This window comes from Mustela putorius, unplaced genomic scaffold (genome assembly GCF_011764305.1).
Source record: "Mustela putorius furo isolate JIRA1106 unplaced genomic scaffold, ASM1176430v1.1 tig00000589_pilon_pilon_pilon, whole genome shotgun sequence".
In the NCBI taxonomy this organism is placed as follows: domain Eukaryota; kingdom Metazoa; phylum Chordata; class Mammalia; order Carnivora; family Mustelidae; genus Mustela; species Mustela putorius.
The window spans coordinates 8,800,662-8,872,750 of record NW_025421425.1 but is presented as its reverse complement, the minus strand read 5'-3'; the positions used below and the strand labels follow the sequence as shown (position 1 = coordinate 8,872,750).

The 72,089-nt window shown below is 37.1% G+C and overlaps 1 long non-coding RNA gene across 1 annotated transcript; it reads left to right on the top strand.

Moving 5' to 3' along the window:
* Nucleotides 1-48,931: 48,931 nt before the first annotated feature.
* On the top strand, nucleotides 48,932-52,374 carry LOC106006640. The gene is made up of 3 exons (XR_001180883.2): nucleotides 48,932-49,201; nucleotides 49,664-49,841; nucleotides 52,101-52,374. It is a non-coding gene; the product is annotated as an uncharacterized LOC106006640 (long non-coding RNA).
* Nucleotides 52,375-72,089: the final 19,715 nt, after the last annotated feature.

The following is a 72,089-nucleotide window of genomic DNA, read 5'->3' as shown; positions in this document are numbered from 1 at the left end:
CTAGTATTTCAGAAGAGGAAAAAAAATTTCTATTTCTTTAGTGAATATATAAATATAAATGTCAACCTACCGAGACATATGAGATACATATAAGACAATTTACTCTCAATATACATTAATAACCTTATCTTTAAAAAGAACTATTAATGATTTTCAATAGAGAGCTTTGGCGGAGCAAAATGCTTAAGAAGATTTTTTGGTAGAGACCAAGTAGGCCAGTCATTCCAACAGAAAGGAAATGTAGCATCTAATCCCTCTCTTCCTCTGCACAACAGACCCCTCCCTCTCCTCTGCATTGATACCAGGTGCTTTTAGAAGAAAGATGATTGAGCCAAAATCTCCCTGTTTCCCAGGAACAGTGAAAGCCATGCATGCTTCTGGCTCTGCATGGAAACACTGAGAAGCCTGGGACTCAGACTTTGAAGTTTCTATTGCATTCGGGCTCCTTGGTCACCCTCCCACCAGGTCTCAGGAAAAAGGGAGTGTTGGGAACAGGAGCAGCTGAAGACATTGAGGACCACAGGGCAGAACTGGGGTGGCCTGTGCAAAAGCAGAGAGAAAGTGGCCAAAGGTTAAGATAATTTCAGTTTTCTTCCTACTTCTTGCCTTCACCCCCTGCCAGGCCTCCACTTACCCTGTACTCCTAAAATTCCCAAGCGATGAATAGCATGCAGCCCGAACGGATGCCTATGTTAAGCAATCTGGTCTACGTTTTGCACGGATAAAGTGCTCAAAGGTAATGAATGGGGATTCGCAATGTGAAGAGAGGTTGAAGTGGTCTTGTGGAGCCCGGAAGGATGTTGAAAGTACTTTGGTTGAACACTACATTGAATGTAATAGGCACCGGTACCGTTGTTGATACAGTTGCCCTGCGCATCCATTAAGCATAAGAGGGAATGCTTCCGATTCAGGGACAGCCACTTGTAGGCCTATAGAGAAAGTGTTCTCTGTTCCCCCCAGGCTAGTGAAGCAGAAGCAACAGAGAATCTCAGAAGGAGAAAGGGGAATCACCACCTTGACGCTGCAACTGCCGGGGAAACTCAGGGAAGCCATTTCCCAGTAGAACAGCGCCACCTGTCGGATGGAGCCCCCAAGTACGCCTCTTAAAAACAAAAAAGCGGGTCTTAACCTGCTTTAGGAATTTGATCCCCGGTCTCATTGAGACCATTTAGTAGTGAGTCAATTTGATTCAATCACTAATGAGGGAAGGGACTAACAGTCCTTGTGGAAAATGGTAATTCTACATACAGGAGCATAGACAACCTGGATCTAGCATCATCTCAACTTTACATGAAAAAGTGGCAGTTTGATCTTTGGGGAATCTTAATTCCTCGATCGGTTTTCAGAAGCAAAACCATTAGCTCCATGAGGCCCTTGATTCACAGGGGTTCTCCTAAATGCCTGGTGCGGTTAACTAATGGGGTGGTGACGATAAAGGCTGCTGTTGTCATGTGGATGGCAGCAATTATCTAGCCTTGAGGAGAACTCTGGAATGGGACTGTGCTAAGAGCCAGTTAGCACAATGGGACAGAGAAGTCCTTTCCTTTGTCTTACAGAACCCTCCTCAAGACCCAAAAGCTTGTATTACTAAGCACTCTGGCTGTGGTCAATGTCGCAGACATCTGGTCTCCCATGTGTAAGTCTAGGACCAGCAGTTTCAAATACCCTCTTTGGGGTTATAAGCGGGACCAAAACCTGAGAAGTTGGGATCACTTGCATGGATGCTCACCTAGGGATACAAGTAAGACCAACTGGAACCAACCTGCTGACCATTGTGGCCAATTGCTCACTGAAGCCATCGTCACACCTGACATAGCAACATGCCCCCTCACAGACCGGGCACAAAGTAAAGGACTGTATGTTTCTGATGCAAGCCATCACTGTATGCCAGGCTTGCGACTTCTGCAAAAATTTGGCTCATTTTCTTTGTGGTGAAGAGGCCACATGACATAGGGCATTGTCTCCACTTCCTCCTGTCAAAACGACTATATCAGATCACATCAAGTTTAATGCCAAATCCCAAAGTGTAATAGCCTGTGCCCCTTTGGGTTCTGTGCTTGTATAATACAGTGAGTAAGCCATGGACTGCTTCCATTGGGGTTAAGAGTTGCTAGTTGGCCTATTTTTTGTGATTGCTGGCATTACCCCCAAAGATCAGCAGGTCTCTAACACCCTTCCTTGGGTCATAATGAATACAGACTGGCTCAGACTTCATTGACCGAAGTCAAACCTAACAGTGCCCTGGAAGCTTATTACAGTGACTGAGACCCTCGAGGCCAGGAAAGGTTGTGTTTGAGATCAATGTTCCTGCTTGCAGTCCTGCTGATAGCAGCCTTAATTTACTTTGGTATGAGACCACTTGGTCCCAGCCTCTGTGTGCTCTTCAAAACTGAGAAGTTGACACATTATAGTTACTCTTCTTCTTCTTTTTTTTTTTTAAGATTTTATTTACTTATTTGACAGAGAGAGAAAGAGATCACAAGTAGGCAGAGGGGCAGGCAGAGAGAGAGGAGGAAGCAGGCTCCCTGCTGAGCAGAGGGCCCGATGTGGGTCTCAATCCCAAGACCCTGAGATCATGACCTGAGTCAAAGGCAGAAGCTTAGCCCACTGAGCCACCCAGGTGTCCCCAGTTCCTCTTCTTACATTGCTAATATGTGTAAGTATAGTTGTCTGTGTGTATGTTATCTTTTTATCTAGATGCTTGAAGGGTTTTCAGTCTCTGAATTTCAACAATTCACAGTATTTATCATATAGCTTTTGAGTTATTTCCTCCTGTCTTAACTACTCCCTTCATCTCCAAATTCAGGGGCCTAAGATTTCTTCTATAAAATATGTAATTGATTTTCAGTCCTGTCTGTCTGACCTCTTCTTGTGGAATGTCTTATTCCATTCTGTGAACTTATAATTACTTATTTTATTATTTCGTTCTTCATCCTACACTTCAGCTAAGGGGAGCAGAACTTGGAGCTTGAACTAAATGCCACTGACGTTTCCGTAATATTAATTTGTCTCTAGTACGTTAGGCCCAGATTTAAATTCTACTATTGAATTCTGATTTTCCTAACATATAATGTACTTATGGGATTTTTAGATTGTTAAATAATTAATATAGCCAAAAGATTTTAGTGTAGCTATAATAATTTTCATCACTAATAGGCATCCTTTAATTTCTACTTCATCTTAGAAACTCTTACCATTTGTATATCTTTCATCTCAGGAAATTAATTCATACTTCCAATTTTCTTCTCTTATTTTTGCAATACACATTCACTTGATTCTTATAATAAAGTGAAAGTAAAGGCTTTGAAAGTTTTATCCATCATTCTTTGAAGTAGAATCTTTGTCTGCAATGAGAATCCTGACTTCACTTGACTTTATTCTAGAATTTTGTATTTTTTTTTTTTGATGGCTAGAAATCAAGCTATTTCTCATTCTAGAATAAAGGGGAAATACCTTGAGTGTAGTATTTGTTTACGAACAATATTTGTGGTATCATGTTCAATACCCACAGAGTAGATATTTCTTATTTAGGACTCGGACTGGACAAGCTCTTTCTGGGAAAACCTTACCGGTTCACTTGAATTGAGGTATGTTCCCTGAATGTACTTCTGAACCTGTGCATTTGCACTACCTGAGCCTTCCTGAAAGTTGTTTGCAATTGCTTGATTTGTATCAATCTAGAATATGAATTATGCTATGATAGCAGCTACAAGGTTCTTTTTTCAACATTCTGTCTCTCAAGCTTACTCCATTGACTGGAGTCCAGTGATCACTCAGTACATACTGGAAACATGAGTGGAACAGACCTGAATTAAATGAGATTGGCTTGGGGGCAGTTGGGTGGCTCAGTGGGTTAAGCCTCTGCCTTCGGCTCAGGTCATGATCTCAGGGTCCTGGGATCGAGTCCCGCATCGGGCTCTCTGCTCAGCAGGGAGCCTGCTTTCTCCCTGCAATTCTAATAGATCAGTTTTTATGTTTGGAATGCTAAGTGCTTTGGTGCTTACAGTTATGAGGAATGTGTCCTTCAAACGAATTGTCTTTTGTCATTACACAAAATGAGCTTTTAACCTTAAGAGAAGATTCCATTTTCTCCTGCTTCACAACTAGTTTTCTTAAATGATGTTGTACTGTTTATATTTCATTTTTATTTTTCCTTTGCTATATAAATACTCTGCATCAACAAATCTTACATAGCTTTGATAGAGCAAAATTCCAAGCACATTATCATTGAACTTATTATATAATGAAATTTCATCAGTCACTACTTCTTTTTCTTTCATTTTCTCTGTTCTTAAAGTATCTATTTTGAGTCCCTTATAGTTATTTAGAGCATTTTCTGAAACATTTTCCTTAGATAAGGTAACTAAAACTAGAGTCCTTAGTTTTTCTTTCAACTCAACAGGTAAATGATAATTTATCTGCCTATAAGATTCTATGATTCTTTTCCCCCAGTAACTTACTGATATTTTTTAACTGTTAATTTTGATGTATTTCTGAAATATAAATTGTTCCATTGATTTGGAAGCTTCAAATTAAAAAAAAAAAACTTCAAAAATAATCATGAGAGATTGTCAGTCTATTTCCTTCTTCCACCAACACACACACACACACACACACACACACACACTCAATATCCATTCTTTCTTTTTGCTTGGACATATTCCTACTTAGCTAGGTCTGGTTTTCCAGCTCTTCCAGTAATGGGGATGAACCAAGTTTCTTTAGTGGAACATGGTTGGAAAGTTGTGCACACCCTCCATTTTAAATGCTTACAAATACAATAGTTTCCTGTGATTCTTTGCCCTTCACAGAAGAGAGATAAGATGGTAGCCATGCTGGCGAAGACAAATTCTTTGAGGATGGTGTTAACCACAATATGCCAGAAGCCAGCTTTCTGTTTTATATCAGAAAACAGAATTCCCCTTACAGATTACGCTAGTGAGACTTATGTGTAGAAGATGAATAAAACTTCTATGTCATTTAACGTCTCTGCTTTGCTGTGGGGTGAGGAGGCATGTGAAGGGATGGAATGTCTTCTTCCTGGTGGTTCTGGGTAGGTCTGTGGACCACTGAGGGTCCCAAAGTCATGTTCAAGATGTTTGTGAGTCCAAACCACTTTTCCAAATAATATTAAGTTACCACTTGTCTTAAACCATGGTGTTTAAGAGTACTGGCATCAAATTATACAAGTTGTCATTGTACTGTTCACTGCTAAGCACTCATAAGAAGGAAAAAAAAATGTCAGGGTCAGTTAAGATTGTCCTTGAGGAACAGTAGTAGTTACTAATGCTGTCAAACTTTGACCCTTGCTTATTTGTTTTCTGTATAAAGACAGGAAATACACATGAAGATTCTGTATGAAGACAGGAAATAGGCATGAAGCATTTCTATTACATACTCATAAAATTGTTAACCTCCAGCAAAAACATTTATACAACTGTGTGAGCTGGCCATTGAACTAGATGCTTTTTTCAGAGGACACTGTTTTGACTTGAAAGAGTGAAAGACAAACTACAATTATTCAAACATGAATATTTGGCAAAAGGGAACAAAAGACTGTATTTATTGATGATGATAAAACTTGAGTTTCAGGGAAAAATTACAATTTTGGAAAATGTGTGGCCAGTTCTGGCCACTTGTCAATACTCAAAGATACTTCAAAAAGAAGTGGATGTTCATGTGTGTGTATGTGTTTTGATAGAGTACGAGGAATTGTGTAACTATTTAGAAGATCTGAGGTTAGGCAGTATTTTCCAAATGATCGATGCAGTATGTAACAAATCTGAGCATGGGGAAAAAAAATCTATTCAAAGTGCAAGACAGTGCAGTGGATTTTAATATAAAGGAGTACAAAATGTTCATTGATGCAGATCCATATTCTACATAACTACTAACCTTTAAGAAATGACCACTCATCAAATTGTTGTGTATTGACCAAAAAAAAAAAGAGTATCAACAATTATTTGAAAAGGTTTAAATCACTGCACCTTTCCAAATACAATCTATGTGAAATAGATTTTTTTCATGTGCTTCAACCAAAATAACATCACAACAAGTTGTATTCAGAAGCAGACATGAAATCAGCTGTCTGCTGATAAGCCAGACATTAAAACAATTTGCAAAAATATAAAAATACTCTCTCTGCTCACTGACTTGTTTCTTAGAAAAAATATAGGTATTTTTTAATAAGGTAGGTCTTTATGTCAACATGCACTGAATATATCGTTTTATTTTTAAATAAATTGATAAATACATTATTTTGAAATCTCCATTTTGTTTCCTAATATAGTAAGCATTAAGAGGCATATATCACATAAATAAAAGTCCTTTCAGATCATTAATATCATTTAAGACTATAAAGGGATCCTGAAACCTTAACCACTCGTTTACCAAGATCAATTATTTTTCCTACCCATTTTATTATTCCCAGTCTATCATCTGTCCCCTTTTCTCCTTGTATAAATCATCTTATTGCTCTTAATTCTCTTTTTTTGTTCTTAATATTTACATTCGTTTTAACTGTGCTGCATTATAATATTTTTTATCCAGTTACCACTTTTTCTGTATATTTATTGATTTAATTGTAAAATTAGAAATTGATTTGAGTTGCAGAGTGTATATTTATGTTCTGAGGAATGTCCTCCTGTGCTCTTTTGATTTACTGGACTCATTGGTTGATTATTTGAAGTTGTCAGCTTTCTGTTCAGGATTCTCACTTCATTTGGCTCTTCCTACTCTTTGCATGATATTTTGTGTTCCCTTCCCTAGATCATAGATTTCGTACTTGGTCTACTCTCAGCTCAGTACATCCTAGGAGTTCAGTGCAATGTGTTGATATTTCACTGAGAGGTGGTATTTTCTTGTGCTTTAGAAGTTCAATTCCTGTGGGGCATGGATGTATCAAACTAGCCAGTTGTTAATTTTCATTTGGGAATACAGAAGGTGTCTTCTTACTCACAGCTGTTCTCATTTTTTATTGAACTCACTTGAGTCCTCAGATATTGCGAAAAATTAATCCCAGATCATTTTTAAGAGCCTACAAGACACAACAACATGTCCTAAGGCCATAATTTATGTCAAGTGAAGGTGCTGCACTTTTTGAGGTGCCCAGCTCTGTCTGGGAATCATGCCCCTTACGTCAGGCCTCTCAGCCTTGATGTTCCTGGGCTCAGACAAATACTGCGTTGGAACACGTCAAGTTTGTGGTTTGCACTTGCATCTGACTGGGAGATATGTGAAAAAATCTGAGGCTCTACATTTTCATTCCAGGCTCTTCCTCTGTCCAAGTCTTAGCCACTGGATTTCTTGGAAGAACTCTTATGTGCACCTCTCTTTCCATAATGCCAAAACTTCCAAAAGGCTGAAAACATGTCTTTAACAACAAAACCTGACCTAGTGAAAAGACATGTAAGTCTAAGTGAAGAACTATGTACATGTTTAAAGACAGGGTAATGTTCTAATCTCCTTCCCCATGGCTTTAGGCAATGAAAATTCTATGCATTTTACTGTTTTTGTAAAATTTGAAATTTTCTAAATTTTTAAACATACTTGATCCCATTTGATGCTATGCTTTGTCCTTGAACTCCAAATGCTGTTGCTCTTTGTCAGGTTTGGCTCTATGCTACGGCTTCTCTTTGGCCATTACTCTCCTCAGCCACACTTGATTGGAAAGTATATTGCCCTCCTTCCTACAAGGCTGAGTTTTAAGTGGCCTTATTACTTAAAGCATTCATTTATAATTTTACTGCTTGCTTTTTAGAGGTGAGAAACAGTTTTCTTTTCAGAGTACAGTGGCCCTCAGTGCATGGGCTTTTCTATTATGTTTTGTTTTTGTCTAAAAGCTAGCATGAATTGTCTTCTCCCTCCACAGCCCCGCCTCTGATAACATTGCTCTCAATCTAACCCCTAACCCAATGGCATGAGTTTGAGGTTTTTCTTTGTGGCACTAATTTGTGGCACTTTGTGGCACTAGTACTTTCTGTACTAATTTTTGCAACAGTACAGAGAGGCTTGGCTACTTTTCATTTTCATCCACACAATGTCTCCATCAGAGGCTGACAGGAAGCTTTGGCTCATTGCTGCTATTCAAGCACTCAGGCTGCAGTGGCAACCATCATTTTGAACATTATTGATTGCCTGCCAGGAAAACCAGCGGATACTGGAAAGGGCTCCCACTGAGTGAGTGATTAAATACTCTGGTCAGTTCACAATGTATTGGCCTGAATTAGTCACATGGCTCCACCAAAGCCCAAAGAAGCATAAAAGTTCAACGCAACATTTGCCCAGGAAGGGGTCCACCAGAAATATTAGATGAAAAGTGTTAATGAGCACCTCAGAGTATCAGCCAGATACATCCTACAGATTCTGAAAGCCTGATAATTGATGAGGAAGAACTTTTACATATTAAGCCCATACAAGCGTCTGCGAATTTGTAGACATACACAGTCAGCATAATTATTTGATTATGCACCATCTAAAACATATTGTGTACTATTTATTAGATAATTTGTGTAAACTATGATGACAAAGGTAATATGATAAATCATCATCATTTTGAATTATTAGATGATAGTCTTTACTCACAACAAAATTTGTTTAAGCACCAAGGTGAGATCTTTTTATTTTTTTTTAATTCATGTAATTTCTGCTAATGATATGGTTAGATGCTGTGCAACATCTGTTGTTTACAAGTTCCAACTACCCATTGGGTCACTTGTAAATCTCCACACAGATTATAAGTGATGTTATTAAGATTTAAGAGCATGAACAATATAACTGAATAAGTCAATATAATTTTAATTAGAAAATTATATTATTCATTATCAATATTAAAGCTTAAATAATTAGCCTTCCCCAAAAATACTTGCATTAAAGCAAACATTAGAGCTACTGCATGGGATCTCAAGTTGAATAATTAAACAGAGTCCCAAGCTTCAATTTGCAGCACATTAAATAAATCAATGACAGCATTTTTATTGTTCTTAATTGTTAATTTCCTTATGAAAAGAAAAATCAAGCATCTTCATTATTTTATGAACAATATTTTCCTCTGGATCTTAGCATCTTTTTCAGTGCTTCTCACATCAGTTATTGTTGTCTTCCTTCTGAATGGTTTATTCATAACATGATCCACCAATATCAAAACCAGTTTCTAGAAATGGCATTACATGTGAATACAAATTCTGTCCACAGACTCAAAATTTGGCAGAACATATATTATTTTCCTTAATCTAAGGATATACTTACAAGATACTTTTCTTAGAAATCTGGGAGAAAATGAATACAATTAACTTTGTAAACATCTAATCAGATTCCTTTGTCTCCTATGATATGGCAAAAACATTGTACTGATAAATACATTTAAAATTGCATACTAATTTAGAACTGTGATTGATAGAAATACTATTTTTCTGTCAACTCTTTTCTAAAGACAAAACCAATTACTTATTTCCAGAAGTTAACCTATTTATTTTCTAATACAGTCACATAATTAATTTATGAAATACATCATTAACAAAATACCCAAAATAAAAAATCCTTTACTTGCCTCCCCTGTCTCCTTCATGTGAGATAAATAAATCTTCACACAATTTAAGATCTACTTAATTACCCAGGTTATCTTGTACCTGTTATGTGCTCTCTTTCAAGGTCATTACTAGCCTTCATTCATTCCTTGGTATTTTGCATGCTCGTTTAAGTTAAAAGATCAGCATGTGCTCTTTCCTCAGCCTGAAACTTCCCCTACCCTGTTTGCCTAGTTAAATTTTAGTAGGCAATTTGCTGTTTTTGCCTTTATTCATTTCCAGTTCTCTGGGTGACATTTCCCCTGGAATTCCAACAGGAAACATCTGTCTACTTATCCTCAGTCTTTGTGGTTTGAGTAGGCCTGCACCCCACTCCGCTGAGAAGCGTGTGTCTCTGAAGTGACTAGTCTAAATAATGGCATCCCTCTGGTCTCTGCAGAGATTATCACCGGGATAGAAGCATGACCCAAGTTGGTCCAATTAGAATGATTTCCAGAAATTTTATGACTGCCTGAGACTCAGAACTCAGATAATTACAGTTGAGCTGCCAGGGGGTCAGTGGAGCAGAAGGGCTGCCTGGGAAGGAAGCCAACATGAAGAAGAGCAGATGGAAGAAATGGAAATATTCAGACCTAATGGCCTTGTTTGGGCCACAGATCCATGCAGCAGACCCTACTGTCACATTGTTCTCATCCTCTTATTTCTAGTGCCATTGGCACATGCTAAACAATTAATGCATCTGTACTGATTTAACAAATGGACATCAAAATTGTTAAAATGGTTAAATATATTTTAATACTTGCACTTTGTATCCATGTCTTCCACAGTGTGTGTCATTCATTAAATGATCGATTTACTCTTTCATCAACAAAATTTCACTGCAGGACTACTATGCGCTCAGGAGTTAGCATGTTAGTGGGAAACTCAGAGTGATGAAAATATTCTATTTCCTTATAGTTGCTCAGCTGTATTTTCAAAAGATATACAATACTCATACTGCTTATTGAAAAAATAGATTAAAAAAGGAGTTATTTTGTAATGCTTCCTCAAAAATATAGGTATACCATCATCCATAGAATTCTGGTAGTAGTTATGGTTTTAAATGGGGTTTTTCTGGAATGGATTCTGCTCTGTAACTTTCACCTTTCCTTCATGAAGTTTCAAACTGACCTTGGGAATCAGCTAGTTTGACTGGCACTCAAACCCATTCCAAACAGTCCTCATTGATTGGACTGACAGGTTTAGTACTGATAAAATATCTTTCCTCACACACCAACTGCCATTATAAGCAACAACAAAAATTATATGGTTTTTTTTTAATTTTTTTTTCTAAACATAATGATTTTTAAATTTTTTTTTAAATTAAATTTCAGTTAGTTATCCATTCATCTGTTGAAGATGTACTCCATATATACTATGGAGTATTATGCCTCCATCAGAAAGGATGAATACCCAACTTTTGTATCAACATGGACGGGACTGGAGGAGATGATGCTGGGTGAAATAAGTCAAGCAGAAAGAGTCAATTATCCTGTGGTTTCACTTATTTGTGGAGCATAAAGAATAACATGGAACACATGGGGGATGGAAAGAAGGGAGTTGGGGGAAATCAGAGGGGGAGACAAACCTGAGAGACTGTGGACTCTGAGGAACTAACTGAGGGTTTTGGAAGGGAGGTGGGTAGGAGGTTGGATGGTAGGCATTGTGAAGGGGACATATTGCATGGAGTACTGGGGATGGTGCATTAACAATAAATTCTGGAACACTGAAAAAATTTTAAAAATAAATAAAAATTTTTTAAATAAATAAATAAATAAATTTCAGTTAGTTAATCTACAAGGTATTAATTTCAAGCATACAGTATAGTGATTCAACACTTCCACACATCACCCAGTGCTCATCACAAGTGCACTTCTTAATCCCCATAATCTATTTCACCCACCCCACCCACCCATTTCCACTCTGGTAACCATCAGTTTGTTCTCTATAGTTAAGAATCTGTTTCTTGGGGTTCCTGGGTGGCTCAGTGGGTTAAGCCTCTGCCTTAGGCTCAGGTCTTGATCTCAGGGTATTGGGACTGAGCCCCACATCAGGAGCTCTGCTTGGTGGGGAGCCTCCCCCCCCGCCCCGCCTGCTTCTCTGCCTACTTGCAATCTCTCTCTCTGTCAAATAAATAAAATCTTAAAAAAGAAAATCTGTTTCTTGGTTTGCTTCTCTCTCTCTTCTTCCTTTGCTCATTTTTGTTTCTTGAATTCCACATATGAGTGAAATCATATGGTAGTTGTCTTTCTGTGACTGATTTATTTCACTTATCATAATACCTTCTAGCACCTCCCATGTCATTTCAAATGCCAAGATCTATGCTTTTTTTATGGTTACTGTTCCATTTTGTATATATATATCACATATTTATCCATTCATCAGTTGATGTATACTTTGGCTCTTTTTTATGACACTGCTATAAACATTGGGATGTATGTATCACTTTGAATTAGAATTTTTGTATTCTTTGGATAAATACCTAGTAGTGTGATAGCTGGACGGGTAGGATAATTCTATTTTTAACTTTTTGAGGAATGTCCATACTGTTTTCCAGACTGGCTGCATCAGTTTGCACTCCCACCAACAGTGCAAGAGGGTTCCCCTTTCTTCACATCCTTGCCAACACCTGTTGTTTCTTGTATTGCTGATTTTAGCTATTCCGACAGGTGTGAGATGATATCTCATTGTAGTTTTGATTTATATTTCCCTGATGATGAGTGATGTTGACATCTTTCCATGTGTCTGTTGGCCTTCAGTATATCTCCTTAGAAAAAATATCTATCCATGTCTTCAGCCCATTTTTAAATTAGATTATTAATTTTTTGATTGTTGAGTTGTATAAGTTCTTTATATATTTTGGATACTAATCCTTTATCAGATATGTCATTTGCAAATATCTTTTCCTATTCCCAAGGTTGTCTTTTAGTTTTGTTGATTGTTTCCTTCCCTGTGCAGAAGCTTTTTTTTAATGAAGTCCCAATAGTTTCTTTTTGCTTTTGTTTCCTTGCCTCAGGAAACATATCTATAAAAAAGTTACTATGGCTGATGTCAAAGAGGTTACTGACTATATTCTCCTCTAGCATTTATGGTTTCTTGTCTCACATGTAGATCTTTAATCCATTTTGAATTTATTTTTGTGTTTGGTATAAGAAAGTGGTCCAATTTCAATCTTTAGAATACATACTTTTTAAATCTATTAAACTTAATGTAAAGCTAAAGTAGTATCCTTTAAGGTTTGCTTAGCTGATCAACATGCAGAAGTTCAGGATTTTTACTACAATGCTCACTACAATTCTTCACAGAACAATTTTTATATATTGCTCTATTTGGGAAAAATCAAATAAAATTTATATTTCCACACTTTGTAGTGAAAACAAAATATTCACTAAGAATGAATATAGCCAAACCACATCTTTACCACATTTGGTTGTATATATGTTTCTGGTTTTTGTTTTCAAAATTATATACCCGGAACATAAGGAACATAGAACATGAGTGGGCCTCTGCTATAATCTTTGAGTTCTCCTCAATCAGAATTATTGTACTTTGTACCATAATGAATAGAGTAAGTTCAGTTTGTTGTTTGGCTTCATATTCTTCTGTGTCTCTCCTCCCCCAATGACCCATGATGATTTTCTATAATCATTTGCACCATCTCATTTTTTGCGTGACGGTTGCTTACTTGCTCTAAGGCCTTACATTATAATAAAAGTAAATATAATAATTTTGCATTTCTAGTTTTTAAATATTGGGCTTTTCAGTCAGAAATGTCATCAATTAGGGGTGTTCAGCTGGCTCAGTTGGGAAAGCATGGGACTATTGATCTTTGTTGTGAGTTGTGTGTGGGTTGTGAGTTTGAGCCTCATGATGGATGTAGACATTAGTTAAAAATAAAATCTTTTTTAAAAAAAAGAAACTTAATCAATTCAAAGTGAAGAGGTGGGCAAGGTTGTCATCCACTCTCTACAAAATGCCAGCCACCATTCATTTATGACCTCAGAGTATCCTTTTCTCATATCTCTACAGCTCTTTTAATAAATACGTCTCTGTGTCTTGAGCATGTCTGCAGCCAGCTATCTCAACCTTGTGAAATTTGATTCTACCTAAAAACAGGACAAAAGAAATACAGTCATGCTCACGACATGCATCATGCTTACAAACACAAAATTTATACTATTTTCTGTGTAAAATAAATACATAAATACATTTCTTAAGCTTCAACTGTCTATAATTTTGTTCCTTAATTTTTTTTTTTTGCCACAAATTTTGAAAATTTCAAGAGCTGACAAAAGTAAGACAGAGAAAAGTAAACCTCAAGGAAAGTAATTAGCAATATTGTTGATATTAATGAAGTTAACACTTCTAATAAATTAGTTAAAACCTTCCAGTTTCAGATAACGGCACAAAGGCTCCCATTACCACCCTTACATATGGTTAAGAATCTGGTATACTAGGTAGGAAAATCATACTCTAAAGTAATCTAATCCAGCATTCATTTGATGGCAGAAAACATGAGAGACCTTTATGATATATACTGATTGGTCATAGTAAAGGGGAAAGAAAATGAGAAAAAAGAGTTTGAAAAAGGCAATGTATGCATTGAGACTTTAGGTAATTAAGCTATTTTCATGTACATAAGTGTTTTTCATTTTTATAGAATTCATTTTTCAAATGATCATGAAACATCTTCAGTAAAACTTTTGGAAAGCATTGCAAAACCAGTTAACTATCCTTGTGTCTGAGTATCATCTCACCTTCATCTCTTTAAATCAAGACAATAAAGACAATTTTAGCAGGCTTGAATCAAGATTTCCAGTAGTAATTTAAAACAACTCAGTGGAAATACCCACCTAAGCCTTATCCTTGAACAACCAAGAGACAAAACTTGAAGGAAAAATAATTTTAAATTATTAATTTTAAATAGTAAATTTTAAATTTACTATTTAAAAATAATTTTAAATTGCTCTCCTATTTTATTCTAAAATATAATTATATCAAAATATTATTATCAAACATAATAAATATTCAAGATAAGAATCCATTAAGCACAGAGATTTGATTAGCTGTATTGTTACCATTTAAGAATAAGAACTGGGAATAAATAAAGCAATGACTGGTTGCATATACTATGGTTTTAGTAGTCTTACATGAGGTTCATGTTCACAAATAGGTCAGACTATCAAATTGGCCACATGTAGAGGGAGGAAGGAACAAACAAATGAATGAAAAAAGGAGGGGAAGGAATCTTGCTGTTTAGAATGAAACGGGACCAGAGTAATATCTGTTGAATTTTGCACCCTGAAAGGGGGACAGTGATGCCCATTACTTTTTTATTGCAATCACCCAATATTTGAAAAATTAGCTTTGTTTAGGACCATAGTCTAGCAGCAATATTACTGAGGTGTGATGTGTTCAAAGTCTTTATTTATTAAGAGTTTTCACTAAACATTAGATGAATATCTTTTTGATGAAAGGAAAACATAAAACTTATTGACATAAATGTATAGGCCATATTTTTTGTTTTACACCAATGGGCGGGGAACATTTCTAAAAACTATCTACACATCTCACATTTTACTCTCCCATTTCTCTTCTTGAACATGAAGGACATTGAACAGAATATGATGAATACCAACAGGACAAATATCTATTTAGAACTACCATACACATAGATGTATGTGTATACATATACAAAGAGAAACTCAAAATGGATAGAAGACCTCAACATGAGGCAAGAATCCATCAGAATCCTAGAGGAGAACATACATAGTAACCTTTCCAACATCGGCCACAACTTCTTTCAAGACATGTCTCCAAAGGCAAAGGAAACAAAAACAAAAATGAATTTTGGAGACTTCATCAAGATCAAAAGCTTCTGCACACCAAAGGAAACGGTCAACAAAACAAAAAGGCAACCCACAGTATGGGAGAAGATATTTGCAAATGACAATACAGACAAAGGCCTGATATCCAGGATCTATAAAGAACTTCTCAAACTCAACACACAAACAGATCATCACATCAAAAAATGGGCAGAAGACATGAACAGACACTTCTCCAATGAAGACATACAAAAGGCTAACAGACGCATGAAAAAATATTTATCATCACTAGCCATCAGGGAGATTCAAATCAAAACCACATGGAAATATCACCTTACACCAGTTAGAATGGCCAAAATTAACAAGACAGTAAACAACTTGTGTTGGAGAGGATGTGGAGAAAGGGGTACCCTCTTACACTGTTGGTGGGAATGCAAGTTGGTGCAGCCACTTTGGAAAACAGGATGGAGATTCCTTATGAAATTAGAGATTCCCTATGACCCTGCAATTGCACTACTGGGTATTTACTCCAAAGATACTGATGTACTGAAAAGAAGGGCCATCTATACCCCAATGTTCATGGCAGCAATGGCCACAGTCGCCAAACTGTGGAAAGAACCAAAATGCCCTTCAATGGACAAATGGATAAGGAAGATGTGGTCCATATATACTATGGAGTATTATGCCTCCATCAGAAAGGATGAATACCCAACTTTTGTATCAACATGGGCAGGACTGGAAGAGATATGCTGAGTTAAATAAGTCAAGCAGAAAGAGTCAATTATCATATGGTTTCACTTATTTGTGGAGCATAAGGAATAACATGAAGGACAAGGGGAGATGGACAGAAGAAGGGAGTTAGGGGAAATTAGAGGGGGAGATGAACCACGAGAGACTGTGGACTCTGAAAAACAATCTGAGGGTTTTGGAGAGGTGGGGGGTGGGAGGTTAAGTGAGCCTGGTGGTGGGTATTATGGAGGGCAAGTATTGCATGGAGTACTGGGTGTGGTGCATAAACAATGAATTCTGGAACACTGAAAAGAAATTTTAAAAATAAATATTTTTTTTAAAGAGGAACTACTTGGAATAGCGTGTGTTGAATATTTGAATAACATGTAAAGAACTGTTTCATATTAAGCTGTTCAGTTTAGCAGAAAAAACTAAAAGTGTAATTATACATGCTGAATCATTTGGTTCTCTCTTCTTTTCAATGATATTACTACCTAGAAATATATGATATTACTGAAAAAACAAATCAGTAAAGATTATTTTTGGTTTTGGTTACCTGATCATTAAAAAAAATAAAATCTTAGTGACTAAATCCTAGTTTCTCAACAGATAGATAGATAGATGCCATTTATTTTAATTACCATCTGTAGAAATGATGTATTTAAATTTAAATTTATATGCAAAATTAGCTTTATTTAGATTTGTATTAATTGGTACATTATTATATAAACAGTAATATGGATTGTAAGTAAACCATCAAGTTTCAGAAAAGTCTATTATTTGCAAGAACCTAAAGAAGTTTCATGACTTCATTTGTAGTTATGCAGTATTTTAGTTAAAGTTTGGACTAAGAATAATTTATATATTTCTTCATGACAGCATGACCCTACTGTACATGCCAATTTAAGAAAATATAATTCTATTTAGATTTATACTATAATATATCTCCAGTAAGATATGTGCCTAGTCTATTTTCCATTGGAAATTCTCCAATTACTAAAAATGGGTATGCTCAGGAGGATAGCACTTACTTAAAAATGTGCACTATTTCCAGTTAAAAATAACTCCCCAGAGATTCTTATATGCTCCATCCAACAATCTTTAAAAAATTGTGCTGATAAAAGTCCACTGCTGGAAATAATTTAAATGATGTACTCTAAAATAAGCATGCCAGGGATGTAAGTGTGGGGATAGTCATTGCAGCATCCTTAGCAATCAAAAACAAATCCTGACAACACCCAGGCTGTCAAAAACATGGGTCTGATAAATTGCCATTTGGTTCTATAATGAAACACTCTACTTTCAGATGGAATCAAGTGTATCCATAGTGCTGACATATAAAACATTACAAAATATATTAGGTGGAAAAGTACAGAGTCCTGTACGTGATATCATTTTTTGGTTAAATAAAAAATACATCTATATCCTTTTTAGTTCATGTACCAGAATGGAGTCTATTGAAAGTTTACAAAAGAAAATACAGTGATTATCTTTAGGGCGATGGGCTGGGAGTCCTATAATAAAGTCAAGAGGTATTTTCCTTATATATATATGTATTATACATGTAGTTTTTTTCTCAAAAGCAAGAGGAATTGGGGCTCCTGGTGGCTCAGTCAATTAAGCGGCTGCCTTTGGTTCAGTTCATGATCCCAGGGTCCCCGGAGCCTGCTTCTCCCTCCCCCTCTACCTGCCACTCCCCCTGCTTGTGCTCTATCTCTTTCACTATCTCTCTTTCCCTGTGTCAGATAAAATCTTTAAAATATATAAATAAATAAAAACAAGAGTAATTATTCTTAGAAAAGAAAGAATACTTTCTGGAATAAGAAAGAGAAGGAAGATGATGTCGTTGAAAATTGAAAATGTGTACAAAGGCTTAAGTATTTTTTAAAGATTCAGAAACTTCTGTTTCTTAACCTGAATGGTAATTATATAACTATTGCTTTCCAAGTTATTCTGAAAATGTAAATGCAATTTAGGGGCCCTGGGGTGGCTCAGTCAATTAAGCGGTTGCCTTTGGCTCAGGTCATGATCCCAGGGTCCTGGGATCAAGCCCACATTGGGCTCCCTGCTCAGCAGGAGGCCTGCTTCTCTCCCATTCCCCCTGCTTGTGTTCCCTGTCTTGCTGTCTCTCCCTCTCTCTGTCAAATCAAAAAAATATATATTAAAAAAATGTAAATACAATTTAATACTTCCTTCTATATAAATATAACGTTACACAAAATAAAATTTTACATAATGTAAACTTTTCTAAAGCAGGATGATATATTTCACCTGCATATCTGAATCTATCTCTGACTAAATTTTCTGTTCTCCAAATGTTACTAGTGGCATTCCTCTTGATTTTTTATTTTTTTTAAGCTAATTCATGACAAATTCTGCATCGTACTAGGAGAGATATAATATTTATACCTGAAATCTTATTACATTTTATCCTTTAAAATAAGGTTCACTTTGAACATAATTATTAAAGTTAGACAAAGCTCTAAGATAAAATCTATACATATATTTTTGCCTCTTTTCAAGTGTCATATTTTCTGTTCTTTCAACCCTATACATATTTCTTAAAATTTAAATTCTATTACTGAGCTAAATATTTAGTTTATCTCTGGTTCTCACAACATTGAAAATTTGCAGGTCTTATTCTGAGCATTAGTTATTGCCTTCTCATTCAAGGTATCTAAAAATATCATTACATATTCCACACTTTAAAAAAATATATTTATTAGTTTTATGTGAGAGAGAGAGAGGGAATGTGTGTGTCTGTATTTGTGTATGTGTGTGTGTGAATGAGTGGGGAGAAGGACAGAGGGAGATAATCCCAACAGACAACCCCTTAGTGCCTAGTCAGATGCGAGGCTCAACCTCATAGCCCTGAAATCATGACCCTGAGATCATGACCTGAGCCAAAACCAAGAGTCAGATACTTAACCAACTGTGTGCCACCTGGGCACCCCATATATTCCATACTTTCAATTCCCTTCCATCATCCACTTTTCCAGGTCTTATCATGGTTTTCTGCATATACTGTATTCTTTTTTTTTTTTTAAGATTTTATTTACTTATTTGACAGAAAGAGAAAGTGAGAGCTGAGGCAGAGGGAGAAACAGATTCCCCACTGAGAAGGGAGCCCAATGAAGGGCTCCATTCCAGGACCCTGAGATCATTACCTGAGCCAAAGGTAGCCATTTAACTGACTGAACCACCCAAGAGCCCCCATATACTATAGTCTATTGTAGTATCTAATCTTTTTTTTTTTTAATTTTGCACTGAGGTAACTTTTGAACTGACTTAGGAAAAATGTTTTATAATAATGACAAAGAATGAGTAAAAGAATAGTTCATGTATTTAGAATGACCTAAAAATATGAATTAGCTACATTATGACTAAAGGTACTTATTATCTGTAGATATATGTGGTATGTTCAACATGCTCTAATACCTTCCTGAACATGGAGGAAAACTACATTGCCAAGCTTCCTTTACAATATAGTTTGGAACTAAGTGACTGAGACCTGGTCAATGGAATATGGTCAGATGTGATATGTCACTTCCAAACCTGATCCTTCTTAAAAACATGCAGTCCTCTCTTCCCCTGCTTCATCACCAAAGAAGCTATGTGTTATAGTAAGCACAGTCATGTATACAATGAAAGGAACTCAGATCTTGGAGCCAGAGTCTAGAAGACTGGGCAAAAACTGGCTGGCTGTCCTCTATCACACAGTGAGGCAAGTGAAACATGTACCTTTATTTTATTAAGCCACTGATATTTCTTTTTTTTTTTTATATTGTGTTTTTTATTTAAATTTCCTAATCCTCAAACTTTACCAATGTATAGGAAAATGTAGAAAGTCCTAAGCCACTGATATTTCAAGTGAGACTTGTTTCTTCCTATTTTCCTCTGTCCGGAACTCTTGAGCAGAGATGCTTCTATTAACTTTTTTTATAAATAAAAATAAGAAGTCCTGAATTGTGAGGGCTAATGAGGAAACTTATTTCACAGGCTTAAAACTTGGAGTGATTCTTCTATGAAGGAGCAAATGTCTTATAGCTTCAACTCTTTCCTGCAGTAGCCTAGGAAGCAATAATTGCAAGAGTAGATGATTCCAGAAATAATTGGCTGCTAGTCCAGTGTAAGTAAAAGGAAAACAAGTATCCAGAAATGTGAGGATTTTTAGGAGAGGAAAACCTGCATGCTTTTAGATCCTAAACAGTAAAGGATTGGATCTTAGAAAACTTGGAAACAAAGGCTAGTGAAACTTTTTAGGTAAATAATGTGATTTAAGATAATGTTCAGATTTAAAATGAGTCTTCTTACCTATTGTTATCTAGCTGCTTCAAAGTGACTTCTGTTAGGCTGAGGTAAAGAAACATAAAAGTGAGAAAAAATGGTGTTTTGTTTTGTTTTTTAAAGATTTTATTTATTTATTTATTTATTTATTTATTTATTTGACAGAGATCACAAGCAGACAGAGAGACAGGCAGAGAGAGAAGAAGAAGAAGCAGGTTCCCTGCTGAGCAGAAAGCCCAATGTGGAGCTCGATCTCAGGACCCTGGGATCATGACCTGAGCTGAAGGCAGAGGCTTTAACCCACTGAGCCACCCAGGTGTCCCCAAAAAATGGTGTTTTAAAGTTATATCATGAAAAGGACTTTTGGACAGGACACTGTTTGGAATCAAAGATATATATGACTAGCTCTTTGACATATTTATACCTATCTATATCTATATCTGTGTTTATATCTATATCTATATGTAAACTATGAGGCACTTCTTCCCTTAAAAAAAAAAAAATCATTACACTGCTGAATTGTTACTAAAATCTCTGGTGGGGATGGGGCCATGTGATGGGAGGATCATTGAATGAGGACAAGATGGCAACATCAACATAGTTTTTCAATCTCAACAAATTCCTCGAAACAACTAAGCAATTACAACGACTAGGCAAAAAAAAAAACAAAACAAAACAAAAAAACAACAACAAAAAAAAAAAAAACAAGATAATATCTTCAAAAATAGAAAATGTCAAAATCTTGTAAACCTCAAAATCCAGGAAACCAGGCCACTCTTGGCCACCAGGCAGACAGGTTACAAGCAACTCTATGGGGTAAAACCACAGATCCTCCTGAAACCCAGGGGACCCAAAAGTCCCTAACAAAGGCAGAAGTCATCTTAGTGGATGGCTTGAAGTAAAAAGCTGAAACCAGGAAGAATCTGGTGAAGGAGGGTGGATGTAGACTACCTAGGAGGAAAGAGCTCAGAAAAGCAAACAGTTTATGCTCTGTTCCAGAGCAGAGATCAATAAAGAGAAGCCTGGAGGAGGAGAATCAGAATTGTGGACAGTAAAACAAGGGACAAATAGAAGAGAAGATTCAAACACATGATGAGAAGTGGAGCAGAAGATCTCAGAAAATAGAGAGCAGGATTATTTATTTATTTATTTATTTATTTATTTATTTTATTAACATAGAATGTATTATTAACAGGTCTGTGAATCCCCAGGTTTACAAACTTCACAGCACTCATCATAGCCCATACCTTCCCCAATACCCATAACCCAACCACCCTCTTCCTACCTCCCTCCCCCTGGAAACCCTCAGTTTGTTTTGTGAGATTAAGTGTCTCTCATGGTTTGTCTCCCTCCTGATCCCATCTTGTTTCATTTTTTCTTTTTCTACCCCCCAAAACCCCATGTTGACTCTCAACTTCCTCATATCAGGGAGATCATATGATAGTTGTCTTACTCTGATTGACTTATTTCTGTAAGCATAATACCCTCTAGTTCCATACACATCATAGCAAATGGCAAGATTTCATTTTTGTTGGCTGCATTTTGTATATATATATTTGTATATATACACATATATATATACATATATATATATATGTGTATATATACCACATCTTCTTTATCCATCATCTGTTGATGGACATCTAGGTTCTTTCCATAGTTTGGCTATTGTGGACATTGCTGCTATAAACATTCAGGTGCATGTGCCCCTTTGGATCACTACATTTGTATGTTTAGGGTGAATACCCAGTAGTGCAATTGCTGGGTCATGGGGTAGCTCTATTTTCAACTTTCTGAGGAACCTCCATGCTGTTTTCCAGAGTGTTTGCACCAGTTGGCATTCCCACCAACAGTGTAAGAGGGTTCCCCTTTCTCCACAGACAAAAGGATAATTTATTAAAAACACTTTTTGATGACAACAAAGAATCTTAGGATGGGGAATTGAAAAAAAAATTAACCTGATCTACCCCCTGAGTCACGTACAGAGAAACCTCCCTGGAAATGAACAGAAAAGCCATTTTGTTCAAACAGGAGATAAAAGTAAGGTGTAACTTAAGGTCATCCAAAGATCAAGAAGAGGAAGAATAATTAGCTGAATGACAGCCCAATGGGCATGAAGACACTGGAAAGACATGCTCACAAAACATGAAAACCAAAAATTCCAAAACAAACAAAAATAGTCAAGAGGACAATAGAAGATGGGAAGAACAGTATAATCACAATTAGGAAAATTTAGTTATGAATTATTACATTAAAATGAGAACACAAAAGAGAAACTGAAAAGGGAAATAATTAGAATTCAGTAGAAAAGATTTAGAAAGAGAAGAAAAAAAATGATCCTGAAAAAGAAATATAACGTGACTGAGCCTAGCCTAAACAGATTTGAGAGAAAACAAAGGATGTAACAGATAGCCACAGAAAATCCAGCACCACAGAAGAAAACCAGAACAATGAGAAATGAAAAATTAAAATAAACTTTTATAAAATCAAATAATTTAATTTTTAATTAAATTAAAATAAACTTCCTTAAAAATATATTTGAACTTGTATTTTCCAAATGAAATCTGTATATTTAGAAAAATCATTCCAGGACCATAAACACTTAGGTATGTTCTTATAAAACTATTAAACTTAAAAAGTAATAATAAAAGGAAAATGACAACATCAAAGTCAACCAAGCCAAAGTCTCTTATGAAGAAAAGACAATCAGGTTGGTAATGAAAAATTTCAAGTTGTCTGCATGTTTCATGAACCGTGAAACATTTCCTATGTCCATGTGTGCAAAGACGGTATTCTTAGGAATTACATTTGATATAGTCACAACTTTGTAATATGTTTTTCCTGTAAAATTAATGCTGTAATTTAACTTAGTTCCAAATACACAACATCTGATTTTTATAGATTAAATTATTTTAATTTTATATCTGAAACATTTGATGTATCTTCCAGCTATGAGATTCTGGCAAATAATCTCCAAATTGTCTATCTCTAAAATAATCAGAACGTGTCATTACAACGTTGGGAGTTCCAATTATTAGCACTTCAATGTCCCAAAAGCCACTCTAGAAATAATGTATATTATAAGCCTCAGGGCCTTCTTTATTTTTATGGTGCTTAAAAATTGTTTTATTGAATATAAATACAGAACATTGGGTGAGTTTACAAAGATTAGGATTATGATATCTAATTTTCACTCTTTTGTGGTGTATATTTAAATTATTTTTCTTGAGTATAGTTGACATATACCACATTAATTTCAAGTGTAATCATGATATTAATTTATGTATAGTTTATAGGAAACTATTTTCTCTCTAAAAATCCCTGGGGAATAAAAGAAGAATTTGAGCTAAATAACATTAATCCTGCTGGGGGGGGAAAGATATTTCCAATCTAATTAATGCACTAAGGCTGTCAGTGCAAGCCTTAGTGCATTAATTAATGCACTTGTGCCTGAGCCAAATACAGTGGCCTAAGTCCTAAACACATGGAGTGGCAGCCTCCTCCCAACCATTACCATCTCCATCCACTTACAATCACTATAATCTATACTTTTCTTTTAAAAAGTAAAAGATTAGGGCACCTGGGTGGCTCAGTTGGTTAAGCGCCTGTCTTCAGCTCAGGTCATGATTTCAGGGATCGAATCCCACATGGGGTTCCCCGCTCCATGGGGAGTCTGCTTCTCCTTCTTCCTCTACCCCTCCCCCTGCTCATGCTTGCTTACATTCTGTCTCTCTTTCTAATAAATGAATAAAATCTTTAAAAAAATAAAATAAATGTTAAAAAAAGAGACTATATGATTTTTTAAATATGAACAACTTATCCATTAGGAAAAGAGTTTTATCAGAGAAAATCCATAAAAACGATGGAGTATTGAATATTGATTCTGGAAAAAAAATCAGTCCTGGATTGATAAGTAGTCAATAAAAATATTTCCAAATGTAAACAGCCACTAAATACTATTCTTTATAGGTCAAAGGGTTATTTGTCTTAGTAAGCTGTTTTCAATGACTATTACTATAATGAGGAATATCATAAAACCAAAAATATGTGAGTTAATTGATAGGAAGAAGTAAATTTTCAATAACAATTTCTATAGGGAAAAAATGCTAGTTTCTATTCAATAGAACAAGAACATAAAGAAAGCTTTTACAGATATCCATAGGATAAATGATACAAAAGCGTTCAATTTAAGAAAATCCAGCAGCAAATGAAATGATATATGTAGAAATCATTTGTAGTTGTTTTTTTTTTTTAGGATTTTATTTATTTATTTAGGAGAATGAGAGAGAGAAAAAGAGCCCTAAGAGGGGAGGGGCGAAAAGAGAGGGAGAAGCAGACTACCCCTGATTAGGGAGTCCCATGTGGGTCTCAATTCCAGGACCCTGAGATCACGACCTGAGCTGAAGGCAGACGCTAAACCAGCTGAGCCATCCAGACACCCCAAAATGACTTGTAATCTTATGAAGAAAATACAGTGTAGGGGCGCCTGGGTGGCTCAGTGGGTTAAAGCCTCTCCCTTCCGCTCAGGTCATGATCCCAGGGTCCTGGAATCAAGCTCCACATCAGGCTCTCTGCTCAGCGGGGAGACTGCTTCCCTTCCGCTCTCTCTCTGCCTGCCTCTCTGCCTGCTTGTGATCTCTGTCTGTCAAATACATAAATAAAATGTTTTAAAAAAAGAAAAGAAAAGAAAATACAGTGTATACCCGAAGTAGAGTTTTGGAGTAACAGGATGACCTCGGTTCTCCTTTCAAATGATACTTGTGCAACTGAAATGTACATTTTGCCAAAAGTACTTAAACCTTCTTCAGAAAATGAGATATTTTAAAGTATTTCCCAGTTTGAAAATATAAATCCTAAATTCCTTACCAAGTAGAAGTTAAGTAAACTAAATAAGAAGATAGCAATTAATCAAAGTGGTTCAAGATCAGAATTTAAAATGCCCTATATTTTTAAAATACAAGTGTAGCTGCTTTTCTGTCCATCCTAAAACAACATGGAATAAAGAAAAGTAACTATTATAATAATGTGAAAAGTAAACACGAACATACTTAACCAACCAACCTCTATTATCACTCTGACCATATGAAATACACTTGACAGATAGATAGATAGATAGATAGATAGATAGATGATAGATAGATAGATGGTAGATTAGATAGATAGATAGATGGTAGATTAGATAGATAGATGGATAGATAGATAATGCATCCCTAATGTCAAACTTCCCCTTTGTAAGTACTTACTCTTTATCCGCCAAAAGTGAAGCACAATTTATCTAAAAGCATAAAGTTTTCAAAATCATGGAAGGTCATCTTATAGCTAAATGAAAGGACATTATAAAAATAATGTTTTAAGTAAGGCTACATTTATTACACTACATTTTATGCAAATACATAGAGTATTTGGATCAAGAGAGAGTTAAGAGTACAAACCTGCCAGATTGCTTTAGAAATGAACTGTGGAAATGTTAAGGAAATGCACAGGATTCTGTCTAATGACCTCTGATAAATTGCCCTATCAAAGCATGCCCTCAACTGCGTACATACCACTGTTAGTCAATGATTTCAGTGGCAGTAAGAGGGTTCCTCTGAGAGTTCCTCAATATGGTTATAAATTTGCCCCAACAAGGCAACTAGACAGGTGGAAAAATTAAGTCGCAATTTTCATTAACAAATGTGTAGCTTTTAGCCACATTTTATCACTTGTTAAATGTTGAATATTTAAAATAAAAAATATACACGAGAGCTCTATTTCCAGAGGATGTACATATAAAGCATAAAGCAACAGATGATAAGCTGGGAAGTTATTTATAAAACTGAAGAAAAAAAAAAACAAAATGAGAGATAAAAATACATAACATATTTATTACACTGATATTAATGAAGGTGACATTATGTAATTGCTCTATCCAAAAACATACAGGGAACAAAAACGTGCTCTTGACTGTACCTTCATTTAGAGACTGTCATAAAAACATAGAATAGTTCAGAAACTCGACTTTATACTGTGATCTATCAACTCAGTTTAAAGGCCAGAAATTATTATGAAATACATATGTAATTGGCAAGCATCTATAATGTCATGTCTGTCATTCTATCTCATAAACCTTCGCATTTTTTTGCCACAATTAATACAAGACCATAATTCCATTCCACATGGCATTAGTAGGTAATTATAAAACTCCTGGTAAAAATCAACATGAAAGATTGTTCCAAGAGAGTGAATATATATTGAAACGGGTTGCGAAAGGCCAAATGTCTTGGTCTTTGGTAACATCATATGTTTTACCTGCCTGTGGTAGCCTTCGTTTTCATGAAGCTAGACTGACAGCTGAATGTGACCAAAATCCATAGCATGTATTTTCACTTTTTTGTATTTTGGGCTAGAAATTGCTCTTTTATTCAAAACCTGAAATACAGACAGCGCTCTGGAAGCTTGGGATTCAGGGACAGAGTCTGGAAAGAGTGATCGGAGGTCGATGACTACTCCACTCAAAGCCAGTCATGACAGCTCCTTTGAAGACGTTTGGAACTTGAAAACTTTGATCATGAAGGCAGCATCAAAACCCAAGCGAGGATTCAGGAAGAGTGACTGCAGAGCATATAACACTAAAGCAGGGCCCTGTATATGACAATCTTATCCAGGCTTTAAATGGAATTTCTGGTTTGAGAATATGCCATATGGCCATGTTTTATTTCTGAGTATAAGTTAAAATTTCAGAGATGCAGAAGTCAAATTATTTGTTAATCCATCATTCACAGATCAGTTTTAAAAAATCAAGCAACTTGCTTGGGGTGCCTGGGTGGCCCAGTTGGTTAAGCCTCTGTCTTCTGCTCTGGTCATAACCTCAGGGTCCTGGAATCGAGTCCCACACTCAGCTCCCCACTCAGTGAGGAATCTCCTTCTCTCTTTGTCCCTCCCCCTGCTCATGTGAGTGTGTGTCCTCTCTCTCTCAAATAAATAAATAAAATCTTTTAAAAAAAAAGAAAGAATCAAACAACTTCCTAAGAAATGGGAATACTGAAAGGACTGCTACTGACCAGACATCATCTTTAATAACTGAAATCTTTGAAATTTCACTGGTTCTAAGGAAAGTTAGTCTCTGGATAAAGTCTCTGTTCTCTTCAGTGAATAGCCTTAATTTATTTCCCCTCTCGTAATGGCCTCATGGGCAGTCTGTGTCTGGTGACCAACTAGTCACAAGCTATCTACATATGGGTCCCATGCAAGTAATAGTCTGGTTTCACAGGTGACTAGTGTCTTGACACTAGCTCCCTTGTAGGCCATTATTGAAGAGTATTTCAGCCTCTCAGTGTCTACGAGGTCAACTGGGGTTTGTTTGGCTGTCACTATAGGGTAACCCAACCTCCCCCAGGACCCTCACTTGTTTCCTTATTTTCCTGTACACAGGTATTTACTCCCAGACAATTCTTTGACCACTGATACCTATGTCAGATGCTGCTTCTCAGGGAACCCTAATCATGATACACCCAGTTTATCAGTATCCATAGATGCTCCTGTAGACTAGACCCCTCACCTTTTTTGCCTCACCCTATATTTTGTTTCCTTTGTTTCATATGTGCAAGACAAATGGAACTAGGATAGCCCTAGTAGCTACCACAATTGAGTGTCACATTTCTCCCATTCATTCAGAACCCAAATTCGAAGAAACTACATGTCATGGGCAAGTATGAAAGAGAATGCAGGTCCGGAGAGGCAAACTGTGGGTGACAGTCTCATGAGATCTGCACAAGGGCTTCCTGGGAGTATGAAGTGGGAGGAGACGTAATAAATACTTAGGGTGTGACAAGTGCCAATTCAGGAGACCAAGAGTCCTTGGTTGCTTGTGATATTTCTATTTTTAGCCCAAAAGACTCATGAGTAGGAAACTTCTCAGACATAGACGAACTTGAATAGTTGGCCATCCTATTGCCAACACACATTAGCCTCTTTTTAAGTGTATAAAATCCAGAGCAGTGACGGAAAATTTGATTGCCTAAAACAATTGGCCCTCAAGGTAGTTTAAGACCTATTTTAAAAGCTCATATGAGGATGTTTTTATATAATATGGGTCTTCTCACAATGACTGTATTCGCTTATGAGTCTTGAACTGGAAACATAACAAAAAAAAAAATCCTAGTTTTCAAACTGTGAACACCTTAACTTTTAATAAATTGGGACAACAGCCCAGCCTCCCTGACTTTCAAAGCTCATCTCACCAGTCATCAGCCCATTGAGAACATTTCCACTGCAGCTTTCTGCCACACGGGGAAAATAAATCACACTTTTCTTCCTAAAGTCTGAGTACTGGAAATGGTTTTATTTTACATAAAATTTCATTTTATGATTACTCTTAGGAATTTTTCTCACTTTATAGATTTATGCTTTTGGCAAACTCTCTGATCTATACTTCTTTCACCAACAGTTTACTCTGGCTTCTCAGCAGCATTTACAACCATAATTCCTCTATCCTTTGAAATTGTAAAGTAATTCTAAATAATTTGAACCACCCTGTTGCATTATTTTTGCTGTTGTTCTTATGAGCCATAACATAACCTTTGTTCTTGTGTGAATAAAATAAAATTAACTTTTAGATGGTTCACAAGATTTCCACTTATAATGAGATTTTCAGTTATCAAAGTAATGATAGGAGGTATCAGTGCCCAAGGCAGGCACCCAAAGTGTCATAGACTAACACCTCTATTTTCTATTTTGCCAGTTGTACAGAATATGATGACTATACTCCTATGGCATAACTTGTAATAAGACCCATGTTAAATAAGAATTTTATTAATGAAGTAAGCTATCTAGAATGTATGCTGTAAATGGTAGTCAATATTTTGCATAGAGGACTTAAAAACTTTGTCATAATCAATAAATGAAACTCAGAGGAGAACCAATAAGAACAGTCAAAAGAACATTGATAAAGATTTCCAGTTTCAGTTCCAACACAAGAGCTTTGAATTCAGCTTTCCTGCCTGAGACAAGGACAGCAAAAGCTGGATGAACAGAAAAGCTGTTATTTTCCAAGGCCCATCAGAAAACAGAGGTTGCAGAACAAACCACCACCCTGAAATCCAGAGAGAAGTCACTTCCAGGGAGACACAGGACATTCACTTTGCTTACCTAAAGTTGAAGCTGCAGGATGCCCTGCGCCAGTCGAACATTGGAGTAGAAATGTTCCTGAGCTGCTACAGGAAACCAAACTTGACAAGCAGGAGAGTCTTCTAGGGCCACGGTCCAGGATAGTCCTCTATGGCCAGGAGTTATTGTAGTCGGTACGGTTTTCCTTTACCCCCTTCAATAAGGGCATGTCACACATTTGCATCACAGTTGAGTACTTTGTCACGGTTTGCGTTTCATCCTGGGATTCCCCAGACCTCCTAACTGATTTTTTTTTTTTTAATTTGTAGAGATTAAACTTCACCTTTTGTGTTTTTTGGGTGTCAACAAAAACAAAGCACCATGAATCTACCAGTACTGTATCATACAGAATAGTAAATAATTTTATGTGAGGACACTAAGTATTTCACATTCTAAATTCTCACCTTTCCAGCTTCACTGTTGATACTGATAAAGTTTTTTATAGTGTACTTCACACTACAGTTTCTTCAAAGAGAAGTCAAAGGCTATACTCCTTTGATAAACCTCAAAGCTAATGCTTTGAACTGAAAAGTTAGTGGCTTGAAAAGAGTTGTATGTTTTCTTTCTAATCTCCTAACATTTTTTTCATATAGATAATTTTTGAAATCTTATGTAACAAGGTGAGAGGGGGCAAGATAAATACACAAAATTTTATTCTTCAATTCAGCCAAACACCAAAAAGTAGTTGTTGTTTCTGATCTTGCTATTCTGATTTTAAAATTCTAATCAAAATAATGGCATGAAAACAACAAATAAACAAGTAACTGTAGGTTAGATTTTATAAAATCATAATAAATATGGTAAGTTACATTTTAAAAAATTAAAACTTTCACTCAACAACAATGGCTTCATCCAGACCATACCATATTTCGTCCTCTTTGCCAGTGTTGATCACAAGTTTTGATTTGGTTTGTAGTAAAATTTACATAACCGTGGACCCTGAGTTTAATGAATTCAGAGGGATGGGTATGTATCCCATCTCTCACCCATTTGGTGAGGCAGTTTCTGTCATGTAAATCTTGGGTTTTCATCTGGAAAAAAAATTCTGTTCTCCTCAAGATAAATATTAAAAGCAGTTACAGGGATGCCTGGGTGGCTCAGTTGATTAAGCAGCTGCCTTCAGCTCAGGTCATGATTCTAGTGTCCTGGATCAAGCCCCAAATCCGGCCCCTGCTTAGCAGAGAGCCTGCTTCTCTCTCTCCCTCTGCCTGCTGCTCTGCTTACTTGTGCTATCTCTATGCCAAATAAACAAATAAATAAAATCTAAAAAAAAAAAAAGGCAGTTACATATAATACATTCACATCTATAATCTAATCTTAAATCTTACATGAATAGTTGGAGAAAATATTATTTTTCTTCTGAGCTTAAGAGTATGAAGATGGATCAAGAATACTTGGTGAAATTCAAGTTATGACTGCCAAAGGAAAGCAGCTGCTATCAAATGCAAGTCAACTATCAGCTCCTCAGAGTTCAGAAGTCTCTACCTATCTTGTTGCATTTGGACAAATCTTGAAAGCAGTGTGACAATCACATCATCTCTTCTTAATGTTTATTGATCCAAACTCAGATACCTGTGTGTGTTTTTTTCAATAATTCTATGAAAATTACTTAAAACAAGTTAAGATTTAAAATCTTGTGATTTCAGTTAACAAATCTAATTTCCAAATTAACTATTTTAGAGAACCCAAATTTGTAGAAGAGTTGCATTTATTTTTTAATCCTTTAAAAAGTCATGAAAAGTAAGAGCACCTTGATTATTTAGCTGCACCAAGTGCTTTTCCTGGAAAGAAAACAAAATCAAAAACAAAACAACTTAGAAGGTAAAGAAGGTAGTGTGGCGCACTATGCCAGGTAATAATTGTCCAAACTTCCAGTTTTCTTTATGGTTTCACATGTTCACAGAATAAAAGCATAGAGAATTTTTTTTTTACTCCATTTTCCTTTAAATGGGACCTTTGAGATTAAACTTTATTAAAAAAAATTCTCAAACAAAACTATGGAACATGGGACTCTTGGCTGGATTTTTTTCTTTAAAGTTTTATAACTCATTGCAAACGGAACTTCGTGGTTTCCTCAAATGCTGGGAAACTCATTTAACTACGTTGTATGTGAACTTGTCGACAGATTTGAGAAAAGCAATTTTAGATGTCAGAATGAGAAAGCACTGAGGGTAAGAAAAACACACAATCTTTTTAAATGCAATCTCTATGTTAAGATGCATTATTATTCCCTGTAATATTACCCTTTGATGTACATATAATTCCTAGGGTAGCCAATTAAAAGATTAAAAGACCCTGTGGTCACATTATGAATTATAATTATTTGAGCAGTCTGGTGCTCAGGTAGATAAACGGCCAGAAAAATAGTTTGAAAATAATGATGCTGGTACAGAAGGAAGTCAAAATATGTTTTTCTTTTTGAACTCAACACTGTGACATAATTTGTTAAGCACTGTCTTTCAATGCCAGGTCTTGGGGCCACAGGTTACAGACTTTAAACATTTTTAGAGGAACTCTGCAGGTGACTATCTACATTGCATTCCTATTTACATCGCATCACAGATAAGAATCCCAGTCCAAAAAACAATCCGCCCAGTGCTTAACACACACTCCTTTAGAAACGTTTCAAAGCATTTGCTTCTGCTGCCAAAATCAACTATAACCTTTTCCAATCTGACCCTTCCCAAATCTGAACGCATTCCTCTATTTTCCCCAGTGGGCAGGCACCTGGACCCAATTCACAGTCAGTTTACAATCCTGTCTTTGAGGTTTACAAGCATTACTTCAGTCGTAAAAGCCTTACCAGCAACAGCAGATATCCCATCCTTCTGGTAAACCCTAGCTGTCTACCTAGAATCACTTCATTTGCAAGTTAGAGACTTTGCTGGTTAAACATGAAGCCCTTTCAGTCCAAAAACTGAATAGAGGAAATTGAATATTCTCTGGCACAGATTTGCTACACAACCTATATGAATTCACTAGCAAAACTCCAGTGATAGACACTATAAACACTAAATAAATTTCCTAGAGAATAGAATGAAGCACCTGTAATTAAACTCTATGGGAATGCATGGGAATATTTTAGGCTTAACATGTTACAACACAAAGTATAATATCTAATTTTGCCTTATCCATTTGTTGACCAAATATTTATTAAAACCTACTTCACAACCAATCCTTGAAATACATGCAAAGATAATTTACCAAATTATTTGAATTTGAAATAAATGTCTCTAAGATTATCATTTAGCCTTACCTTGAATTAACTTTATAGTAAGCATAATAATTTCTTTTTTTTTTAAGATTTTATTTATTTATTTGACAGAGAAAGATCACAGGTAGGCAGAGAAGCAGGCAGAGAGAGAGGAGGAAGCAAGCTCCCTGCTGAGCAAAGAGCCTGATGTGGGGCTTGATCCCAGGACCCTGAGACCATGACCTGAGCTGAAGGCAGTGGCTTAACCCACTGAGCCACCCAGGCGCCCCAAGCATAATAATTTCTATGATTGTTATACACGGACCTAAAACAACAATTATACACAGACCTAAAACAATTATACACAGAACTAAAACAACAATTAATTTTATTAATTCAATCACATTTATTAGGACCATTGATTAACAAACTGCATGTTTGTTGCACAGATCTCACATACATACTATATATAATATATATAAATATATATAATATTTAGACGTGTAACATTTTCCCAACATCTCATGTGATATTTTGTAATTATATAAGACAATAGGAACTATAGGTTCTTAAACTTTAATGTTAGTAAGAATTACATAGGGCATGTTCTTTTACATTCAGATTTCAAATCTCCATCCACAGAGTGTGAAATTCGACAGGACTGGCTCATAGCTAGAAATCTACCTTTTGACAAATATGCCAAGTACTTTCCATGAAGACCTCGAGTTAACATCAGTTTAAGAAGCCAGGAGGTTGAATGTCATTATTCTGATTTCACTGCCCTCAATCAGGAGTCACCTAATGAATAAAACCTACATCTTTCTTGTCAAAAGCCCTGAGGCAACTCTACCGCTCAAACATGGAGCTGTTATTTCCGTGTCTTGTCAAAGTGAACTATATAAACAATTTTCTAAAAATTCTAAATAGACATTGTGGACAAAATTAATGGATTCTTCTTGGAGAAGACAAAGTTTATATAAGTTCTGATACTTAAAGTATGTATGCTTTATAATAATTTATAATAGAGCCAGGATATAATGTCAGTAGTTAATGTCTTTGAATATTATGAATATAGAAATTAAGGATGTATTCTACTTTATGGGCTTTAGTTCATTTGGATACGCCTACAACCAACTGAGTCACTTTGCTGAAGACCTTCCATTGGCAGAAGCATTTCTCCTGTTTGCATCTCTGCTCCCTGCAGAAGTTTCTTTCCCTTCATGAGATAGTATGACTTGCGTCACTGACTCCTTGGATTTCTGGCACGTTTGGTGGCCTGAGTGCTCTTCTAGAGATATATACCAAAATCAGCTAACCTGACCCTGTATGCCTTTAAAACTACCAACATAATAAATTTCTTGGAGTTACGATTTATCTGGACAAGCAAATAAATACATGGTAGATAAATTCACATCCCATGAGAACAAGAAGCAAGAAAATGCTCCATAAACTTCTCTTTCCTCCTTCTGCCCTCCGGTCCAAAGTGCATGGACAGGTCAAGGATATGGACATGTGATGACCACAAGATTTGTTTCCTGAGTCTCTAGACGTTGCTAAGGATCTGAGAATTCAAAACCAACAGACGCCCCCCCACATTTAATCTACTTTATATACATTAATTTCTGTTGAAGAGTACACATAATATAAATTCCACCTTTATTGAATACAACTGGAAAATGAGAACATATGAACAATATTAATGGAAAGAATGTCTTCAGAGAAAAGATCACTGATTATACATTTGATTTTGTCTTTGATTTTGTCACTAAAATACCAATAAAACAGCTGAAAAAATTTTATTCATTCAATATAGTAAATATATACATACTTGTATATGTGAATATTTAAAACAGAGACGGGTTAAATAGGAAATAGAATAGTTGAGTTTTGCGATTACATTTATTAAAATCATTTTTTTTAATTAAACCCAAATTTTGGACGTGGTCATTTCAAATATAGATGAGATTTAGACCTACAAAGTCAAATGTTTGTACTAGCCTCCAAGATCTAAAACAAGTCCCGCTGGACAACACAATCGTATTTTCCTACGTTATAGGTGTGTTGCCTTAGGGGGAGGTAAATTCACAAGCGACACTGGAGTGCTACAACTTTTAAAGTTTCTGCTTGTGTTTTATTTTAGAGAAGAGAGTGTAAAAGTCAATGCTACCGTCAAGTATCAACTTTGTCCCCCCAGAAGTGATGAGGCATGAATGGACAGGCCTCCAGAAACACAATACTTTTCCTAAGTGCACACAGCTCCCTGGGGCTTCCCAATCTGTTCAAAGATTATAAAGTAGCACCACTGAATCCCCTGCAGCCTGAAAGCGATAGAAGTAGCTGACCTGGGCTGAATCCCGTTTCTCTCACTTAGGAATTCCATAACCTTGGGTGTCTGAGATTTTTTGTTCTCATCCTTCGAATGATCATAATTATGATGCCCAACTCTGTAAGCTGTTACGAAAAGTCAATATGAAAATGTATAAGGATCACGTCAATTTTTAATCAATTCCTCTATTATCAAATATGTCCCTGCATTACATCTCCAATCTATATCTGTACTACGGAGAGAGAAACTCCAAGGTACTCTAACCCATGTCATTAGAGTTTGTCTGTGCTCCAAAGAGCTCATTTCTGTTACTCTGGCTGTATCTGTTTCAGAAGAACACTTATTTGTACCAAGAACGAAGGGAGGGTCTCACCCTCTTGAAGAGGCAACACAGGTTAACACTGTCTTACCAGATGCGTGGCAAGAAGACCTTAGGGGAGCCTGGCTACTGCTCCCTCCTTGTCAGGAGCAGGTCCCTCGGGGCCATGTCCTGGATGCAGAGGAATCCTAAACAAAAGAGAAAACCAAATGCCTTATTTTTTGTTTCCTTTACATTTCTCTTCTGCCTCCTGGAACAATCTTGTAAAATATTTGCATCTTTTTTTGGAGACTATCCAAGTGAGAGCAGTTACAAAAAGTGTCTTCTGTTCAACATCAGCAATATAATATACACTTAAGCTACAATCAGCTAAAAGCTAGACAGAGAAAACACTTCATTTCATTTCTCATCACAGAGATAATAGTTTATAAATTGTTTTGTGTTCCTGAACTAGGGGTAAAAAAACTTGAGAGCTTTTTGCCAATTTCTTTTATGGCGCATAGAGTGCATTAAGCAATGTCTCGACACTTGCTGACTTCTTTTGACAACACACAAAGAGGAGATATAACAGTAATAATGGATTCTGTTACTTTATTACCTGGGAAACTAACTTAGGTTAGTTAGGTTTTTTGTTTTGTTTTGTTTTTTAGTTAAAGGCATCCACACACATACAATCAAACTCATTTCAACTCGATGTAGGATGCTGCCTACTTTAAAATATATTGGGAGTAAAATACTTTCCATAAAGGTACACTTTATTCTCAGTAGTTCTGTTGAATTAATGTTGAATTTCAAAATTACGCAATTGACATAGCTACCAAATTAATAATTTACTTTAAATGATACTCAGCATCACTTTATATATTTTGGGTTCTACTATAACGAATGTTGGCCATTTAACCTATTTTTTAACGAAGTGCAATATTACAACTAAATTCTGGTACATATACTAATAATCTACCAAAGGGTCAAAGGTGTAGAAAATTTTAGATATAAAAGTGAAGTAGAATTCCTCAGTATGAAGAAGCTGAATGACTTGGGAATATATGACATAAGAAGTAATTGCTGACAAAATTGTGCCCACAACAAGGTTAGCATGATAATCATGATAGACTGTATAATTGCCACCACTTTATACAATTTCTAACCAAAGTATACTGCTCAGTCCACTAGAGAAATTTATGTCACTGCAAATTCAGTATATATTTTATACAAAATAGAGACAAATAAAAATCAGTTACAGTAATGCATTCTAACATTAAATTTTCTAGAATATTGCATTTTGATAATTACCATTATTTCTGAGCATTTTTGAGCTATTAAGTCTTAAACTCTTATAGACAGTAGTATAGAAATCTATGATTTTTGTACCAAATGTTGGTAGGACAAAGGATATTTTCTAAAGTATGGTGAGGAAAGCTGAGTATTGCCTTTTAAATGCACGTATTATAACATAAAGGTATAGAAGTCACGAAGAGGAAATCATAAGTGTTATTGCATTTCCTGGCCCTCTTACTTCACTTGGAGATAGCTGATACTTTCTGGACGATGAAATGTGAGGGGATGTCATCAGTAAGGCGGTCAAGGTCATTCACTCTCCGGGCATTCTCCTCCATTCCCTCTTCCTCTCCTATACTGGAGACTTTGGGGCCAGATGTTGAGACCTGTTTTGTCAGAATAAAAGGAGCCTTGAATCCTGGAGTAAAAATTGCCCAGAAGAAACCAGACAGAGAATATTTGCACCGGTCTTGGTGTGAGTGAATGAGTTTGTAACTATATATGTGTAAGTGATGTGCTACCGAGATATTAGCATGGTTGGCCTGCCCAGACTACTACAGCATTTAAAGTTGTATGAAGAATACCTCGGCTATGGAATGAGGCTGGCATATGGCAAGCATTCAGTTAACACTGAATATTTATTAATATATATTGATATAAATATTATTAATATTTATAATTAGTAATGGACCAAAGAAATCACTTCAATTTAAAGTCTCACTGTAGGAATGAGATAAAAGAGAGAGATTAAAACTGATAATAAAAAAAAAACTGATAATAATAAAGGAAGAACTCAGGTCCTGAGCATATCTTGAGTGGGGAAGATTTTCAAGAAACATTGTAAGGAGTGTTCCCAAAAATGAACCTGTGTCTCTTACAGCTTAAAATGAGAGGACTAGGATCATACGCTAGATACCATTGACTGAGAGATTTAGGGAAACCTAAAGTAATGATGATTAAAGATTTAAAAAGAGATGTCCACGACAATTAACGTGTAAAAAGAATTTTCTGAAGGAAAAAGACATAGAGTCAACTCACTGTCTCTATAAACTTCCTGTTTTTAAACAAGCTTACAATATACGAAGCCTGTTTCTTTCTCATGACAGATGCAGAAATAGTCAATAGAGCAACAGTTTTCTTCAACAGCAAACCTTTCCACACATAATGACAGAGAACAAGCCATCAAATCTCTCTGCATCCTTCATTAAGCCCGACTGATCGACTCAAGTTTGTATGATAGTTTAATTGGAACTTGCCATGTGTTGATACATGTTCAATGCCATCTAAAAATATACCATAGTGAAAATGTACAAATTGTATGTGTTTCATTATCTTAAATAATTATTTTTTAAGAGCAAACTATTTTTCTCTTCTATGTTCAATTAAATTTGAGACGTTAAAATATTTTTAATATTAAAGCAATTGAAAATACCTGTATATCAGCTTTGTTACTATAAGAACATAAAATGACAGTACAACAGCCTTCTAGTGACATCTACTGAACAACCAAACTCTTCCTTTGGCAATAGATATAAAAGGAGAAAGTATCCATTTGAAAAACAAGAAAAAAAGAATTTTCTTGAGTTTCCAGACAGAATTAAAAGATGAGATTTTAAAATCAATTAGATATTACTTAGTTAAATGTGGACAGAATAACTACTTTATTATTAGTTATTTCTAACTAGTTTATTTCTAACTAGTTATTTCTAACTAGTTTATTCTCGTTTAATGAGAATACTGATTATGCCAATACATCACAAAATGTATAATACTGTCAAAGCCTGCTGTCAATTTTGCTTCCTCATGTCCTCCAGCTTTACAAAAGTTTAATTTAAGCAAATATAGCTTTAAGAACAACAACAACAACAAAGATTTCTTCAGAAAGGAGGTTCTGACAAGTGAACAATAAGTACATAACAGATTCAAGAAAGCTTGAGAACGAGTGACACATAAGAAGTCTTGTTTATGAGCGCAAGCAAAACTAGAAGACCTGTGATGCAAAAAATGCAAAACAGTTAAAGTTTTAAAAAGTTTATAAAGAAATTAAAATAAATTATTTGAAAAGATTTTTAAAACTAAAAATGACTAAAAAAATAGACATATTAGCTAAATTAACACATAATAAATATATGGCATGGGTCAATGATTCATGGAAAAATGTTAAATGTTTTTCATGCTAATAAAATGTATAGATTAATGAAAACTTTTATTAATATTGTATTAAATAATTTCCCTAGTATATATTCTCATTTAATCAACCAAGTAACCCCAAGAGGTGAGTATATTTTAGCTTAGTTGGCAAGGAAACCATGGTGACGTGAGCTTAAGTGGCTAGCCTCATGTCACAAAGGCAGAACGAGGCCATGAAACTTGGACTTCAGAGATTAATCCCAATATCCTTTATATTATGAAGTTCCCATTTAGAGGGTAAAAAATGCATTCTTTAAAGATGAAGACGTATATAACATTTGGCATGTGTCAAAAATACAGCTATTATAATCCATCACTTAAAATAGGGTGTCATGACCCTGGGACAATCATCTACATTCTTTAACTGAAAAACAAAGTTGCCAGATATTTTTAAATATTTCTTTTATGCTTTACTTACTTTTTCTTTCTATAATATTATCTTAAATATTTAAACTACTTTAGAACCTTCTATTGGTACATGTTAGTTTTGGGTGCATGTTTATGATTTTTTAAGTTATGGAACAATTATGTAAGAATCCAGATAAATTCTGTGAATATTTTATTGCTCTTATCAATAAAAATATATGATTTTAAGAAAAGCTTTGTATCAATAATATAATCTTAATGGCACAGAATGGTTCTCTTAATTTCCTTAAAGATAAATAGGAAGATCATTGATCTTCATATAGTGTTCTTAACGAACACAAACACATTTATGTAGTTGCTTGCTCTGATGCTCTGGGATGCCGCTACAGTTTCACACATATTGATAAAATTCGGGCATGTTAGTGCCATTCTGTGATGAAGTAAAAAGCAAAATAATTAAGTTGAGAATTAAATCATAACTCAAGAGGCATCACTTCCACTGTACCGTAAGAAAGAAAGAACCAATGATGTAGACACAAGTATATCTGTAAATTCAGAGGTGGGTAGAAAATTGTCAAGTCCGCAGGTCCCATCACATGCAGCACTGAACTTTGGCTAGTTTCTAAGAGGTAACACTGAGCCCTTGGATAATTCTGTTTTAATAAGCATGTTTCTGTATGCGTTGAGGGTGTGAAATAAGCTGTCTCTGTTTGACCAAGTAAGTTTATTCTGTTGATGTAATTCCTGATAAAAGAGTCGTTTTGTTGAAGTTTGGGATGCTGGTGAGAGCAAATGAGGCTGGAACTTGTGTGGCCGAGGTCAGTTACATGGACCCCAGGCCCCAGCAGGAATGAACGGATCATGATTTTTCATCTTGTGTTGGCCAGTCTGTTAGTCTCTGCTCTAAGGCTGTAGACTGCTTTTGGCACTGTTTTGTATGGATTTTGAGTTTTGTCACGACCTAGAGGATCAAATACTCTACCATTGCATGTTATATTAATTAAAACGAAATCTGCCATTTTCTTTCATCAGTAAGCAAGTGTCCAGATGAGGTCTCTGAACCAAAGTTACTTGTGAATATTGCTCTGCCTGTGGGCCTGGATTCCCTTGTACGTTTTCAGAAACAGATTAGATGCAAAATAAATGTTTACGATGTTGTTGATGGTAATGATGGTGAGGATATATGAAGACCATTGGCAGCCATAAAGAAGCATTGCACATACACCAACACCCAAAGAAAATTGTATGAAAATGAGGAAGGTAAACTCATGAGGAGTCTCTTCCAAATTACCAAGGTTTAAACATTCTTCTACAATGTCTCATTATATGGTGCTTCTGTCTGACATGCTTTATGTCATTCACATTAAGTTCACCAAACAAACCAAAATCTTGTGATTTTTAATGGATTTTAAACTTTTAATTTAAATAGTATAAATAATGTGAAGGTATCTGATTATCTCCCTTGTTCATGGAATATCTTAAATGACCAATTCTAGGTGTTTTATGAGACTTCTGTCTGTCTCCATGTACCCAAAGAGATAAAAAAAAAATTCTTCTGTAAAACATATTTAACTTTGGGTGCCTGGGTGGCTCAGTCGGTTAAGCGGCCGCCTTCCGTTCAGGTCATGATCCCAGCTTCCCAGAGTCAAGCCCTGCCTCACGCTCCCAGCTTCGTGGAGAACCTGCATCTCCCTCTCCCTCTGCCTGCCGCTCTGCCTACTTACGTTCTCTCTCTGTTAAATAAATAAGTAAAATTTTTACCAAAAATTTTACCAAAAAAATTTAACTTTAAATAGTTTTAACTTCTTTAATGCATGAATAAGTAAATGAAAGATAGAATAAATTAATAAATTAATAAATATATACCTCTCACTGAGTTTTAAAACTAAGAGAAATACATGGCTATGTTATCAAAAAGAAATGATGTAGGATTGGAATTCCCAAGGGGCATAAGTCCATTTCCTATCCATAGCCAAGGTAAGTGGTAGTGTTGCTAGGAGCTCAAACTAAGAATACTAGGATACTAGTGCTATTTCCAAAATACTACATATATTTCTCCCTAAAACATATAAAGGATAGTAATCTAGGTCTACTTTATGCCTTCGGGTAGTTGAGGTATTTTTGTACACTATATGAGAAGATAAAAAAGAGACAAAAATCTAAGAACCTAAGGCAAAATCGAGCAGCTGATAAAGTAAAATTTGAAATCCAGGTAAACTATTAATGTATCAGGTATGAATTTCTCTGTCAAATCCATCCAATCTAGGCCACTCCCTCTCATTAGGATCCAAGAGCCTCTCTCTACGCTCCATTCCCATGTCACAGTCAACAAGAAAATTCTATGGGAATTGTCTGCTAGGACAAGACGGGGGTAAAGCACAGACCTCCTATAATCTCACAGCTCCAAACTATGTGGAGATTCCATTTTCCCTACCCTTTGGAGTTAACATGAGGAGAAAACCCAAGTACAAAGACCCTTTTCAGAGAACCACTGGTCTTCCCACTTTTCTGTGGGATTTTTTTCTGTGTGTTGGGGATGGGGCATACAGGAGAGGGATGACAGCTATGCCTTAACAGGTTCTTTCTAGATCTGTTTTACAAATGAGCTCATTCTTATTAAAGTTTAAAACCCAGTGGTTTTATGTTTTTTCTCTAGTTGACTCGACAGTTTCCCATGGAGAAGTTGGTTGTAACAGAGTTAAAGATTCACAGGGGTTGAGGGAACAACAGCAAATACTTCGTAATGTCCTCTCACCACAGCAAGGTGAAAGTAACAAAATACTATCTCTGGTACCCACAGAATTTGGCGACCTCAGGTCCAAAGTCTCACCTTTTTATTAGTTATGATTTCTAGAATATCTTGTTGGTGATCTTTAAAAGTATCCACATTCAGGCCTCTCCCCATCGGATATCAACATGCATTTTTTTTTTCTACTATAGTGGTTATCTCTGAAATGTCATAGGGTTTCTCTCTGGAGCTCTGTTCTAACATACTACAGAATCACATGATGAATTGGAGAAAATACTTTCTACTCCAACTGACGTTACTTTCTCTTCTGAAGACCCATGCTCCTTTTTTAAAAAGAAATATTTTACTTATTTATTTGACAGAGGTAGCAAAACAGGGAGTACAAGCAGGGGGAGTGGGAGAGGCAGAAGCAGGCTTCCCCCTGAGCAGGGAGACTGATGCAGGACTCCAACACGGGATCCTGGGCTCATGACTACAGCCGAAGGCAGACACTTAATGACTGAGCCACCCAGGCACCCCGCATGCTCCATTTTTCAAGCTTTATATGATGCTGTTCTTCAGTATTTTTCGTCCTTTATTATAACCTTCAATACACAAGAATCTTCTGTGAGTCTAGGAAAACTGGACTCAAATTGAGAGGAACATACCAAGGTCCACTCAAAATGCATTTTGTGCTTGGGCCACATTTGCCTTCTTTGACTTTTTCCTTTTGGAGGTGAGTTTCATCATGTCAGATACTAGGCATGTTTACCTGCTGCCTGCTAAAAGATAAACTGAGGCATGTTAAAAATTTTAAGAGATTATTTGAGCAAACACTTATTCAAATCAGGCAATGTCAAGCCTGATGTGGTTAGGAGGGCTCCCCTGGAGTCAGCTGGGGAGAAGACCAACCTAGAGAAGGCACAGAAGCAAAGAACGGAAATCATTTCAGCTTAAAGCCCAGCTGACTCTTTGGGATTGGTTGCCCTGAGCATTTTGATTTCATAACCCGGAGGCATTTACAGACTTAGACTGGGGTTTGCTTCTGTGTGTTAGAGCCATGGGGTTAGAGCACGTCAGCCCAATGAACTCCTTGTTTAGTTACTTTAACATAGTTGTAGCATCTAAATTCTGTGGTGGCAAAATAGCCCCTCTACACCCATATTTGTCCAACACCAAAGAAGAAAAGTTTATACTTGCCCCTGCAGATTAAGACATCTAATAGAATCTCAACCCATCTTTAAGCTACAAAATGAGATGTGGCAAAAGAGCTGAACCCAAACTGAATGACCCCAACCCACAACTGTGTTTTCTCTTCTAGAACCCAGAGTACACGCGTCAGGCAAGCAATAGTTCTCTTAACATCAGAAGGATGTGGCCCAAATGCTAAGGTGTGGGGATCAGGTGGAAGTGGGAAGAGGAATGAAAGTTATTCAGCAAGATTATAGTGGATTTTTTCCATCACAAAGAGAAACAGTTGGGTGGTTTTTACAAATAGAACCAACTTACGTTTCACAACATACATGTAGTTTTGGGGGTTTTTTAAAAAGATTTTATTTATTTGTTTGACAGACAGAGATCACAAGGAAGCAGAGAAGCAGGCAGAGACAAGGGGAAGCAGGCTCCCTGCTGAGCAGAGTGGAGGCTCAATCTTTGGACCCTAAGATCATGACCTGAGCCAAAGGCAGAGGCTTAACCCACTGAGTCACCCAGGCACCCCCATACATGTAGTTTTAATAGTACTCTATATATCAGTTAAATCAAAATTGCATACTCCTCCTAAGGCAAGGACAATTTTCTTCCCCTGGATCTATGACTGTTTGGTTCTGAACAGAAGACATTCCCACTTGCTGGCACAGGACTTACATAGACATTTGCAATACCCTGTGCTTGATAAAGCTACCATGGGCAAGGATCTTTTGTTTACTCTCGTATTTTGCAAGGATTGCACACCATTGTTCATTAAGCTGTAAGATTTAAATAATCTTGAAATCCCTTTTGAAAGAATAAACAATTCAGAATTTTTTTTTTTTGATTGTACATTTTACCGAATAGACATGTGAGCTTTTCAGATAACTAAAGAAAGGCAGAAGGTTGAAACAATGCCGGCCTTGGGATTTCAAATCCTGCCTTTCTAGCCTTTAGAATATCCAGCGTAAGGAAACGATGTGTTTCTCATGGACTGAAGCCAGCAGGGAGCATGTTTTCCTTTCGTCGTCCAGGGTCAGGTGGCTCCTGGTTTTCACAGGCTGAATTCAGATGAGGCAGTTGGTGTGCATTCAGCTTTGTTTCTAAGTGCTGAGTGATTTCATGCACTTATCCTTTCTTTTCTGCCTGTCTGGTTTCCATGGAAATGCAGGCCTTTAGAAAAAGCGGAGCCTTGCCCCTCATGCACAGGCAGCGTGTGTTATTTTTGGAGTCAACTGAGTAGTGAACACATCCCAAAATGTCAGTGTGAACAGGTCCTGGCAAGGACGAGTGGGGAGGCCGAGAGAAGGTACAATAACCACTTGTCTCACTGGAGAAAGATCTTTGCATCCAGAGGGCTTACAAGTGATCCCTTATTCTGCAAGGAAGACAAAATTTATCTTGGTAACCATTAATCTAAGTGGAGGAAGGATGTAAGATGGAGAAAAAAATCCAAACAGGCTTCTGGTGGCTTTATTAAATGTTTGTTTACTATGTGCTCAGGAAAGATAGAGATGTACCTTTCACTCAAGTCAGGGTTTAAATAAAATTACTATAGACTTCCATCAACTTCTCCACCAGAATATGTAATTTCACAAAGAATTTTTCCTAATTAAGTTTAAAATGTACTTCTTCTCCTACACACAACCACTTTCAAAATAAAATGAAGTGCCATACTAATTTAACAAAAAAGTAAAGAAAATAGATACTTGGAAAACATATTGCATTACGTAATGAGAAAATAATTTTGCATTTATCTGAATTATGTGCTGATTCTCTCTTTCTTTCTTTTTTTTTTTTGAAGATTTTATTTTTTTATCTATTTGACAGAGAGAGAGAGAGAGCACAAGCAGGGGGAGCAGCAGCAGCAGCAGCAGCAGAAGAAGAAGAAGAAGAAGAAGAAGCAGGCTCCCCTCAGAGCAGGAAGCCCTATGTGGGGATTGATCCCAGGTCCCTGGACTCATGGCAAACACCCCTCTATGGTGATTCTCAATGAACTTTTTTTACTCACTATTTCTCAGTTTTCATTCTCAACAGGTTACAGTTCTATAGTACAACTGATTTTACTCCTATCATTGACAGAACTTATTAAATCTCACATAAAGTCATGGGCTTTAAGGGAATGTTTGTATATAAAATGTTAATCATAAAAAGACTTGTTAATTGTACACTTAACCTCTCTTTGTGCAAGTCAACATTCAAAGAATTGAGCAATTTTTTAAAAGTTCTTTCTCCTTTCAATTTGACCCCTCTCAGATTTGTTTAACATAAACACAGGAAACAATAAATAACATAGAAAGCGCTGTAGGATAATAAATCAGTGTATATGATGGGAAATTTCTACTTTCCTGCAGCCTTGCCTTGTAAGAGGTTATGTCCATAGACAGAGTGGAAAGCAAAAAGGTGCAGAGAAGAAAAACACCTCAATCTCCCAAACACAAAAGACAAAAATGGATATTTGTACATATTACTTTAAAAACTTCATTTTATATTTTGAGGAAATGGGAAAGCAGGAATAGAAATTTAAATAAGGAAGAAATAAAACAGCTCAGGTCTTAAGAGAAAGGAAAAAAGAAAACTTTGGTTATGAACCAGAGGTCAGAGTTAACTTTAACTATCTGATGGAATGTGAAAATAAAGTCGAGACAACAAACCAACTTTAATATTTTGTTGTTTTAGTAGGGGATAAAGGCATTCACTGGAGAATGAAATGTAAGCCACAGTCAGACTCACATACGATGAGTACAACAAGTTGAAAGTTCAGTAAATACACCTGTTTTTTTCCAGTTTGGTTGAGATATCCTTGACATACAACATTGTTTAAGTTCCAATGAGCATATCTTAACGAAAGCTATAGAGAGATAGCAATAAATTTTGACTAAAGATGGGTTTTTGAGATTAGTTTTAAATACTGTCATCACCCATGAGAAAAGTACATGCTTTAGAGTTCTTGCATCAAACATATACTTGTTTCTTTAAGATATAATGCTTCATCCCAAGTATCTAGGAAAAGAAACAATTGCTATTATCCAGCAATCAGCACAGCCCATCACTCATCTTGGCTCTTACAATTCACTGTCAAAGAGGTCATGCGGGATTGAGGATACGTGACACATTATAATCGCCACTGGTGATCCAAACTCCATCTTAGAAACAAACATGCATACATAAAAATTCTACAAGCATATTTTTGATGATTTTTATGTCTTGATATCATTGTCTTTTAAGTCCTCTGGTCAGATTTAATCATATGTAAGTAACAGAACATTCCATTGAAGAAGTATTGCTGTATTCAAAACTCAGGTAGGTCTACTACTCCTGTAACCTGCTCCGTTTCCACTCCTTCCTTGGGAAAAATGTCTGTTCGTACCCCCATTACATTTTCCTCCACTTCACTATTCACAATTTGTTTATCCCTTGAGGACGGACAACGAAGAGAGAAAGAAATGAGTCTCTTAGAAATCTCATCATTTCTTTATATGTAAATCTTTTTGAATGGTATCATCATCAAGCTTAAATTTTGCCAGTCTTTAATACTGAATAGAGAGAAAGTTTGAAAATATGCTGCCACAAATGACGTAAGCTATATCTTCAGTATTCGTCTTATCTCACAGGACATAGATGGTGTTTGGTCTTAGACTTAGTAAACTTACGTTAGTTTCTAATGATCATCTCTTCCCTTTATAAGTGCTCCAATATCTCAAAAGAAAAATGTTATTTTTTTAATCTGCTTAGAAATTTTGCCTGAGAATGCCATTTTTGCAGCTTGTTAACATCGCTTTCAATCCATACAAATCAAATATGACTGATACCAGCTTAGTGATCACAGCCCTGAACTCTAGAAAAGGGCACTGTACTATGATGTTTCTAAGAAGCAAGTCTGAAATCCAAGTCTGGAAAGTAAATGCAGACATGTTATGTCAATCAACGGACTTCCTAATCACCAACAATATCCTGGAGTTAGCCCAAAGAACATATTACAGTCTATTTCATGAATTCTTAAAGAGACCTGCCTGGCGGGCAACTAGAGATTGCAGAGACGCTATTATCTTAACATTGTTGGGAAGACAAGCCAAGGACACATCACAGGCTCTACATTTACATAAATGAGATTGCCAGCACATCTCAATACTTGAAATCTCCAAACATTATGTGACTACTTTGTGCACTGACAGTACTTTTGAAATTTTTGAAAGATGGAGCATGGAGGATTTTTAGGGTAGTGCAACTAGGCTGTATGATATCATAAAGGTAGATTCATGCCATCATACGTTTGTCAAAACCCACAGAATGAATGCACGAAACGAAGAGTGAAGCTTAATGAAAACTATAGACTGGATGATAATGATGTGTCACTGTAAGCTCACTGATTGTTACAAATGTCTCAGTCTGGTGGCATTGTTGATAATGGGGGAGAATATGCATGTGTGGGGACAGGGGTATAGAGGTGAAAATTATCGATACTTTTGGCTCAATTTTGCTGTGAACCAAAAATCGCTCTAAAAAATAGTTTATTTTTATTTTATTTTGTTAAAAGATTTTATTTATTTATTTTCGAGAGAAAGTATGTGCATACAAGTGAAGGGGGGTGCAGAGGGAGAGGGAGAGAGAATTTCAAGCAGACTCCCCACTGACCGTGGAGCCTGAAAGGGGGCTGGATTCATCACCTGAGATCATGACATGAGCCAAAACCAAGATTTGGATGCTTTAACCGACTGAGTCACCCAGGCGCCCCATCAAGTTGATTTTCTAAAAATGTTTTGTGTCACTTATAAAGTGCATGTCTTCCTTCTGCCTTGTGTGACCCTGGGTACAGGCACAAAGTTTTATTCATTTCTTTGACCCCACCTACCATGTCTGCATAGGGCATCACTTAAAGAAAGTTCTTAGAAATTACTGTTTGAATGATAACCCCTTCATGCCAGTTTTGTGACTTACAGTTGAATTATTATTTAGAAAACTCATAGTCAAAACACTGTTATGCTTAGTCATGCTGTGGCTACACAAGATACTGTATTAAGCTGATTGATTCTTTGTCCTCCCTTGTTTCATTAGGAATTCCAACATTATCCTACACTAATTCATCAGTAGAGATTATGCTTATTTACTCACAGAACGGCAGCCCACAGATAGCCAGCTAAAGAAAGATAGATTAAATATATTGTATTCATCAGAGACTCTGGAACCTGAGTTTCTGTTCATAATCAGTGTTTGACCTGTATCCTCTAGGTCAACTCCTCTTTCAAAATGGCTGAAATTCCTGCCAACAAGTCCATTTTTTAGGCCAAAAGAAGAAATTTCAAAAGTCTCTTCCTAAAGAAATGAATTCATTTAAGAACATTTCCAGAGACCTCATAAAATTCATCCACTTAGATTTCATTTTGGAGCTGCAAGATGGATGAGAGATGAAGTCTTTAATTCTGGATGGCAATATGACTCCCCAAATCAGGTTCTGTTACTGTTGGAGGAAAATGAGACTTCGTGTTGGGTTAGCCCTGGTTGTCTGTGCCTCACCAACCCTCAAACGTGTCAGAGAACCTCTCCTTAGCCTGCCTCCCCTGCTTTAACAAACCACTCCCCAAACATCCATTCTTGCTTCTCCTGTTCTGGATTCCTCCTTGAAATCTGATATTCTGGAAACCGCTTCTTGGCATCCTCAAGTCCTTCACTGTGCTTTCAGAGTGGGGACTTCAGTATAATGCAAACACCAAGAGGGCTGTACCAGATATTCCCCAAAGCCACTCATGTTCAAGTTTCCACAATGGATCTTAACTCTCAGCTGTATTGGTATGAGTGATCTCTGCCCTAACTTACTGCAGCTGTTTGTAATCTAGACCTGAGGCCAGACTTTTCACGCCCAAGATCTTGGAAATTTCTGCTGAAACTCTTGGACCATGACTCCTTTCTCTTCAAAGTCTCCACTAGAACTCAAGAAACAGAATGATGCAATGAGGTCAGGACCCCTTTCCGCTCTGCTCTTCAAGACTCCTTTGACCGAAAGAGAGCACATCTCAAGCATGTCAAGTCTGGGAGATGGACATGGGTCTGGCTCCTCTTGGATTCTGGTAAAATATCCCCCTGGAAACGCTTACTGGTTGTTTTCTCTGGAGTATGAGTGAGTAGGTGATTCCTTCTACACTGTGTTTTTGTTGTTGATGTGGTTTTACAAAATTTCTCTTCAGGTCATAATCGGAAACTCTGTAAGTAAATATTTTCTATTACTATTAAAAGTTCAAAATAACATCTTAAGGGAATTGTCACATGATTGGATTAGATTTTAGAAGACGATATAAACAAAAAGTGAATGCATTCTATTTGCAAACACAGGCAATTAGAGAAATAAAAATAATGTGAGAATTTGAAAATATGTTCATTTTTTAATGTTTTGATGTTTCAAATGATCAAATATAATCTCATAAGGTACTTCTTAGACATATTAATGGGTCATGTATACATGTTAGCCAGGATAGAATAACCTATTTATTATTTGAAAAATAATTAATTTTTAATGGCTTGTTTCCTCATAGCCACATTTTCAACACTAAACTCATATCAACAAAAGAATTTTGAAGAGGAATACAGGGAGTAAGACAAATTGATCTGAAACAAAATAACACATATACCTGCGGAGAGGCTCTCTGGAGCCAGACTGTCTGAGTTCTAATGGCAACTCAAATACTCACGTGCTCTGTGATTCTGGAAAAGGTAAGTAATCTCACTGTGCCTCACTTCCTGGGAATCAGAAATAATAACATCATATAACTTTTGATTATTTTACATAAATATCTTAAAACAGCACTTTTAATAAAAATAGGACATAAAAAGCATAAAAACATTTATATATTGTGCTATATAAATGTTAGCTATATTATGATTCAGTTGCAAACGATTTCAGAACACAATAAAAAATAGTACAAATTAACCGTTATTAGCAGAAAGCTTGAGCCAACTTTTTGATCCCATAGAAGGTATCAAACATATCCCAGTTAGAATCTGCTTCCCCTATAAGATAAAATATTAATAGGCATCAACCCCCTCAAATAAGAGCCTGGGGAAATATAAAGAAACTAACAATATCAAGTATCTTCTCTGTGCCTGGTATTCAGGGCCATCACATGGCATGACTCCATAGCACATCACCACAATGTATTCCTATATGAACCGTGTGCCAGGGGCTGCCATTAATATAGACTGCAGGGTAATGGGTGCCCCGTGGAGTTGTGCAAAAAAAAGTCATGGGTATTACGCCAGCAACAATTTTTTTTTCTTCCAAGATTTTATTTAAATTCATGTTACTTAACATAGTGTAGTATTAGTTTCAGGAGTAGAATTTAGTGAGTCATCACTTACATACAACATCCAGTGCTCATCACCAGTGCCCTCCTGAATACCCATCACCCATCGAGCCCATCCCCCACCCACCTCCCCTCAAGAAATGCTCAGTGTGTTCTCTATAGTTAAGAGTCTCTTGTGGTTGGTCTCCCTTACTGTTTTTATCTTATTTTTATTTTCCCTTCCCTTCCCTATGTTCATCTGTTTTGTTTCTTAAATTCCACACATGAGTGCAGGCATATGGTATTTGTCTTTCTTAGGCTGATTTATTTTGCTTAGCATGATACATTCTAGCTTCAACCACATCGGAGCACATGGTAAGATTTCATTCTTTTTGATGGCTGAGTAATATTTCATTGTATAGATACAGATATGAATATAGGTATACATATATCACATTTTCCTTTTTTAAAAGATGTTATTTATGTATTTATTTAAGAAATAGAGACAGAGAGAAAGAAAGAGAAAGAGCACAAGCCAGGGGAGAGACTGAGGGAGAGGGAGACTCTGTTGAGCAGGGAGCCCAATATGGGGTTTGATCCCAGGACCCTGAGATCATGACCTGAGCTCGAGGCAGCAGCTTAACCGACTGAACCACCCAGATGCCCCTATCCCACCTTGTTTATCCATTCATCAGTCATTGGACATCTGGATTCTTTCTTTAATTTGGCTATTGTGGACATTAGTGCTATAAACACTGGAGTGCAATCATCAACATGTATTACACTGAAAATTTTCTAGCAAGGAAGCATCCTCACTGAGGCTAAGTTGAATTGCTCAGTTTGGTATCATTATTGAGCAGGAACAACTCTTCCATATCAGTTTTAATAAGTCTCTGCTCGACCAACAGTGCCCTAATGGTATGCCAGAATTTAATAGCATCGTAAACACAAGAGCTTGTAACTGGTATTTTATATTCAGAGTTCGTGACTGGGCCAAATTAGGTCCTGTGAACCTCTGGGTGTGTCCCAGAGACCAACAGAGGCCGACTATCCTTGTTGATAAGGAAAAGCTGTTTCAGGAGCAACTGAGATCTCCTCAAAGAGAAAAAGAGTAATTAACTGTGAGTAATCCCCAGGACCTAACCTACTCATCTCCAGTCCTGGGCATTGGAGACGGTGTAGGATCTCAGGCGAGGCAATCTTCCTTCCATTTGAATGAGGTGAGGGAATGCAGGGGCAGCCTATGGCTTCGGCTTCTTTTCTCCTCCTCCTATCTTCTGTCTAGAACTTCTGTGAGTACCCCTTTATTCTTTCAAAGTCTGAAACTTTTCTTTTCTGATGTTCCCAATTACCACTGTGTTTAATGAGCAAATCACATGACTACTGAGTCAGAAGACCTTAATAAATCATACTTTGTGCTAAATTCTCAGTGGAGAGAGGAGAACAGAATCGTTTTATCTTAATGTTAGTTTGTGTCGCATTGTACAAAGAGTGGTTAAGAGATAAGTGGCCAAATAGATACAAATGTCTGAATTTTCAGTCTTTTGTGTAAGCCATGGCAGGCTACCTTATAATAAAAAAGTACTCCCCAAATCTTAGTGGCTTGACCTAACAAAGGTTTAGTTTTGGCTGATTTGAAGTTCTCTTTAGTTCAGATGATACATAATGACCTCAGATTTCTCTACCTTAGCACAGTGATACAAGCAAATAGAGACCCCAACGTGTTGGAGATCCAACATCCGGAAGAAGTCTCATCGTTGATTGATACCGAGGAGAAAACAGGGGCCTCATACAGGACTTAAATGTTTCACACCAGAAATATGAGAAGCCACCTACTTGTAATCCATTGGTCATTGCGAGTGATATGGTCTTGCCTAATCATTAGGTAACTGGGAATAGTAACCTCACTTGCTGCTTTCCCAGAGCAAGAAATAAGATATGAGTATCAGAAGTACCTACCTTCACCCTTTCGTGATCAGAGATTGATTCAACATTTTTTTTTTTAATTTTTTATTTTTTATAAACATATATTTTTATCCCCAGGGGTACAGGTCTGTGAATCACCAGGTTTACACACTTCACAGCACTCACCAAAGCACATACCCTCCCCAATGTCCATAATCCCACCCCCTTCTCCCAAACCCCCTCCCCCCGGCAACCCTCAGTTTGTTTTGTGAGATTAAGAGTCACTTATGGTTTGTCTCCCTCCCAATCCCATCTTGTTTCATTTATTCTTCTTCTACCCACTTAAGCCTCCATGTTGCATCACCACTTCCTCATATCAGATTCAACATTTTATATGTTACACACTTCCTCAGGCTGAACTTGAATTGCACAAATTAGAAAAATGCTGCTTTCAGAACAATGTTTTTTCTACAATGAAAGATTATTGTAATTCTACTAAGGAAGAGCAAAAGTTTAAACACAGTTCTGTCAACTCATCTGTGTTTTGTCTGTTTGTTTGGTTAAATTCAAGAACAATATATCCTTTTATCTATCGATAAGTTACACTGGAACATTTTTCAGCGTGTTCCTATTACTCCTCAATTCACTATTTTTTAAGTATGCTTTTATCTATTTTTCAGCAAAAATATTTGCATGATAATGAGCCCCAATCCACATATATGTATATGTGTGCATATTGTAATCAGATCTCGATTTAGTAATTTCTTTCTAATGTGTTTTATTGGTTTTCAAAAAGCTGTAAGTAACTATACCAATTCTTACCCAGTTAAGCATCATCCCCTGCAGTCATGTTGACTATAATTAACTGTGTGTTATGTTGTGTTTTTAAAATATATATTGTTGGGTTTAGATGCATACTTGACTGAATTAAAAACAGAAGGTTCTATACACATTTTGAACAATGTGATAAAACCATCACTATGTATTTCCCACTGTTCTTATGCTTTCTCTTGAAAGAGCCAGGATGCTATACAGACCAAACTAAAACTGAAGCTGAATCTCAAAAAAAGTGCCCCTTCACTGGAGGAGAAAGGTATGAAGGTTCAACCAAAGACTGAGCAGGAATGGAAAGGAAGAGCCATCCCCACGGAAAGCAGGTCCTGGGTAGCCAGAAGTTGGTGATGAACAAAACAATACTCTGTAGCAGCATCAGGCATCTTAGAAGAGCCAAGTCTGTGCTCCAAGCCACCATCTGCTCCATGCCTATCTTAGGCACGAAGTGATAAGAGAACGTTTTACTAACAACGGGTTGCGTAGGATATCTGGCTTTTCATATGAAAGAAAAATGAAAAAAGGCAAAACTATGGAGAGAGCAAAAAAGATCACTAGTTGCTAGGAGTTAGGATGAAGAAAAGAATGAAGAGGTAGAGGACAGAGACTTTTTAGGGTAATGAAATACTCTGTGTGATACCGTAATAATGGATGTGTGTTGTTTTATCTCTGTCCAAACCCACAGAATGGACTACACCAAGGGCGAACCTAATGTAAATTATGAACTTTGGGTGATAATGTGTCAAGGGAGATCCATCCATTATAACAAATGTCCCCACTCTGCTGGGAGATGTTGATAGTGGGGAGGAGGGGGTTGTGTCTCTTGGGGGCGGGGTTAATGTGTGTGTGGGGTATCTCCATACCTTCCTCTATGTTTTCCTATGAACCTAAAACTGCTCTAAAAAATAAAGTCTTTCAAAATTAGAGAAGTTCAACAAATATACAGAAGGCCTAATCTAGGAAAAAAACATGATTAAACTCTTTCCTAACTATAAGTGCTATAGACAATCATGAAATTTAACCACGTACTTTAATTCCTCCATAGCCTAGAGCACATAAAAATGACATATCTCTAGCTCCAGATATAATTTTTCTTTAACTTATATGTCCATTCTAAGAATGTGTATTTGTTAAACTCATGAATATAAATGATTTTATTTTGCAGAGACACAGGATAAAATATACACCATAATATCTATTTGTGTGAAGACAGTACTTAAAAGTGTAAAGACAGCATTAAAAAAAAAAAAAGTGTGTTCTTCTTTTTCTAGGCAGATGTTAATATCAATTTACATAGAATTTAATATCGAAGTAAGGAAATTTTCGGGGAAATTATATAAAACTTTCAAATGCCAAAAAAAAACCTATCATGACCTATTTGTTGAGGAATAGTTAAGAAAGTATTATTTTTAAGAGTAAATATCTTCCACGATGCTGGAAAATATACTATGTAAAGCTTTAGGAGTCAGTCTGGTTGGTACACTAGCCAGGAATGGAATGTTTTAAAATTGACCAAGTGGCCACAAGATGGCAGCATTGCATAACAAAACAATGCAAATTAAAAAAAAAAGAAAACTTTGTTGTATAAGTCATTCTAATGTAAATCACATGCCTTAATTTTATTTGACCAAAAGAAAAAATAATAACAAAAGAGATGAATTCTCTAGAATATATTTGATGGGAACAGATCAGTAGGGCATAGGCCTTTGCACACTGTGCATTTTTAAGTATAAATACCATATTACTTAAAAATTCAGGAACATGGCCCCAGACAAAGGAAATTTTGCAAAGAGGCCTGAAGAGTTCCCTTTCCTTAAATAAATGAGACATGCAAAGTGAAAGCAACGTAGACAGATTACACATGGTCAGTCACAGCCTTCATGTTCACCCACAAATACAAACATAATAGGCATGAGGTCTGAACATTTCTGCATTGCCTGCTCAAGGGACATCATTACTATTCACTGAAGCACTCAGACACTTTGAAATGTACATATGGATTTACTTGAATCCATGGAAAATCTATTTATTACCTAACAAAGTGTTAGAATAATGTCAGTGCCATTGTGAGCTCTGAATGGTTTTATAAATACGAAGTATATTATTAATTTGTGCTCTGGGGTCATGTGGTCCAACACACACACACACAATTTGTGACCTCAGGTCACAAATTTAAAACTTTAAATAAGTATATTATTAATTTTATAAATGAAATATATTAAATATTTTTAATCCCAAATTTTAGTAGAAAAATAATTTTTCCTATGGAGATATTCTAATATCTGTGAAAGTAGAAATAGCTTACTGTTTGAAGAAATAATTTAAAATTTTAGATGTCAGATTCTCATTTGATTAAATGTGAAATTGTGCATGTGTCTTCCTCTCTATACTTCAGCAATGCAAACCCAAAGATCACCCCATTTCAGCACCCAAATTCATTTATTCTTATAGCTGAGGATTAATCTGGGATGCTTTGATTTCAACCCTTATGGTCCAAAGTCTCCTTAAATGCACCAGCCTATTTTCCTAATTTTGCAAATAATTCGGGGTATATGATTAACATTTTGTGTGCATTGAAATTATTCAGTGGTTACGAAATAGAACTAGTCACAATGTCTGAATCTGATTTAAATATGCATTGACCTTAGGTCACAAATTTAAGACTTTTTAAATAAAATATGCATAATATTATATTGTAATAGGTCATCGATTTTTTTTTCCTTTTTAAGAAACACCTTAAAGTAAATGCACATAATATTGTCTCAAAGTTCACAATGTGGTCCTTCTAATAAATTGCCTAGTTTGGTTTCTCTTAGTCCAACATTTTATATACAAGAGTTTGTGTGATGGTCAAGCTGATGATTTCATATTACGTTATGTTGTGTTATGCTGTGGTATGTTATGTTGCCATATTCCAATATATTTTAGTTTATATCTAGTATGTATCTTCATTATCATATTGTTGTAGCATACCACATCTTTCTGCCCATTATCCTGCTTTGCTGGGCATTTCACTCTTTCCATTGACCACTCTGGAAACTAACACCAACTTAGCCATTTTTTAAAAAAAATTATGATACTTGGGAGGGATCTTTCTAATAAGATTTCAGTGCTATACTTTGTTCATTAGGCAAATATTTACCTACGATCTATGCTCCATGCTCTCTTGTTAGTATTGGTAGAACGCACTACCAAGATTTGGCCCTTCCTAATCTTCTGATTGGCAGAACTCGAGACCCTCCCCCAGGTACATCACCGAATACCTTTTGTGATAAGACGGGGTGCTCTGGGGTCACGTGGTGCAACACACACACACACACACACACAGAGCTGAGGGTTGGGGAATATTTTTTGTACCAAAATTACATCTCATCTGAAACCTCACGATCATGGTGGCTGTGAGCCCCGTTCAAGTGGGGAGATGGGGAGGAAGGAGAAGGAGAAAGGGAGACTGTTGCACGAATAGGAACAGGAAACAGCACCAACAGCGGCCTGTTGAGTGGATGTGCAGCGCTCCGGGGCTGTGGCACAAAAGCAGAGAGGCCAGCTCCAAGCTCGGACAGATAAGGAAGGAGCCTGATGCGGGCAGTGCCAGGAGCGGCCTCAAAAGCCCTGTTAAGAATGATCTGTTTGCTCCTGAGGTCACCGGCCGGGATCACCGACCGGCTCTGGCTGAGAAGTAAGGTGGGTGTCGGCCGGAGCGCAGCCCCGCTCCTTCTAAGGGTCCCCCTGCCTCTGCGCGTCTCCCTGCCTCTTCCAAGCGCCTCTCGGTTCCTCCCTAGAGGCCCTAGTCCACCGCCGAGCAAGGCAGTTCTGGCTTCGAAGGTGGCCCACTGTCTTTCAGGAAAATGGCACAACCCTCCCATCCTGTGGCTTAACGTTTCCAAAATGTATCATCTCTCAGCTCTCCCCCGCGCGGCTCCCCAGGCCGGAGGCTGCGGGTTTTCCGCCGCTTTATCAGTGCAGCGCGCTCTCCCTCCTCAGCCACCCCTGCCTGGGGGCGTAGACTGGTTCGCTCGGCCTGAAATTCTCCCCACCTCTTTGGCTTTCGACTCCAGGACAATTCCCTTTGCCGAACACTAATCACTCGGGGCACTGCCTGTTCTGCTACTTTGCAAATAAACACCCTGCATAACACTAGCCAGCGGGATCATCGCTGCTCGTCTTCTCCGCAGCTACCCTCCCTAAAGCCCTGCGCAACCGGAGCTGATGGGTGTGTTTTGTATTTAGTTACCGTTTTATCAGGATAGACTGCTGAGGGAGTTGGAGGATTAAAGGCCTGAACAGAGGTTCAGTGTGGCCTCCCCTGCTGGCTGCCAGCGCTCTCTGAACGGGCGTTCGGGCGTTGGGGACCACGTCAACGTCCTCTGCCAGCCAAGAATTTCATCTAGACACTTTGGGGGTCCGCGTGTATTTCTGTAATCATTGCACTATTTTGCTGTATCTTGTTGTTTTCGTTTTGGAAAAATGGAAAAGGAAAGAGGAGATAAGATGATTGGGTGGAGAGATTTTATGATTTTCTTTGCAATTCAACGCCTCTGAGATAAGCCTCCACTCCAATGGCCTGTGGACCTCGCCGAGAGCTCAGTTACTGACGAGGAAAAGAAAGCAATCTTTGCAAAAACGCTGATAAAGGCAAAATAAAACTTGCTGGTCACCTCTGGAGGCTGTCCTTTAACTCCTTGTTACCAGAGGAGGGAGCCTTCTTAGAGATGGCGACTTTTGCACAAGCCCTTGAGTTCTGAGACTTTTAGGGACGTGAATGAAGCTGGACAGATCTACCAAATTTCAAATCCGAAAGGAATTTGTCCAACAACTTCATCCACCTTTGGCGCACACAGCCCATTTCTGGGGAAAGACACGTGAAATGCCGCTGAGATTAGCCAAAGTCAGACAGAGGAGACAGTGGAAGAGATGCTTGAACCCCTGCGTCCAAATGATGACGCGATGATGTGGAAAGCGTCTACGGGGACCGTCAACGTCGTACCTCCCGTCTGCATGGCCTTCGGAGAAATATTCCTTCCCTTGTTGTGTTTTGTTAGGAGGTAGTGTACCCTGTAAGCAGTTTGCTGCCCGTGGAGACAGGCGTCCGCTGTCAGGAACGAGACGCTCCAGGCCCAGAGTTGGGAGCGAGGAGCCCTCAGGGTTGCTGTACCGGCGGGAGGAATGCGCCCCCAAGGAAGAAGCCCAGGGGAAGAGAAGCTTCCCGGGTGCCCTTCAGGCTAGGCCGCAGATTTCCTCCACCTGGTGGGACTTCATTCTGGACAATTCAGATGTTGAGAGATTTTAAAAAGTAAAATGGCACATTGTGAAGTGCCAGAAGATTATCTTTCAGAATCATGTTAAGTCTTTGAGTTCCAAAGAGGCCGCCCTTTGTTCAGTCAAAGGGTAGGAGCCTTGCTCGGTGGGGAGGGGTTGCCTTCTGACCTGAAAAGTGGCTCTCAAATATTTTGCAACCAGGTCAGTCTGGGGAAAGGAAACTCCAGAGTGAGGAGCACGATGGATCGGAGCATCTGAGCTGGGGCGGGAGAGAAGGAGGAAGAGGTTCTGTGCTTTTTCTTTAGGTGCTTCTCTCTCAAACCCGGACTCAGGACTCCAGGGATGCGAAGTGCTTGCCCCTATGGCGGGTGGAGGGGGCTTCTGCCACCAACCATGGCCTCCCAAGTGAGCAAGGAGACTGGTTTGTAGCAAGAGTCTATGCGAGGGTTCTGCAAAGCAGATGTAAACTAAAGGCAGACCAGAGTTTCCCTGTTACCATTCTTCTCTAAACCATCGCCGAGTGTTACAAACAGTATAGTGGATTTCCACGCTGTAGGGAAGGGGCACGGGCGGACGAGGGATTGTTTCCACCTTGGACCACAGCAGCCTCGGGTTCTCAGACTGAGGGAGGCAGCGACAACCTCAGGGTATGTTTGCAATCCTATCCCCACGAGGGGAAAGAAGAAAATCACAAACACTCCAGAGCTGAGCGCAGGCAGCGCCCAGACAGCCCCTTGACTTGACTTGACATTCATGAGAGATTTAAACATCTGCCCAAGTCTTCATATCTACCTTAGGATTTTCCTGGATTCAGTACCAAGGTCTTTGAATCCAGCCGATAATTAAAGAAAAAAGTAACACAGGAAAAAACATTTTGCACGTGTACGTGAATGGCAGTGACATATGCATAACTTGCAAAAAGTGTAACAAAAGAATAACCGTATAACTGGGAAACAGAACTCCCCCGCGCACTTGGAGGTGTCTTGTGGTCCTGTCTTCCATGCGTTTGTTTGCTTCCACCCAAGGGAAATACTTTTCGTTGACCCTCTACCATCCAAATCATCTCTGATTTAGGAAGGATACATGAATTCTCAGATCCTTCCCATTAGACACCAGTCATAAGAAAAAAGTTCGATTTTACTTTTCTCCCTGTTTTGTTTTGTTTTGTTTTTTGTTTTTGTTTTTGTTTGGTCAATACATCAGTTGCAATTCCCTCTAAAACCTTGACAGATTTCCAGTTCAAAGGAAGAAGAAGAGACAATCTTCTCTCCATGAAAGAGTGTACATGTCCTTGAAGTGGGGTATGAACTGTATCTGGTACTCCTATGCCTTCAAAATCCTAAAAGTGAAACTTAATGTTAAACGTCAGTTTGCTGGTTGCACTTCCATAATGTTTATATCAGTTAATTTTTAAAAAGCAGAACTGTTTGTCTCCACTTTTCAATTTTTTTTTTTTCATTAGCTCCTTAAGCCCCAGCCCTTTTCAAAGATTCTCTATTGGATTCAGAAAAATGCAATGAAATTAGCTTGTGCCAGTAAAGGGAAAAGTCTGTAAGGAACCAGGCAGGTAAATTTAAATCATCTCATCTCATGGTATTCATTCTTTTATTAAAAAAAAAAAAATTTGAGATTTCACTATATGCCTATAACTGAGATTCGAGGAGACTTACAAAGTATAAAACAATCCTTCTAAGTTCCCTAAAAAGAAATGGCTGACGGAAAAACTTGTATTGTCTCACAACAATTATTTATACTGATCTTTATGTACCCTAAAACAAGAATTGAATACTATCATGAGCTGAATTGTGCACCCCTAAAATTTGTATCTTGAAATCCCATCCATGCTTGGAGATAAGGCCTTAAAGAAGGTGATTCAGTCAAAATGAGGTCCCAAGGGTGGGCTCTAATCCATTATGACTAGTGTCCTTATGAGAAGAAGACAAGACTCAAGGGATATACACAGACTGAGGAGATCCAGCGAGCAGGCAGGGGTCGACAAGCTAGGGAGAGGACTCAGGAGAAACCGAGCCAGCTGCTATTTCGATCTTGGACTTCCAACATCCAGAACTGTAGGAAAATAAATTTCTGTTAAGTCACCATCTCTGGTATTTTGTTATGGCCAAGTTAGTGGACTGAGGCGAATACCTCAGATGACAATCCTTTTAGAAAATACTTTATATAATTTAGATGATTGCCAACTAATTTAAGAGATGTGCTTTCATTGCTCGTTTTCTTAATTCTTTTCTTGCTTCGCTTTTGATAAATTTCTGTTTTACTTCTTTGAATATGGTTGTAATTCAGACAAATGCCCACCAGGGGGCAAACGCGTTCTGAGTCTTGACTCCTTTGTAACGGATGGAGTCTGGTCTAAAACCAAATGACCATAATGTGCTTACGTTTGTATATTCTATCAAACAAAGATTGGCAGAAGCTTAGATTGCTGGGACCATAATCTGGACATGTACATCAAGAATGAGATGGGCTCTCAAATGAATCTTTTTATTTCTGCCAATGTCAGACAGACTAGCTTCGTTGTTCTCTTTGTTCTTCAAAGGATCCATTTATTCTGTGCAATTTTAAGTCAGTTTTTAAAAATGATTTTGCAGCCACAATACCATCTAGTGTTTTTTAATCTTGCTATTCTCACACTTACCACTGAAAAGCATAAAATATTGTATTTGTACATATTTAAATAAAAAACCAGCATATACGTTAATATAATGTGCAGTTAGTATCCCAAGGATTTTTTTAGTTGTAATAGTTAGAAATGGCAGCAGAATACCAACAAATTCCTGCATCTTCTTTCTTTTGACCCATATTCCAGGATATTTTTTTTAAATCCCCCAATTATAGCTTTCACACAACCAGCACTATAAACGACATATATTGACTCAGATTTTTACTTTTTTCTTTATTAACACACTGAAATGTACTGATATCTATAAAATCAATATTTTCCATTAACCAAGTTTTCAACAGAAATTGTGTCTTTGGAAACGAGTCTGTTGACACAGGTTTCAAGATGTGTACGTGATTTTCCAATGTACAAATTCTCAGAGTTTTATAAAATGTGCCCAGAGCCAATCTGGGTAGTCAGCCTGGGGATGTAGACATGTCCATACAAGCTTGGGGGTGTTGATATAGGGTGTGGGCAATGAAGTGTTTGTGGAAATAATAGAAATTATTGTATTAGAAAGGAAAACTAAGTAACACAACTAACTACCTACCATTAGACTTTCCTAATAAAGAGAGCGCTTATTAAAGCTAATTACAGGAATCCAAAAAGTGAAGCTACAGTTTGCAATCATTAATTCATTGCTCATTCATCCTTAAGACACAGGTGATCTCCTTAGAGGAGGTGGTTTCCGTGGGATTCACTATAGTCACCCATTGAAGGGGGAGGTGGGGCATGTAGGTTTCAGGTAGCCTTGCTCCTGAGTGGTGCAAGACTGAAGGTCCGTTTATCAAGAGGACTAGCTCTAGTCAAGGGCCTAGATGAGAAATGATGCAATGCTGAGGGAGGCTGAGTGTGCTTGCTGTCTCTGAATACAAACTCCTAGTCCAGAAATCGACTGTTTGGCAAGAGGGACCAGGAAAGAAAGGCTGAGCTCAGACACTCACTGATGCCAGGAACAGTGGCCACTCAAACACCAAATGCTGGAAGCTGATGCAGAATGACATTCATTCTCTGGTTGATTCTTTGACTACTTCTATAATTCAGATGAGCCATGGCTAATACTTGAGTTAAATAACACATAATCCTTCAGAGGAACTCACTATAATTCACCCTCAGATGTATGTGAGTCATTCCGTTGTAGTGGAACTGTGCTAAACCTAGAGCTTTGTGTGACTCCGCTACTCACTCTTGAGAGCTGAGTATCTCTCAACATTGTAGTGAATTTTCTTTTTTTTTTTTTCTTTTTGAAGATTTCATGTATATATTTGAGAGAGAGGAAGAGAACATAGCAGGGATGAGAGAGGAGGGAAGAAGGGAGAGGGGGAAGCAGACTCCCCACTGAGCAGCAGGCCGGCAGGACTCAATCCCAGGACCCTGAGATCCTGACCTGAGCTGAAGGCAGAGGCTCAACAGACTGAGCCACCCAGGAGACCCTGTAGTGAATTTTCAAAGATGAAACTTTACAAAGGTTTGTATCCATTTAGACTTAGTAAGAAAAAGTAAAAAGGACAACCTCCACTCTTATTTACTTGATGCCTAGTAAGGATTGTTGAGTGCGAATACTTCAGCTAATATCCACCCCACAAATTACTGGAGGGTTTCTCATTCTCTCTCATTCTCTCTCTCTCTCCTTCCCCCTCAGCTAGCCCCCCCCCATCTTTTATTTGTTTGTTGGATTATTTGGTACTTTAGTGGGTTTTTTGTTTGTTTTATTCATGGGAATTGTTATACAATTGGGGGGGATTATGGATACAGTGTAAATGAACTATTTAAAAGAAAAAAGCACACATAAGCATCTGTTCATGTTTTTCCCTCTCTACCTTTACTGCCAAAAGAACACAATGTTACATTCTCAATAAGAAAAGCTACTGACAAAGAAAATGAAAAAAATAAATCATTACCATCTAGAATTAACCCATAGTGGAGTGTTTTATTGGACAACAGAATTGGGATTCTATTTACTAGCTAAGAAACTACTTTGGTTTTCAGAGTGCCTTGAGAATTTCTTTTCTCTCTTTCTTTCTTTCTCTTCTTTCCTTCTTTCTTTCGTTCTTCTGTTCTTTCTCCCTGAGAATTTCTAAGAGTTACCAAATTCCTTACCACAAGTCTATGAGGGAGGTATTATCATCTTAGTTTAAAATAAAATGAAAACGGTAAACAAATCCAGGGTCATGGGACTACAGAGTTACAGAGCCTGGACTCAATAAACCCATGCTCTTGCTCTGGTTAAACTATCTTTTCAAGGCCACAGACAATGTTTGTAAATCAAATGTAGCATTTTGTCCCACAGATTATTGCGACTGTGTATTATTTCAAATAATACAGATATTTTATACAGTGGCAGATATTAAAAATTTGTATTATTATAACTATTGCAGGATTTTGTATTTATATGGTGATGTACTTCTTGATAGCACTAGTTCTCAAACAGAATCTCTTCTTAAAAACAGTAGTGAGCATCTGGGTGTTTCCGTCAGTTAAGCCTCCAGCTGCTCTTGATTTCAGCTCAGGACATGATCTCAGTGTCCTGGGATGGAGCCCCACACTGGGCTCCCTGAGCGGCCAGGATTCTGCTCCTCCTTCTCCCTCTGTTCATCCCCCCTGTTCATGCTCACTCCCTCTCAAATAAAAACATCTTTAAAAAAAAAAATACTAGTGAAGAAGGCATTAGAATCCCTTATGTTAACTGATAACGATTTTGTTAATCATAAATTCAAATATTTCCCTTTGAAATTTTGGCTAAGTATTAATCTGCAACGCTTTAGGAAGAGGCCAGATAATTAAAATAGCTTTAAAATTTAATAATAACAAAGCCCTTACAAATCCTATGCACAAACCATTTTACCAGTAAAATAAAATTATCATTTTATTCAAATGGTAATACAACTTGCAATTTTCAAATAAATATTTCTTGGTGATATTACCATTTGAATCAAGATGTTTATTCAAATAATTCTCAGTTCCATTCTATGCCCATTTTTTGTTTTTGGATATAAAACTGCTCCAGATTTTTCCTAGGCAGTAGGAATTGGTGTTAATTCAGTTAACTAATAATATTCTTCATTGTAGGTGTTATTTCATTATTTAGCCTAATGGAATATTCAAAAATGAATGTTTAGTGTGAACACAAAGTAGCATACACTTCTACCTTAAACTATGCCATATGTCCATAACAAGACACAAAAACAGAAATCTGGCCCAAATGTCCAACTTATAAGACTTCAGGGGAAAAAAAAATATGGGTAAATGTTATTCACAAATTTCAAGAAAATGTTGCATCTCTACAATTCCTTTTCACTTATTTGGACACCCGTTTTTTTTAGAAATCTCAGTGTGGGTACATTAAGTTGTATTTGTTTGTGTGATGCCAGAGTTCCAAAGATGTAATAAGAAGAAAAATGAACTCTGTTATGACCACTGTGAGAAAGAAAGAGTAACATTTAAAAAAATATACATGTTACAGTGATGCATATTTTAATGGCAATAATAGAACTTCTTTCAGGGAAATTTTTATTGTATCTTGCAAATTCCCCTTTGATGAACCGTTAAGTATTTTAAACCATTAAGAAACTGCCCCCATTTATATTTTGATAAGAATACACTGATTTACCTTTACTTGGATCAACCTTCTATGCAGCGTGCCACCACTGTTGAGAAGTAATATATATAACAATGTCCTAGCTGAGGAGCAATAATTTCAAATTCGCAGCAGATGAAAAAAAAAAAAAAAGGGAATTGGCATCTCCGAGTGTCAAGATTAAAATTTCACCGTAGACGGCACCTGAGGTCAACGGCTCTTGCTCCTTTCCTTCCATACGAGCAATAAGAAGCATTTTATGAGTTAGAAAAGCAGACACACTTCTCATGCCAACCAACCTAATCAGGTAAAACTGGATTAAACCAATCTACACCTGGACAGACACAAGAGCTTCCAGCTGGTACTTAAAATACTGATTTAAGGATGCATATTCATAGGGACACAAGAATTTTTTTTAAGACAATCCAGAGTTAAATAATCCGTATTAAAATTAGTAAACAGTTGCTCAGATGTAAATGCTTTTGAAATTGAAATTAAATAAGAAAGAAAGACTGGAAAGGCTGTAGTGTGGTTTCATGGAGGTAATACCAACTTCTTTGCCAGTGACACTTAGTCTTAGAAGGACCTTTCTGTGGGCTCTCTGCTCAGCAGGGAGCCTGCTTCCTCCTCTCTCTGCCTGCTTCTCTGCCTACTTGTGATCTGTCTGTCAAATAAATAAATAAAATCTTTGAAAAAAAAAAAAAAAAGAAGGACCTTTCTGAGGAATGGGGGTGGGGTGGAGGGGTGGGGCAGTCATTTAAGGACCCAGTGCCACCTACAGAGGTGATATTAAGTGATGCAAATTTCTTACAGGTTGAAGGTGGGGTATGTGAAATGGGGGGTTAAGAATAATATGTTTACAAATTTATTACCCCCCAGAGCTTCCTAAAAGAAAATTGGAAGCTTCAATTTCATCATGCTCTTCTCTTCTGCTGGGGATGTGGACATGGACTCCTAATGGCACTGTGTTTGTCAAGAGGGAGGGAATGGTGACATTAAAACTGGATATGGAGGGGTGCCTGGGTGGCTCAGTGGGTTGGGGCCTCTACCTTCGGCTCGGGTCATGGTCCCAGGGTCCTGGGATCGAGCCCCATGTTGGGATCTCTGCTCAGCAGGGAGCCTGCTTCCCCCCTCTCTCTCTGCCTGCCTCTCTGCCTACTTGTGATTTCTGTCTGTCAAATAAATAAAGTCTTTAAAAAAAAAAAAAACTGGATATGGAAAGTATGAAGCAGGTATAGGTCATATTCTCCAGGGACAAATGTCGTAATTGAGAGATGAGCTATTTAATATATCTAATTTCCTGGCTCTCAGTCATGAGTGCACATTAAAATCACCAGGAATGATTTATTTAGAAGATGTCTATATATGAGTCCTTGTATTGGACATTCTGATTCATTTAGTCTTGGGTGGAACCTGAGATTGTTTGTAAACTTTCTTGCCAGGTGTTTCTAATGGGCAATGAGAATCACCTGCTCTAACTTCTTGATAAATTGTTGAATTCGTGATATCACTACAGTTTGCAGGAAAAATCTGCAAGTTTTTTTTTAATCTTCCTAATTATTTTAATACATTTTTGCCTTTTCTGGATCAAATATATATCACTCTGGCTTTTCCTAGAAGTGTTAAAACTGTTATCAACCCCAGCAGGAAGGAGGGATTAGGAATGTAAATGATGATTTACAGATGGGGTAGTTGGTGGTTGATCAGCTCACTTAACCTTTTCACAGTGCTGAAGTGATGAAAACATTATTCCAACTTAGTAGAGACACGTTATGTCTACTTACGAATTAAGGGTCTTCTGGAGGGAGTAAATGGGCTTGTAGTTGGAAGGTGGAAGAGTTTTTGCCAAAATTGAAATCAATTGAAGAGGTTACTATGAGGTGACCTGACCAAAAGATTCAGGAAAATTGGAATGTTCTTTGGAAAAATGTCAAAATATCCTCAACTACTATGACTGTCCTTTGATATGGTAAGAGAATGTGCTGACCACCATGAAGTAGTCATTGTGATACTAATGGTTAAGTAACAAAAACCCTTGAGGCCATATCCATGTTGTTTTGGTGATTATTGAGAGATTACAGGAATTTTTGCTCCCTAATAGCATTTAATCTTATACATGTATCTTGTACAGGGAAAGATAGTATCTTCCATTCTCCAAGAACTCAAGCTACCATTTATTTTTGTCATTTTCTGCAAAGTTTTGAAATGCCTAAAGAAGTCAGAGAAAAGGAATACTAGAAATGTAGAACTTCAATGAAGCTATCCTTGGTGAAAAGGGAACATTGTACAAATAGATGTCATGTGTGTGACTTTTTTTTAGAAAACAAATCCTTTCACCACTGATGGAGGGAATTTCCCGTGGGGCAGTGAATGGGATTTGAATTTAACATCAGATTGCTGTTTTCGCAGATGAGAATCTAGATCTAGTCAACCTAAATCCCAGAAATAAAAGGGTTTTTGTATGTGCTTATCATACACCTTGTAAATATTTTTTACATAATCCTTTTAGTTTGAAGTTTTTACTTGTGATGTGCACACAGAGATGAGAAATATTGCTCTAATTTATGGGTAAACTAATGAAATGACATCTTTGCTCCAATTTTGCTCCAAATACCAAAATATTTGCTTTTTTTTTTCCTAAAAAAAAGTTTGCTTAAGTACTTTTTTGCTATGTACAAGTGTTTAGGTTGTCAAAATCAGCAGTGTGTGTGTGTGTGTGTGTGTGTATGTAGTTTCTAGACTTAAAGTCTAAAAAACCTGTCCACACTCCTTGCCATCAATATTTTCTTTAGCTATTTTTTTTAATTTATTTATTTGACAGACAGAGATCACAAGTAGGCAGAAAGGCAGGCAGAGAGAGAGGAGGAAGCAGACTCCCCGCTGAGCAGAGAGCCGGATGCGGGGCTCAATTCCAGAACTCTGGGATCATGACCTGAGCCAAAGGCAGAGGCTTTAACCCACTGAGCCACCCAGGTGCCCCTTTTCTTCAACTATTTTGATAACTTCATTTTTAAATATTTATTTTAAGTAAAGAAGCAAACAGAAATGTAACATATGTTTTTCCACTAATGGGAGATGACAATATTTCACAGAACAGATCTATGTCAATTTATTGCTAGCTTCTGTATGACCCACTGAGGTATAGGTTTATTTCTCTTTTAATTGCAAAGGGTTTAAATCCTGATGGCTTTACATTAACATTTTCTATGAATCTCACACTTCACTACTCTTTCTCATCCTTATGTGATCATTTTAGTATTCAAATTTTAAAATTTAATTTAGATTGACATGGAAGATAAAGATTCGGTGAGGAAAATTGCCAACACAATCACTTATTTCCTTATCTAAATGTAAACTATTTTCTATTTATTTCCTTAACTATTTAAACATGTTAGATTTCATATAAGTTTTGCCCATATCTTGTTCAACTCTTTAATTTGTTGTTATATTTCCATCCTTATTAGATATAGAAAAACTGCTTCTATCATACTTTTTGTTTGTTATTTCTAGATATAGCAGTGAACTTGATATTTATATTTATTTTTCTCCATTTAAGTTGTTGGCTTTTTTTTCTTGGCTCTAATTATATTTTGTTTTTCTGATAGTTTCCTGCTTTTCTGCAATGCCTTTTAAGGAGTGTAGAAGTAAACAGTAGGATCAGATGCAGTCAATAACATGATCTGTTCTTTTCCAATATTTATCTTCTGATTTTATTTTTGCTATGTTGCATTGACCTTATGTCCAGTAAATATTAAATAATAGTGGCACTGGTGAGCAATGTTTTGTTGATCCTGATTTTATATGTAATGGTATGTGTGTGTGTGAGAGAGAGACAAAAAAGAGAAAGAAGACCTATGTTGAATATTATCAAATGCAGTTTCCGGTTTCCTTTTCTTTCCTGATCTTTCAACAACACAAACACCTGTGAGGGGAGCATATCCTGCTTCGTGCCGTTATCTTCTCCCATCGGTTAGAAGATCCTTGGGTTCAAGAATGATCATCTAATTTTCCACAGCACAGGGAAGAGCCTTGAGGAAAATAGATACTCATTATTTGAGGGTATTACTTAATTCCCATTATGTCATAAGTAGAAAATACTCCTTTGGAGGTAGCCTTGAATAGGCAGCTCTTGGGGAGGGGGGGGGAGATCCTGTTAGAAGAGATTTGCAGATTCCAGAGGCTTAAGGGATCTGCACGGATGGCTATGCAATCCGAAAGAATACAACACTCTTATGATGCCAGCAAGACCTTAAGCTTCGGTTTTGAAATTAGATATATATGTTTTTCACATTCTCTTCAAGCATTTCAAGTTGCCACAGGCTACCAGGAATGACCTCACACCAAGCTCTTCATAAACCCCGATGCCATTCCGAAGTTTAGAAGAGGGCACTGAAAGTAGGCATTGTTAAATTACACCTAAATGAGAATAACAGTCGAAGAGGGTATCATCCTACAAACTGAAAATCGACCCATGGTTGGAATACACTGGCCGTTTATAACAGCAACATAGTAATCATTAGACGGAATATTCTCTGCTCACGTTCACAATAATAACCACAAATGCAGCAGCAGAGAATTAATTCAAACAGACAACACCGTGGTGCCTGCGTGTTTTCCCAACTCCCTCAGGTGCCCTCTCAAGCCTTCTGTAATCTATTAATGCCACGGCCTTGATGCAGAGTTTTCCAAATCTACCCATAGCTCTTGCCAATAGTAACAAATGCCTACATACCTTGTTACGGGGCTGCCAGCGTAACGTAAGAATTCCAGAATATGAGGAGAGTTGTTTGAAGTGTTTAAATTGCTGCCTACAAAAATAACTCACTTTACATTCCCTTTGGCTGAATTTTTCCAGTCTATGTGATTAACTCTTACTGAAGCAACTCTTCCGAGAGGCAAAATAAAGGAGAGTGAAAACGGGAAGTCACACCCCACAGGAATGAGGAAAAAACTGAAGTTTTCCTATGACTTTTCAATCTAGGTGACTTTGTTTTTTTAACTCAAGTACATTGTCATAAAGGAGATACCCGAGCGGTGTGGGATAGGCCATGAGCTTCTTGTGTATCTGTGAGGGGACCTACAGGATTGGAGCCACATTGACTAAGACTGTGGTCTCCTTCCGTTAGAACAGCCCCACATGCTTCCATACCTCCCCACTGGCCATGACTATGGGAATGACAGTAACTAGGACTGAAAGCAGCAAAGGAGAGGCTGATTTCAGGATACACTTGGCTGGCGTTGAGTAGATAACATGTACTGGGTTCACAGTCACACCAAGCAGAGGTAATTTATCACACGCCTTCCTACTGTGTAAGGGCGTCCATGAACATGTCTAGAGTCCCTGTGCCAACTCGCTCTGCATAGGGACACGCAGGCTCTGGCCCCCATGATGCATCGTGAGATGAAACATGCCCCATGGCCCTGGCCCTAGAGGTGTGAGGGCTGTGAGGGAGCGACAAGACTTGGGATGCATGAAGTCAGAAGGCAGCCTGGAAAAAAATTCTCCAGGATCAGCAGTGTAAAAATACAAGGGTGGCTTCAGTGCTCAACAAAACCTGGTCAGAATGGAAGTTCTCTCCTCTTAGAAATGTATTTTAAGATAAGGTGCATTAAAGAATGTGCTAGACATTTTTAAAAGTCTTTTTTGGTGGGAATATTGCAAGGCAGAATTAATTGGAATTCCTGTCAAGAATCACAAAACCTCCAGCACGTGAGAAAATAGCTCACAGGTGGAAAAACCCTAACAGAGAGCCTTTCAAATAGCAATCCTAAAATTATACATGACATTAAAAAAAAAAAAAAAGATGTGAAAGAAAATTAAACCGTGATCAGGTAAGAAGCCCGAGAACTGGAGGAAAAAGAATGGAGAGGGCAGGCAGTGAATAATAGAGGTATTTTTGTGATTTAGTGGTGTTTTGAATCTATCAGCTTTTTAAAAATTCTAATTCTTATTCCTTTTCTTATTATAAATAAATATGCTCATTTTTAATCTAACTTTGTAATTCTCATTTTGTGTTGTTTTCCTTGAGGAGAAAACCTAGAATTGGATATGTTTAGGCTTCCATGAATCTGGATCTATTCCATTGTATTAGTAGTAGCAGTGTTGTTCTTCTAGAATCAGAAAATCCACATTGGAGAAGAACTGTAAATATGGGGCTCTGGCTCTCGAAGCCATTTTCTACTTAAATAGCAAGTGACTTTTATGAGGAAATTAAAAATTCCCAAATTAAGATGCTAAGTTAAATATTTTCTCTGTGTCTGTAAAGGTTTTATTTGGACTGTTCAGCTGTTGCCAAAAGAGATAAAGGGGAAGTTGACAATAACCCCAAGCTAACGTTATCAGAAGTGTATTTTTCAGTGCTGCAAGTTGCAGAAAATAGTGTAACTATGTTATTTTCAGTTACTTTCAAGCCTAGTCTTGAAACCAGGACCTCTGCATCTTCTGTAGAACTGAGGCAGGAATAAGCTCTACGAGGCATGACTCCAGTGTTCCACATATTTAATTAGACCCAGGGAAACTGAAAGAAGTTATCAGAAAGGAGAAGAGAGTGAGCCAAGCCCCAGTGAAAAATATGTACACAGTTGTCTTAAATTCCCCGTATGTAGGGAGGGAGGGCCAGGTGAGACAGGACTTCTCCAGAGTGGAAATATTAAATATTTTCTCTGTGTCTGTAAAGGTTGCACTTCTGATAACTTTAGCTTGGGGTTATTGTCAACTTCCCCTTTATCTCTTTTGGCAACAGCTGAACAGTCCAAATAAAACCTTTACAGACACAGAGAAAATATTTAATATTTCCACTCTGGAGAAGTGCAACAATAGCTAGGAAAATTTCCCCCAAACTGAGTTTCTCGGATAAGAACCCAGGTGAGCCAGATGGTCTCCAAGGCTGTCGGAGAAGGAGACCAAGAACCTAAGATACTCGTACGTGCCATGCTACAAAACTTACAGGAGGTGACAAAAGAATTATCTTTGGTTGGGACAATCCAGAATTTTTGCAAGGTGAAAGAAAGGCAGCTTTCCTGCCTTTGGTGCATAATTAGTGCAGTCCCAGAACATCCCATGAAAAATAGGATTCCCCAAATATTTATAGGCATAGATCCATGAACGTAGGCATGAATAGAAGTATTTAGGTGTTTTTATAAGTTACTCTTGTCACAGATCTTCTGGGAACGGAGAACTTACAGAATATGTTCAGCTTATCATCTTGAAGAAAATGCTATTTTTCTTGAGTCAAATCATAAGAAGTTGCTATTTTTTAATGGCTCAAAAGCAATTGAAGGTTAGCAATTTCATATGGTTCTATGTGATAATTTATTAATTTATTAATCATTTATTTAATACATTATCATTTATTTGTTAATTTATTAATCATTTATTATTTTATTAATCATTCTTTCCTTATAGCGTGAATTTTGTGTATGGCTTGCAT